Source organism: Callospermophilus lateralis, chromosome 8 (assembly GCF_048772815.1).
Source record: "Callospermophilus lateralis isolate mCalLat2 chromosome 8, mCalLat2.hap1, whole genome shotgun sequence".
NCBI lineage: Eukaryota > Metazoa > Chordata > Mammalia > Rodentia > Sciuridae > Callospermophilus > Callospermophilus lateralis.
Genome location: NC_135312.1, coordinates 6099880 through 6170617, shown reverse-complemented (window position 1 = coordinate 6170617; position 70738 = coordinate 6099880). Strand labels below are relative to the sequence as shown.

General features: G+C 46.7%; 3 protein-coding genes and 1 pseudogene across 5 annotated transcripts in view; 2 read left to right on the top strand and 2 right to left on the bottom strand.

The window, feature by feature from the left end:
• Positions 1 to 6867, bottom strand: part of Tmem128 (transmembrane protein 128) — an 11296-nt gene extending 4429 nt beyond the window's left edge. For both annotated transcript variants that reach the window (XM_076864204.2, XM_076864205.2), the window contains exons 1-2: positions 6759 to 6867; positions 5258 to 5399 (exon numbers count right to left, since the gene is read on the bottom strand). In XM_076864204.2, the coding sequence (XP_076720319.1) occupies positions 5258 to 5399; positions 6759 to 6855 (239 nt within the window). In that variant the 5' untranslated portion in view covers positions 6856 to 6867. The remainder of the gene's footprint in view (positions 1 to 5257; positions 5400 to 6758) is intronic.
• A 13004-nt stretch (positions 6868 to 19871) lies between these two features.
• Lyar (Ly1 antibody reactive) lies at positions 19872 to 42591 on the bottom strand. Of its 2 annotated transcripts, none has more exons than XM_076864726.2 (9): positions 42475 to 42591; positions 36454 to 36627; positions 35878 to 35992; positions 29302 to 29409; positions 29115 to 29198; positions 25012 to 25462; positions 24565 to 24744; positions 20616 to 20701; positions 19872 to 20187 (listed from the first exon to the last, which is right to left on the bottom strand). In XM_076864726.2, the coding sequence occupies exons 2-9, from the start codon at positions 36573 to 36575 to the stop codon at positions 20053 to 20055; spliced, it is 1281 nt and encodes a 426-aa protein (XP_076720841.1). In that variant the 5' UTR covers positions 36576 to 36627; positions 42475 to 42591; the 3' UTR covers positions 19872 to 20052. The 2 variants fall into 2 exon arrangements, with proteins under 2 accessions (XP_076720841.1, XP_076720842.1); XM_076864727.2 differs by having other exon boundaries at positions 24658 to 24744.
• LOC143406367 (holocytochrome c-type synthase pseudogene) lies at positions 30933 to 31621 on the top strand (annotated as a pseudogene).
• Positions 42592 to 42713: 122 nt separating the features above from the next.
• On the top strand, positions 42714 to 65921 carry Zbtb49 (zinc finger and BTB domain containing 49). Its single transcript, XM_076864542.2, has 8 exons — positions 42714 to 42777; positions 47363 to 47529; positions 49603 to 50693; positions 53095 to 53141; positions 59754 to 59827; positions 61766 to 61848; positions 61935 to 62096; positions 64907 to 65921. Exons 2-8 carry the CDS (start codon positions 47378 to 47380, stop codon positions 65587 to 65589), a joined length of 2292 nt encoding a protein of 763 aa, XP_076720657.2. The 5' UTR covers positions 42714 to 42777; positions 47363 to 47377; the 3' UTR covers positions 65590 to 65921.
• Positions 65922 to 70738: the final 4817 nt, after the last annotated feature.

Genomic DNA, 70738 nt, shown 5'->3' with positions numbered 1-70738 from the left:
TAATAGTCTAAATGTCGGTTTCTAGAAGATCAACCAGAGAAGGGTGCAGAGAGGTCTTCCATTCCACAATCTCAGCATTTGAACATCTCAAGCCACTGGGAGATGGGGCGAGAAATGAGACACATGACTCATGGAAGGGTTAAAGAGTGAAGCTTCACACATATGCATTCATATGTATGAGGTAGAGGGATCATAATTTGAGGCCACCCTGGGCAATTTAGCAAGACCATCTCCTCAAAATAAAAAAAAGGGCTGGGGATGTAGCTTAGTGGTAGAACACCTGGGTTCAATCACCAGTACTAGGGGAAAAAAAGGCTTTCTGCAATGAATAGTTTGGGCATGGTCTGAGTGTGTCCCCAAAGGGTCATGTGCTAGAATCTTGGTCACTCTCTTAGGAGGTGGCTGAGTCATGACTGTCCAGGGATTAATGATTTTCTTGCAAAAGTAAGTTCTTGCCCTCAGGACGAGACAGGTTACCTCCAGAGCATGTTGCTCTAAAGCCTGGCACCTCTTATTGGTTCATCTCTTATACTCAATCTTTTGCAGACACCCACTTCCCCTTCAACTTCTCCAACATGCTGTGACACAGTCATGGGGTGCGATGCTACCTGGAGTCTCCAGTGCCCAGAATTGTCAGCCAAATAAACTTCTTTTCTGTATACATCATGCAGCCTCAGGTATTTTGTTATAGCCACACAAAACAGACTAAGACACCTATCTCAGAATAACTTCTATTCTCTCCCAAGGGAGTGTAGTTTTGCTTCCTGTCAATTCCACCTAAGACCTGACAGCCTGTGTGAGGCAGCCTTGACAGCCCTTCCTTCCAGTCCCTGGTCATAAGAGGAGGCCAGATTTAGAGAAAGAAATCCCTTTCTCAACCTCCCAGTTCAATCCAAACCCCCACTATGCTTTGCCTGTGTATGTGGAAGACTGGCAAGCCATGTTGACAAGGGAGAGCAGACAGCTACAGTGGTTCAAGTACAAAGGCACTGGGTAGGCTCCCACAATGGCAAGCTTCCAGGCTCCATCAAGGCCTTTCATGATGGCCCATTTCTGGGATTCAGAATCTGCACTGGCAGTCCAGTGCAGGGGTTCTGAGTACACTTTGAAATCTGCCTGTCTGGGTTTGAATCAGATCCAGCATGACGAGCGTGTGACTCAGGCCAAAACTACTATCCTCAGTGAGCTGCAGGTATACAGACCACACTTAACTCATAAAGCTGCCGAGAGTTAAAGACAGACTCCTTGCACACCTAACCCCCAGTGGTGATTATTATTATTCCCCTCTTCTTGTCTGTGAGAAAAACATTTCCATGTTCCCCTTCAGGGTCCTTGAAGACGTCTCTCCTGCTGAAGTGTACATCTCAAAGGATGATACCACCACAGTGAAGAAATCTGATCCGACTATATAACGAAGCAGAGCTACACATACAGCACATAAATAACTATCACTTTATCTGTGTACTGAAACTTCACAGGGTAGAGGTACAATCAGAGAAAATATCTTGAAAAGTCTCCACATGGGGCAACGACACAAGAAGGGCTAGGGAGCTCCAGGCTTGGTGGTCATCTCCTTGCTTCCTCAGAGTCCTTTATCTGTTTCACAGCCACTCCTCGAGTGGCTGCTCTCTCCAGATATGGCTAAAAAAATAAGGAGATTTTTAAAACTTCCTAAACAAAATCTAATACTGCAAGCCAGTGGTCCTAATTCTGGGCTGTACATCAGTTACCTCTGCATTCTAAAAGAAGTGGTCTTGTCCCCAGTTTCCAAAATTCTGGGTCTGAGTAAAGTCCAGAATATCTGGGATTTTAGTTTTAGTCAGGTTTTCTTCTAACTCCACAGCTGATTTTGACAAACATAAGCATGGTTTAAAAAAAAAAAACAATTTCCAAAGCATTGTGATAATTTGTTTGGTTTGATATCCCATCTCTCTCAAGTTTAAACATACAATCTTCCAGCCCTATGCAAACCCAAAGAATTCTAATGCCTCGATCTGAACTAAGGCTGGAGCAGGGGGAAAAGAGGTCAGCTCAGGTGTCAAGGAACCCGCCACTGAGGAAAAGCAGAACTCCACTGTACTGCCCCAGGTTCGCCTTTCATTCCATGGCTGCTTGACCCCACCCAAATCCCTACCAAGACCCAATGCTATGCAAAATCCTCAGCCTCCAGGTGTGCATTTATGTTTCTTTCCCCTAAGATGATGGGAACCTGAAGTCTGATGGTAAGGTGAGGACAGGTGGATGACCTCAACTTCCCTCCATCCCCCACAGCCCTGATGCCCACATCCATGTCCTGGCTCTGCCACATAATAGCTGTGGTCCAGGGTACTCTACTAATGGCTGCAGTTGCACCCAAATATTTTATGGGTATTGTCATTTCTCACCCTGCCGTTTCCTTTTTTTTTTTTAAAAAAAAATTGGTTTTCCAGTTGTCATTTTATTTATTTACTTTTATGTGGTGCTGAGGATTAAACCCAGGGCCTCACACATGCTAGGCACGCACTCTACCACTAAGTCACATCCCAGCTCATCACCCTGCCATCTCTTTAGAGAACTGAGAACACCTAATCTAAGAATGCAAACAAAGAAGTTCTCCCACGTCTCCTCAATCCTCAAAAAGTCTGCCTCCTGAGGTCAGGCCAGCTAGGCCCCTCCTAGGCATCCTGTGTATCCTGTGCACACTTACACAACACGCACACAGGCCTGTTCATCTGTCCACTGCTGCCTGGAATGGGTGGCTGGAGGGCCAGAAGTATAGTTCATCACTGGCACCCACACCCAAATGCACCTCTGGCTTCTCTCAAGTGTCTGCTGAGTGAAGGAGCAGCTGCCACTGGTGGCGTTTGAAGTACCCATCCCTATATTCCCAGCCTAAGTTGTAAACCAACCGAGAGGAAGGACTCAAGTTGATGAAGATCAAAATGTCATCTTTACTACTGATGAAGCTGCAGGAAGGACACTTTGGTAAGCTGTGACAAAGCCTTTCCTGATAATGAAACAGTGACAGACAGTCTTAGCCACAGTGGAAACTTAGGAACCTCTTCCTGCACTGCTGCCTCCATAAAACCATAGCCCAGAAAAGAAGACCAAAGCCTGTGCTTCTGGAGCAGCCAACTCCCAAAAGGAGGAAAGTGCTTTACTACATTCATCCACTCTTTATTTCAAACCCAAATGGGCAAGTCACACACTGCACAGGAAGTTGAATTCATACATTTAATAAGCTCCTAGTCTCTGTTGAGCATCATGTTGGAAGTGCTAATGATACAAAGGAATGAAAGGGCAGGAAGATGGTAGTGTTTAGGGAAAGTTCCTACTCATGGAAATATGGAGAGAGAGGAGCAAGGTCTCGCCTTCTAAGAATTTTATGAGTCCCCTGTGCCTACCTCCCCCTCACTACTTGCTCCCTCTCTCCCTTCCTCCTCCTCCAGCAGTCACTGGTCCTCTTAAGGAGACCGCGTCCTACCATGACTGCTTCTTTCCAGCCCTTTAGTACTTCCAAATAATTGATCTTCACCTCCTGAGCAAGCCAGCCCTCCAATGCCAGCTCTGATGCTCAGTGGTACCACTCCCCTGCCTGTCATCTGGGGGCCTCCACATCATTCGCCAGTGTTCAGAAGGACCCCGGGACGTGATTTCACAACCTTCCACTCCATGTCAATTCCTGATATTACACTAAGGGATCTAGTTCCTGGCCTGGCCACAAAACTCCTGACTTCTCCCACTGGTGACCTCTGCCATAGCTCTAACCCCGTCACACCTTCCACTTAACTACTCCCTGACACACCCTGAGATGGGTTTCCGCTCGTTCCTTCCAGTTCTCCTGCACTTTGCACTCACAAAGACAGTCAGACCTTCTTTCTACCTCCTTTCTTCTCCAAATGGGTTTAAAGCCTTAAATTCACACTACCTTCCTCATCCTACAACACATCAGAGCTAAGAAGGCACACTGAAGTCATTTCCAGTTTTCATCCACTCTGCTGTGCGTGCATCTCCGGAGCAACTACCCTCTTATTTTGTTTTTTCTTTTTCTTTTTTTTAATATTTATTTTTTAGTTGGACACAATATCTTTATTTATTTATTTTTATGTGGTGCTGAGGATGGGACCCAGGGCTTCACATGTGCTAGGTGAGTTCTCTACCACTGAGCCACAATCCCAGCCCCCTTATTTTGTTTTTTCTTTTCAGTTTTTTCCCTGACATAAAACCAACAAATTTAAAATTTGGGGGCAGGGGGCTGAGGGGTACTGAATTGAACTCATAGGCACTCTATCACTGAGCTACATCCTCAGCCCTTTTTTTTTTTTTTTTTTTTTTTACTTTGAGACAGCATCTCACTAAGTTGCCAAGGCTGGTCTTGAACCTGCAATCCTCATGTCTCAACCTCCTGACTAGCTGGGATTTAAAGTGCAACTGACCCAGCTGACAAATTTAAATTATATATATTCAAAGTATACAACACAATTTAATGTGTGTATGTGTATGAAATGATTACTACAATCAAGTTAGTTGACACACCATCACCTCACAGTTACCAGGGTGTATATGCATGTGCTAGAGATACTTAAGATCTACTCTCTCAGCAAATTTCAATTATAAAACACACTATGATTAACCACGGTCACTATGCTGTGCTAAATCCCCTGACTTAACCTGTTCACTTTATAACAGAAAATTTGTACCCTTTGACCAACATCTCTTATTCTTCTTTGTATCATTAGCACTTCCAACATGATGCTCAACAGAGACTAGGAGCTTATTAAATGTATGAATTCAACTGCCAAAATGAAACAGGAAAATTTAGAAAAGACTGTTGTTATGGTTTAGATATGAGGTATCCCCCAATGACACAATGCAAGAATTTTCAGGGGTGAAATGATCATAGATTATGAGAGCTGGAACCTAATCAGTAGATTAACTCACTAATGTGGCTTAACTGGGAAGTAACTGTAGGAAGGTAGAGAGTGGCTGGAGGGTCACTGGGGTTTATATTTTGTCTATGGTGAGCTGAACTCAGTCTCTACTTCCTGGCTGCCCTGAGCTGACAGCGTTCCTCTGCCACAACCTTCCACCATGATGTTCTGCCTCACCTCAGCCCAGAGCTAAGGAGTCAGTCAACCATGGACTAAACCTTTGAAACCATAAGCCAAAAAAAACTTTTTTCCTTCTTTAAGTTGTTCTTCCCAGGTCTTTTAGTCACAGAGATAAAAAGCTGACTAAGACAGATGTTTAACTTGTGAATGATAAAAAGTTTTCTTACCTACTAGTGTGAAAGTTTTCTTTAAGGGTTTTAAAGAAATCAACATAATAGGTCACAACAATGGATGCCAAAATCCAGAATCCAGAATGAATATTAAGTCTTGGAAGAGGTTTCTCCTTTTTCTCAACAGTTGTAGAAGATCCTGCAAATAAGGGAGATTCCAATTTAAGTCACTATAGTTTTTTTTTTTTTTTTTTGAGTTGCAGTTGGACACAATATCTTTATTTATTTTTATGTGGTGCTGAGGATTGAACCCAGCGCTTCACACATGCTAGGCGAGCACTCTACCACTGAGCCACAGCTCCACCCCATAAGTACTATAGTTTTTATGAGGAAAAAGGTGACTATTGTAAACCAAATAAATCATTTCCTAGAGCCTTCTAATAACCATAATCAGTCCAATTACAGCACTGAATCCTTCTGTAAAATCAAGATATATTTGTGTTTGCAAAAATAATTAATAAGTCACTATGTGTTCAAAATAGCCAGTTATTTTGTATAAATGAATTTTAAAATCAAATTAACACTCTCATTAACACTCTCTCAGATGTAACAATGCCATCCAGAAGCATAGGAATTTTAACACTGTGTTCCCATTTCCTCTAGAAAAGTATCAGCCCCATTAATTAGGAAAAATGCCAAATGTAAATATCACGTACAAAATGGACTTCTGATTTTTCAAGACAATTGTTTATAACGAAAAGTGTTGCATTTTAAACCACCACCACCTTTTGAGGCAGCTCAACCATGAAAAAGATTACACCAGAGCTCTAGTCCCAGCACATCACTGTCCCAACAGGTGAAAGACAAGCGACTTCTCCCATCTTGGAACCAAACCCAAGGGTGACTCTAACACCAAGCTTTGTGACATGAAGTTCTCGTGAGGCCGCTGTGGGTGAGGCTGCGGGCAGTCCTGGGCAGGGGGACTGGTCATGAATACAGACCCTCAAAACTTTTAAGTCATGCCTGGGCACGATGGGGGTCTGCGCTCGTTTCCAGAAGCTAACGAGCGGGCAGCTCTACAATCCAGAGGATGACCAGGTCCACACGACCTCGGCCTCCCACCCTCACCCCCGGCCTGGCCACACCACCACCACGCACTCCTCCTACTGCACTCCTCCGCGTCCTCACAGGCGCCACAGGTGGCCCGTTTTGTACCAACTGGTGGCACACCGGCGCTTCCCCTGGCATGTCATCCACCGGGTACCGATGCTACGGCCACGGGCCACCGAGGACATTCCCTCCGCCGCCTGCGACGAGCAGCCACGAGGGGAACCGCTAGCACACGCGGCCCTGTGTACCGGACCAGGACGACTCCCTGGTGAATTCCTAAGACTAAGACGGAACCTGAGGGTGATTTTAATTTTAACGGTATTTCCGGAAAGGGTTCTAGGGCAGCCTGCCGCGCAGTTAGGGGAGGACGCCCGGGGACCACCGGACGCCGCGGAGCGTCCACGACTCTAACTCCGCGAGCACGAGTGAGGTGGGGCGCGGAGCTCACCCCCCGCCGCGTCGCCTTCGCAGTCCAGCCGGGTCTCGGCGTCCCGCGGTACCAGGTAACGCCGCCGCAGCTGCTCGCGGACCTGCGCGACGTCCATGTTGGCGCCCGAACGCGGCGGAAGTGGCGTCAAGCACTTCCGGCGCTCACGCCTGTGGCGAGGTTTCCCGAAGTCGGGCGTGGAGGCTGTGCTGTTGCAGTTTTCGCTGGTTGGAGGCTAAGGTGAAGTTGGCATTCTCGCGTCTGCGCCCAAATCCGCCGGCGTGGTTTGAATTTTAAATCAGTACTGCTCTTTTCTGGTGTCTAAACGACTAGTTTCCCGGGGTTGCGTGGATCAACGGAAACCCCATAGGATCAACCTTACCGCTGCCGCGGGTACGCGAGGCAGGTGTGGCACCCTCCCTGACCCGCCAGTACCCAGACTCTCAATGTCCCCCCCACCGCGCCCCCAACACACACACACACTCTCTCTCTCTCCCCCTCTCCCCCCCCCTTTCCTCTCCTCCTCTCCAGGAATCTCCCTGAGAGGGTTGAGGGCAGCCCCAGGAGAAGGAAAGGACCCTGGACTGCACGCTGAGGAGTCAGGAAGCGGCTGTCCCCCGCCAGGGGCCTGCTAAACCAGGGTGCAGACTGAACCGTTCAGCCCCAGGACAAAGTTGTTCTAACGAAGAACAACTCCTCAAAGTTGTTTTTCAGAAGTCATGTTCCTCAGGCTACCCTAAGGAGTATGGGTCAGTGACCAAGAGGCTAGCTTTACTTCGTTTCAATATTAGAATCTCCACCCGGAAGAACTAAAGCCTCATTTGCATAACATGGAAAGTGCTGCTAGATGCCTGCCCAGGATCTTCCTGCAGGTGCAGGCCAGGGTGCCTCTGCCCCTCCTGCGCTCGCATTCCCTGCCCAAACAAACTGCACCCGGCTGGCCTGGCCTCTGGGCGATTCCCCACGGTCTCCTTATTTGCTGCAAATAAGTTTTCCTCTGTGTGACGGCCATGTTTGGTGTTCTGTTCCAATTTGATTCCCACTAAGAGGTGGACCCATTGAATCTGGTGACATTCTGACCAGTTCAATGACCTTGGGCAAGCAGTGAGCATCTCTACCTGTTTCCTCTTCTGCTCCATGGGGATTACACTTGCCTGTGGAATCATTGTGGGGTTTGGAGCACCAGTCTTTGGTGCCTCTTAGCTCCCTTCTTCCTGCTTGAGAAAAAATTTTTCCATCCTTACTGTGGAATTAAATAATTTTTCCCAGAAAACTGCCCTTTCCCACCACTCAACACCCATAAACCATGTTGTTAGTTCACAACTTTTTCTTAACCAATAATCCTGTTCATTATTCTCCCACCCTTTTCCTCTGAGTTGTATGCTGAGAATTTTTATGCTTAACCATTCAAACTTTTACTGAGCACCTGCCTGCAAAGTAAAATTTGAATTAGTGGGCATTCTTTAATATCTTCTGTATGTTGTATTTCTAAAAAGAAAAGAAGTTTCTATCAATTTATTTTTGTTATTTCTTCAGTCTTTCCTTACTCTTTGGAGCAAGGATTTAATAGCTCGGAAGATCATACAGCTTTTCTAAACAATACCTTTTTTTTTCCTGTTTTTTTTTTTTTCCTCTCTTTAAATTCCAAACTCCTAAAGAACTAGATTCATCTCTTCTTCGCCTTTCCTTCTTTCTTTCTCTTGTTCAAGGTTAGAAGTCTTGTTAACAGGAAATAAATTCTTTCCATCAAATACAGCCTTCAGTTGATTGTCTCCTCAAAAAAAAAAAAAAAAAAAAAAAAGGTCAGCGCTGGGTCTCACTTGTAATCAAGTAGTCCCAGGAGCATCTCAGCAATTCCAGGGTTTCCATACATAATATGCTCGGGTCAGATTAGGTTTCCTGTTTGGTGGTTTCAGGGCCTTTCTATTTGGATCTGAAATCCTTCCTGTGTTTCCCCACCTGATATTTTAAATGGCATTATTTGCACACCATATTCATGGTACTTAAAAGCCGATTGGAAAAAATCCAATTGTTAATGCCCACATCTTCTTTGTTGGGGTCCATTAAGTCAGTTCTTCAGTGTATGTATTGTGGCACCTTAATTATAGCCATGTGATATCAGATTGCTACCAATGAAGAAATTTTCATTTTTTAATGTGGATTATTTGTGGGGGAAAATGAATTTGTGAACTTTGCTGACCTTGCCTTAGCAACATGGGTAAATCCAAGGTGTTTATAGACCATTGAATCCTCTCTTTATCCCCATGGGTTCTTGGGCAGCTTATTTCATTGTTCTAAGCATTCGTTTCCTCATCTGTGAAGTGGCAGATACCAGCATGAGATTGTTCTGTGCCTGGTGTGGAGTGTGCCTCCATTCACAGCTCTTTCACTTGCTTTCCAGGCCTCCAAGATCTGGAACCCACTTGTTTCCTAATAGGTATTCCCTTGTCCCTGGACTCAAGCTGCTCTGTTCATGCACTCATCCAGAAATTATCAAGCCTTATTGTCATTTTCCTTTGGTAGGAAAATATCCTACTGTCCTATTGTCCTCTCCCAGTTGACTGTGTTAAGATGCCCCCAGTGCCTTGCAAACACTGGCACATCAGAGGAACTGCACTCCCTGCTTCCCCCTTGGCCCTCCATGAAGGCTAGCTAGTGTTTATTATGGATATGCATGTGTCCACCCAATATTCCTTCCCCCGAGAAGCCACTTTTCCTCCTCTATGCTCAGTTCTCTGTCTTATAGGAGGGCACATAACCCAAACCTGAACTCTCATTCCCTGAGACTTTGGCTGGTTACCAATACAACCTTCTCTGCTGCTTTGGTCTGGTGGACCATGAGGGCCACTCTGGACACAGGTGGGGAGCCCACCTATGCAGGGAGCTCTGAGAAGCCAGTGACAGGGTCTTGGTGACACTGTTCCCACTCCTGCATCACACTCAGCCCTACTCAGCCAGGTAAGAGCATGAGCTCTGTGTCCCTTGCTGGGCTGCATGTTCCTGGTCCTGTCGTTACTGTCTGTTCCAGACCTGTGCTCTCTTTCGCCTTAGCTTCCTCACCAGCATCATGGGGCTTGGAACATACCTTCCTCAGAGGATTGGGTAAAGGTTAAAAGCAGTACATACAAAGTGCTTAGGCCAATGCCAGCCCTGGAAAACTCTCAGGAAATATCTGCTGAAAGTTCATAGATTTTTATAACATCCCTCCTCCTCCCAAACAAATGTTAAGTTATTTTCTGTTACTTGCCACCCTGAGACCAAATTAATACAGCCCTGTTCTTTCGTGGTGCTGCATAGCTGCCACAGTGATCCCCAGCTGGATTGCAAGCAACCCCAGGAATGAGTTCAGACATGAAAAGCTCAGAAAAATGTGGCATGAAAAGTGCTCAGTAAATGCTAATGTATATCACTTGGTATACTGTCCTTCACACCAGAGATAGACAGTTTTAAAAAACTCAATTGCATAAAAATGAAATGAAACAGGTGACTCTCTTTGTGCATAGCTTAAATTATTTATCGAATAAAAAGCTACAGATTTGGAATTACAAGTTCAAAGATGTGAACTTTATAAAGGTTTTTGATCAGTATTTTCAGACAAGCTCCAGAAACGGTATACTTCATATTCCTACCAGCAGGGGACAGAAGAAGCCATCTTTGGCATTCGTACCAAAAATAGACTGTTAGGCAGAAATCTGATTTTAATGTTTTGTTGTTACTGTTAACAGAATTTTCACATATTGGCTACATATATTTTTCCTTTTGGGATTTTTCATCTTTCCTTAGTTTTAAAGATCAGGGATGTTTTTGAATATCAGAAAAATGCAACTATATATTTTTTCAGCTTGTTGTTTTAATCTGATCATCTTCTTATTTAAGTTTTGTTTTGCTCTTCACTTCTGAAGAGGGTTTGAATGGCTTACTGATTCAGTAGGAATGAGGTAGAAAAGCGTGGTGTCCTAAGACTACTTAGAAAGCATTAGTAGACAGCAGTTCACCTTAATCTCTGGCTTTACTTTTGGGGATTTTACTTACCTATGGTCAATCATCCAAAAATATTAATGGAAAATTATAAAAATAAAAAATTCAGAAATTGTACATTGTAGCATCATCTAGAATCACCTTCCTCTTTCCCAAAATATGAATCATCCCTTTGCGCAGCGTATCCACACTGTATGCACTACCCACTCTGTGGCTGGAGAGAGAGCAGCCACAGCCACATAACTTTGGTTATAATATATTGTTATAATTGTTCCATTGTTAGCTATTGATAATCCCTTACTGTGCATAATTTACAAACTAAACTATCATAGGTATGTATGCACAGTAAAAACTTAGTGTGTGTGTGTATATATATATATATATATATATATATATATATATATATATATTGCAGTTCCTGAAGGTCTTGGAGCATATCCTTGGCAGATAAGGGGAGACTGCCATAGGTCACTTAGGACATGTACTGCATAGCAGGTATCACTTGAACCCTCTTCAAGTGAACCTAGTTATTCCCAGCACATTTATTATCAGTTAGCTGTACTGGGAGAGGTTATTTGTACCACAACTGAAACCAACTTTGACCAGTATAAGCAAAATAACAACAATAATAGTGACAACCATATTATCATTGCTATGATAATTATGTTATAATAATGATAATTATCATTATAATTATAAAATACATGTACAATTTGTTTCAAAAGGAAAATTTGTTAGGGTCCCTCTGAAGTATTCATAAGATGGAAAGAAAGATAGGATTTCAGTCAGGCCTGAGCAAGAGCAACAGTCGGGCCTGCGCAGGAACAGACTGGATCACCTTGAGAGCATTGAGCGTCTGTCACAGATGGCGGCCCGTTCTCCCTTGGCCTGCTCATCTCGGGACCTGCCAGTCCTAGTTCTGGCCTGGGGTCTTTCTGGGAGCACTCTATCTAAGCTGTGAGGTGCAGAGAGTTCTCACAGAAGGGAAGGCAGCGTGAGCCTGACAGACATCTAGAGCATCTGCAGAGAACGGCCCACATGGAGCCCTGAGGGGGCTGGTGTGCTGTCTCTGGAGTCAGATGTTGGGATGAGAATGGGTGGCTCTTCTGGCTGCCGGCATGTCAGGAAGACAGCAGGGGCTGTCTCAACTGAAAGATGGGCTGGGGAAAGGACCACTCCTGAGGCCAGAGAGGAAAGGGGGAGGTAGGTAGGAGGGAACTGGCCTAAGCTTGGAGGCCAGGTGGGCCAGAACCCTTGACTATTTAAGTGTCCCCAAGCATTCCTGAGATTGGCTGTGTGGTCAATCTGGGAGCCACATTTGGGTCTACTGAGTTCTGTGGGAGGACAATTTCTTTTGCTAAATTGCTACTGTTAGAGTTATGAGCTGCTCTGGGGCTGGCAAACTTGAAGGAGATTGGGGGTGTGCCCAGGCTGTCTGCCTTCCCCAGATGCCCAGAGTCCCGGCTGTTAATGCTAGTTTTGTCACTGGCATGACGTAATTATTCAGTGCCTAGAGCTTGGCTTGTCAATGGTGTACATGGGATAAAAAAAAAAAAAAATCTCATTTTTTTCCCCTTTAGATAAAACCCAATTTTTTGTGGGATTGAACCCAGGGGTATTTTACCACTGAGACACATCCTTGGCCCCTTTCATTTTTTATTCAGAGACAGTCTTGCTAAGTTGCTGAGGCTGGCCTTGAACTTATAATCCTCCTGTCTCAGCCTCCCAAGTTGCTGGGGTTATAGGATTGAGCCACCCCACCTGGCTATATATAACCCCATTTTTTTTTTTTTTTTTAAAGAGAGAGAGAATTTTTTTAATGTTTATTTTTTAGTTTTCGACGGACACAACATCTTTGTATGTGGTGCTGAGGATCGAACCCAGGCCGCACACATGCCAGGCGAGCGCGCTACCGCTTGAGCCACATCCCCAGCCCAATAACCCCATATTTTTGAAGGTGCAAAAATAAAAACAAAATGCGTCAGAGCTGTAGTCCAGTGTTAGGGAGCATGCTTAGCACATATGTACAAGGCCCTGGGTTCAATCCCCAACACACACACACACAGGAAGCAAGTGGGGAGCTTTCTGATCAATAAGACCCATTATAGAAACCACCTGGAAATCCCTGGCCAGGAATTTTTTTTTTTAAGCAGTATCTTTTAAATTAGAATTTAAGTCATCCATACTAAGAAAGGCAAGCGGGAACAAGGAAGGGAGTTCTGACCTAAGGAAAATTCTGGCCAGGACAAAAATTGTAAGATACCAAAGAGACACCTGAGTTCAAACCAGTTTTGATTCTGCTACTTACTGTGTGACCTGGGCAGGTCTCTTGAGCTCTCCGCAGCTCCTCACAAAATGGGTCCCATTACATACCCCTTAGGAAAAGCTTAGCACCCTGCGGCATGCAGGAGGCGCTCCAGGGCAGGCAGTGACTATTTTCTACTAAGGTGGAATCTGGGCCAGGGGGAGAAGCAGACTAAGAGAGTGCAAGGTCGAAGCCATGTCCCCAGCAGCAGATGGCAGCAAGGTGACCTCAAAGGCCTGAGGCTAGCAACAGAGCCAGAAAGAGGAGGTCAGAAAACGGTGGAGGGAGAATGATGAAAACCATGGCCCCCGCTTACCACGCACCTTGCAGGTTCAATTCCCATTTTATACATAAGGAAGCAGAGGCACAAGCTTTTTGTTATGGGATCTCAGTGATGAAATTGCCTCTTCGGTGGTCTAGTTGGAATTACTGAGTAAACACAGAGCTTGTGAATTTAAAGGTTTTTGCACCACAGTCTCCCAGCTGGTAAAGTGGGGGAGCTGGGATTTGAGCCCAGCTCCTAGCCACCATGCTAGCTGCCTCTCCTGACTCCACGGATCACAGGACAAGGGGTACTGGGAAGTCAGAGAGCTGGGGCCATCCTGCTGGATGCCGGCTCCATGGTGCTGGGCTACCTCCATTTGATTAGAAGCCACAAAGGGAATATACCTTTCCTCCAGTGTTCCCTAGAGATTGTTCCAGGACCCTTCCCCTGTACCCAACTCAGAAGCTTGAGTTGCTGGTATAAAATGGCATAGTATTTGCATACACATCCTCCCCTCCCATGTGCTATGGTCATCTTTCAATTATTCCTAACAACTAACACAATGTCAGTGCTGTGTGCCCCACTTCCATGTTGTATAGGGCACCATGACAAGAGAAGTGTGTATGTATCTGAACATTGTACATTTTTTTGTAATAGTCTTGATCCCTACTCGGCCTGATCTCCTGGCAAGGAAGCTGCAGTAGGCAGAGAGCTGTTTTTAACGACCTGTGGCCCTTCTCACTAGACCCACGGCAGAGGCTGCACATCACTCCCAGCGTTTCTTTCCTATGAGTCAGGTTAGGGCTTCAAAATCCTGAAGAGCACTAGAAAATCAGTACCAACTGACCCGCATTGACAGGTTCTTGCTGGCAGTGGGCTTGGGATGGCAGAGAGCAAAACGGAAGTGCAGTGTTGGGTCTCAGCAGGTTCACTCTCGTGCTGTTGAGAGTCTGTGCGCTTTCCCTTAGGAGACTCAGCACCTTGCCATCAAGGCATATTGGGAATTGTGAGAGTGAGCGCGTGCGCGCGCGCGCACACACACACACACACGTTGAAGATTCCTAAGGAATCCATGTCAACCTTAGAAAAATCCAAGTGGTACAGATTGGCACTGAGGGCGAGTTCCCCTGCCACACATGGGTCAATTGGACTGTGTACCCCACTTTGGGCATCACCCCAATTTTACTGTCCTAGCCCAAGGATACTGCTGGCCTTCAAATTAAAGGAAAACAAAACAAGGGGGAGAAAACACCAGTCTGTCAAGATGGGCAGTAGTGAGCAGAGTGACTGTGAGGCAAGGACGACAGTCCCCTGAACCCCAGCACCAGCACCACGGTGCAAATGGATGGAGGCGGAGGCCCTGGACAGAGGCAGATCGAGGCTTGGGGACCAACATGGTGCCCAGCACAGAGAGCTCTCAAGGTACAGTGACTGCTATCACTGCCTTTTTTTAAAAATTTTTTTTAAATCTTTCTTTTTAGACCACTGCCCCACAATTATCTAACTCAAACAGCAGCATGCCAAGTGCTTTTGTGAAATATGGATACATCCAGCAGAAACACCAGCAAGTGCTCTGCAAGCCTGCTCCGCCTCTCCTAGCATCTTGAACAGATGAGGAGAGGAGCAGCATGTGCTGAGAGGCTTAGGAAATTTTATGCAGGTACACCTTAAGATTGAGAAACTTTTATGAGCATATTATCTTCTGAAACCTGCAAGAGAGACTGACGATTCACACTGAGCTGTATAAAACTTCCCTTTCTGTGCAGTACCAGCCGGAGTGGGGCTATCCTGTGACACTGTTGTTAGTCTCCCGATTCAAACTTAATGCCAAAACTGCTCAAAACTGCCCGGCAGGGCTGGATCTCTACCTCCCTTTGATCTGCAATGAAGAAATCTAATATATGGCCTACTGTAGGCTTCCAGAAGTCGGACGGAGGTCACCAGGAAGCGGGAAGGGAACGTTTCAGTAGCTCACAATCGCTGCTCTGTGCCCCAACAAAGGCCTGACCTCCTGAGCCATGCCTGACCTTTAAACTCCCACAAACATATGTATTTACTCAGCAATTACAATCTACGCTACCAAAGGGCAGTTTAATCACTCCTATTAAAGGGAAGAAATTAAAGCTTGCCAGGATCCCATTACAAAAAAGCCAAAGTAGCATTTACACTCAGAAGAAAACAGAGAAGCCTCTTTTCACCAGTGTGTACGCTTTTTTCTCAGAGACCCTCCTTGTTCTGTAAAGTGAGGGACAGGTCTAAGCCAGGCCCAGCCCTAAATTGCAGAAGCTGAAAAGTCCAGTGATCAAGTCTTGAACTTCTCTCATGTGAACAGCATGGTGGTAGCCTGGCTAAGTGTGTTCTATGTGATCGGGCCTGCAGTGATCTTGTTTTTAGCATCACTCAAGACTGAACTCTGCTGGGAGAACTTGAAAATACCATTTGCATCCATTTTATAATCTAATGGTCATCCTGAGCAATGGCACTTGACTACTCTGAATACCACAGCTATTTTGAGAAGGTGGATACAGAGATGGATAAGAAACATTTAGATTTGGGGGTAAAGTCCCTGCCTTATCTGGGAGTGACATGGCAAACTGGTAGAAAACACCAAATTTGATAAAGCTGGAATGTACCCTGCGACTCTGGGGTGCCACTCCTGGGCATGCACAGTAGCAATGGAAAGTACGTGCTCCAGGTGTACCAAGACGTGGATTCCATCAGAAATGCAGCCACCTTGTCAAAAGCTGAGCATTTCATCAGCGGAATGGATCACTACCACACAGCAATGCAGCAAACATGGGGCCAGGCTGGTGGCACACTACTATGTCCCAGCTACTCAGGAGGCTGAGGCAGGAGGACAGCAAGTTTGACACCAGTCTGAGCAGCTTAGAGAGACCTGTCTAAACAAATAAGCAAACAGAGCTGGGGATGCAGGCCATTGGCTTGTAGGATACAGAGCTCAGCTTGGCCTTGTGTCAGGCAGGCATATGGTCCCATTCAGGGCCCATCACCTCATCCTGCCCCCCACACGGGGGGAGATGAAGGGACACAATATGGAAAAGATTCCATCCTACACCATGGAGGCAGTGAATAGCCCCTTATCTTTCCAGAATCACTCTAGTGGGCTCGCATGCAGCACCATCCATCCCCACCCTGACAGATTTACCAACAGTCCCCCTCTGCCCACAGTAGGAGCAATAGGACTTTCCCTTTTGACTTGATGCTTGTCTCCCCTTCCCAGAGACCTGTGTACCCCAGGACTTGGCACAGAGCCTGGCCTAGGGTAACCATCCAGAATGATTTGATTAGTCCTGTGACTTAGAATGGCTCTGATGACAAAGGGCTTCCCCTTGGGAACCAGAGGCTTCAGGAGTCAACCTGTGTGGTGAGGAAAAGCCCAGCTCAGCACACACGAGAGGACAGGGCCTCTTTGTGACGTCCCCCCACACACCTGTGACCAGTGTCCCTCTTTCAAACTGACAGGGCGAGTGTTCTCATGTGTACCTGCTCTTTTGCCAAAATCCAGTTTACTGGACCGAGAACAGGGATTAACTACATGAATAATCTCTGGCCCACGTGTAATTTAGGAATCACTATAAAATAACACTTTCTAATAAATAAATACAATATGCTCACCCTGCTTAGCAAGTTGAGAATTTAGAAGGCCTATTTTAGCCACTTCTTGAAAGCTTAATGGGAAGGAGGGATAAAGGCTGAATATATTCTGAGAACCAAGTGGTCACAAGGCATGGATAGACAGAGAATGTGCTTTCCTATCGTAGACCAGGACAAGGAGTGATCTCCAATGTCCTTCCTCAAGGAAGGAATCTTGAGTGCTGTCGTGTCATGGCTCTGAATTCAGCTAAAAAAAAAAACCACCACTATCAACTTCATGCTGAAGCCCAGGTTCATATCGAGACTAAAAGAATAAAACCAGTGAGGAGGATCAGTTTTCAATGGAGAAATAAAGAACAGAGATACACTATCAACATCCTTAACTGATGGAGACAATCGGATGGCAGAGGTCTCTTAAGACTTTCCTTATTCAACTGCAAGTATTGTCTCTGAGACACTTAAAAAAAAAAAAAAAAAAACCCTAGAAATCTGTTTTGGAAGAGGCAATCAGAAGCCAGTGAGATTATAAGAGGAAATCATTTAAGACTACCTGTCAACTCAAGTTTTCACTTTAAAAGGAACATGTGATGCTCCAAGGATAATATGAGAGCTTTTCAAAGGTATTCAGGAAAACCTGCGGATCTGCAAAAATGCTATTCATTTTGACTTTATTAAGTTTGTTCTCACAACTGCCCTGAAGTGGGTCTAACCAGAGAACCAGGGCTGGAGTTCTGGAGAAGCCACAGTTCCTCAGAGGAGTCAACTTACTCCACTAAGAAAGCTTGAGTGACTTTTGCAACTCCCAAGGCGTTCCCATAAAATGCCCCTCTGCCCTAACAGTTCAGAGGCTGGCTGCTGCTGCAGGGTGCAGAGGAAGGGCAGTCTGGCTTCCTCTCCCCAGGCTCCTGCTCACAAGTGTTTTCTCACCAGAATGCCTCATGTGGCCTAAGAAGCACCAGCATGCAAATCACAAACCTCCATTCTTTTGGAGGCTGATAAAGCCCGTGTGCTCACAAATCCTGCTGGGGAAGCAGATTCATGGAAAATGGCCAGCATACACAGTAGACAAATGTCAGGAATAAGGGGGTAAATAAGAGCTGTCAAGATAAGACTACGGTGTCAAAATGTGTTCCTAGTAGGTTTGGGATACCTGAGTGCCCACTCATCAGATTAGCCCAAGGACAGGCAGAAATGGGAGCATCTGACTAGATATTCAACTGAGACTCAAGAGAGCTGGGAAGCCTAACATCAGTTGTTTCTAAAGCCCTTGGAGCTTCAAGGTCATGTATGTTAAATTCAAGTCATACAGACAATTGCCAAAAATTGAAGAGGGTGAGCTCTGTTGCAAGGACCTTGTTGATGACCCGTGGATCATGCAGTACAGTCAGACCCCAGTCAGCCCTTCCTGCCACCAAATACAGTGTCCAATCAAGACACACTTCATGACATGGACTGGCAGAATCACCATCGCTATCCTGAGGCTTCAAGGGATCTGAGGGGCACCCCCTCCAGGCTCCCTGGAGAGTTGCTCTGCCTAGGGACCTGCTCTAGAGCCTGGGTAACCGCTAAAAAAGATGACAGAATAGAGGATTTGACCAGAGTTAAATACACATTTTAATTTTGTCACATTCTCCAAACTTTGCCTTAAAGCCACCACAGTGAAACTGACAAATTTTGACAGAAAAATAGAAATCCATCTACATTTGGAAATGCCTTGGTGACTGAGCAGCACTGTGATCCTCTGGGGCCAGGTTGCTCTGCACCTGTCCGTCATGCTGCAAGGACAGAAGGCACACTTCTGCACCTGGGCACTAGAACAGGGGATGTCCAGGCTGGTCTTGGCAGTAGCTGTGTTCAGTGTCTGTCCCAAGTTAGGCATGTGGTCTGGGCCACCTTCTCTTCCTACTTCTCCCTTTGCTTTCCAGTCGTCTGCAGATATCATGGCTCAACCGTGGTTCCCAGGAACAGCAATGATGGCAACACTGAATGGGTTTTAGGTTTGCTGTATATTCATTCATTCACTCCCAATCCAAGGAACCTCTACATCCTCTTGTCCAGATGAGGAAAGTGAGGTTTAGCAAGGCTGGCCAGGAAAGGACAAAGAGAACCCGGCTCTAGGCCTGATTCTGCAGTCTACGTCCTTTTCAGACGAGAGCCCTGGGTCACCCCTGCACAACAGCACAGCCCTGCTGAGAACCAGCTCCGCTGGCAGACAAGCTGGCTCCCCGGGCTTATCTTGAAGGCTCAAATGGAGTCACCCTGCACCAATATCTTCTCCCTCCTGTGGCACTCGCCCCAGTCTTCACTGTCACCTGCAGGATGAGTACCGACAATACTGGCTAAAGGAGTACCTCTTAAAGCATCTTACCAGACGCACCAGTTTTATAAAGGACTTGTGGGCAAAACCTACTCCATATCAAAAAGAGGTGACATACACTGCTCCCCTCCAGCCCAGTGAGCCACACCTCAGATCGATCTCGCTTCTGCAGCAGTTCAGCTGAGGGGGCACTGGAGCAGTGGTCAGCTCAGCCGCGTGCTCTGTCTTCAATGGCTATTTCCCTGCACTTCCACTCCTGGCCACAGGCCACACCCCTGAGTGCGAGTCCATGGCCATCTGTCCTTGGCCAAAGGCAGCCTGGCCACAGTGTATATGGCCTACACTGCTACAGACCAGCCTCCTCTGAGGAGTAAACTTTTGGCTAAATAAGGATCACCACAGATAAAAGACCACTGTCACAACCATCCACGGATCAAATACTGCCATTGACAGGCACATTGTTACAACACAGACAATCAAATGCACAAAAGCCCTGGTGGGAAATGAACAGAAATGATGTGGTTGAAATGAATTCTTTCTAGTCTGATCACAGGAGAAATTACTTCTGACTTGTCACTGTACTACATTAAAAAATTTTTTTCTACAAGAAGTATTTTTCAAAGTACAATGACTTCTCCCACAACAGACTTAGAATTTTGGGCAAGAATATATTTTATTTTTTCATAAAAGTTCTAACAAAAATATATTTTTCCTTAACTTAAAAATACAGCTTCATAAAACAAGATTTGAGTTGTTCTAATTCCCTACACACTTTACAAACAGCAGTAAGAGGAAGAAGTCAACAGAATGGGCTCAGTTTCTAAGTATGAAATGCTCATTTCAGAAGCTTGACTTTGTCCTTTATTAACTTGAAGGTGGGGTTCTTGCTGACTTTCTTGTTGAAGATGACCAAGAGCTCCTCCTCACATCTGTGACGGTCGTTTGTCACTGTGTAATACTGAGCTAAAACCTGAGCAAAGAAAAGCGGACGTCAAGGGAGTGCATCTGTCCTGAAAACTTACCTTACAGGTCTTTCAGCGTACTGTGTGCACAGGTGTGCTCTACCTGTCACACAGACACAGTGCAAAAAAACAAAGAAACCACTGCTTTGGAACAAGTAAAAAGGAAAAAAATATCCAAAACAACCATTTTCAAACATAACATAAATAAACGGAGCCTCTCTTCAAACAGTTGGAGTCCAAGATCTAGGAGCTGCCTTGGCTGAGACTGTGTGGTGGGTTTGGCTCAATTCCTGCCCCAGACAGGGACAAAGGGAGCAGCTTAAAAACTGCGACACACACACACACTCTCTCTCTTTGTATTCTAGGTAAAAACCCATCAGTGTATATTTAAAATAAATTCTCCTAGCCATTCCTGGGATGTGTTTAGACCCTGTACCTTTTTCCTTAGCTTCTTGATGGACAGCTCACCATCCGGGGCCTGTCTCAGGACCGCTTTAATAGTTCCCTTCCAGTTGAATTTACCTACAACACAAAGAATATGTAAGAGATTTTATTTTGTTGTAACACAAACACACACAAAAAAGAAACAATTTCTGCGCATCTGTTTGCTTCTGGGGAAATGACCTGCCCCTCCCATGCATAGAATGCCAGAGTACCAGGTGACAACCCCTGTATCAGCCCAAGCAGGAAGCACCGACGATCCTTCCAAGGACTCCTTCTGAAGTGAGAGGACAGCCAGAGCACCAGCACCAGGACGAAGCCCTGTGAAAGGTGACTTCTGGATTCCTCTCCTTTTTTTTGGTGACACTGGGGATCCAACTCAGGGCCTTGCAAATGCATACCACTGAGCGACACCCCTACCCTTTCTTATTTTATCTTGAGTCAGGGTCTCGCCAAGTTGCCCAGGCAGTCCTCCAATTTGTGATCCTTCTCCCTCAGCCTCCTAAGCAGCTGGAATTACAGAAAGGTAACTTGTATCTCATGGAAAACAGAGATTCACCCAGCAGCCACCAAGATCAGGAGGCTGACTAAGCACAGCCAAGAACACACAAGGAGAGCCCAAGCAGCTTCAGAGAGGGAGCAATGGCAAGAAAGGGCTCGGCCAGGGCACTCGCTTTGGTGGCAGTGTGCTTTCCCCAGTCCTGCGAAGCACAGGCAAGAGAAGACACTGCAACAGCAAGCCCAGGCGACCCTCGGAGGTGGGAAGAAGACAGGCTGCCACTTCTGGCCTTGCATGTTCTGAATCTGCTGAAGCCAGCATACTGGAAGGCCGATGGTGAGGCAGAGAAGCCTGCTATCTTGGCAGGAGCGGGAAGGAGCAGCTAGTGAGGCACAGACCGACACAAGAACAACTTCCTCAGGCAAATGCCACAGATGGCTGTGCTCACCACACCCCACCAGCCATAGCCCTGGAGCCAGAGGCCAGGATGGAACAGAACTCTCACCCAGCAGTGGGCCACTCCAAGCTACCCCAGCTGCGCCAGTGGAGGCCCTAGGGAGTCCTGCCTAGCACATCCTCCTCCATCAGCAATCAGGAGAAAAAGCCATTTACAACAGGAAGTTTAATAAAAGCCCATGCCATATATAAAAACTGCCTCAAAACAGACCATGGACTTAAAAATATATAAAATATGAGACTATATAAATATAATATATAAAATGTGAGACTATAAACCATTTAGAGCACACACTTGCAGCTTGGTGAGAGTGTCTCAAGGGCTCTCACTACACACACCAGCACTTGCACCCACAAACACACAGGGTGAGGGATAGCTGACGAGCTCAATCTGCACACACGTGAGCAGACATTGAGTCGCACACCTTCCATACGTAAAAATTCTGTGGGTTAAAAAGGTTTGACCAGGGCTGGAGGTGTGGCTCAGTGGTAGAGCACTTGCCTAGCATGTGTGAGGCCCGGGGTTTGATTCTCAGCACCACATATAAACAAATGAATAAAATAAAGATAATAAAATTTAAAAATGTTTAAAAAAAAAAAAAGGTTTGACCAACTAAGAAGAATTAAAAAAAAAAAAAGTTTGACCAACTAAGAAGAATTAAAAAAAAAAAAAAAGGTCTGACCAATAAGAAAAGCCTAGAAAACAAACAAACAAACAAACAAAAAAAAAATTTGGAATCTAGAGACTTAATACAACCCAGAAAAGGAAAAACTGATAAATTGGACTCATCAAAACAAACATCTGCTCCATGAACGGCCCTTAGAAGGATGCGAGGAGACGCTCTAGACTGAGAAGGCGCCCCAGACCCGTGTCCCACTGAAGGACAGACGTTCAGAATATACAAAAACCCCAATCAATCCAATCAAAAAATGGGCCAGGGCTGCATGCATGAGAACCTGGGTTCAATCCCCAGCACTGGGGTGTGGGGAAGAAAATGGACCAAATGCCAAAATCAAGTACTTCATTGAAGAGACAGATACAGAGGGCAGACAAGCACACACAGGCATCCAGCATCACTAGCCAGAGAAGGGGCAACTGAAACCATGGCACGTTGCCCTGCTCACCCACCACAATGTCAGCAGATGCAGGCCATCCTGAGACCGCTGGTGAGGTGCACAGCTGTGCTTCCCAAGTCTCCACAGGTTTTTCTTTGTTTGTTTGATCTGGAGGTTTTTTTGCAGGGCTGGGGACTGACCCCAGGGCCTCGGGCATGCTAGGTAAGCACTCTACTACTAATAGACAGCCCTAGGCCTGGCAGTGTTCTTAAAAAAGTAATCATGCCACCACAAGAGGACACACACAGCTCTGCACCAATGGCCATTTACGCAGGGCAACTGACTTTTGCTCATGCAAAACCTGCACATGAACATCCCCAGCAGCTGTACATACAATAACCAGATGCTGGAAACAGCCAGACAGCCTTGGAGGTGAATGGGAAAGAAACACAGCGCATCTCTTCCATGGGGTGTGACTAAGCAGAGAAAGCGATGGACTGCTGACACTGTAGCGACCAGACGGGTCACCGAGAAGAACACTGGCGAGAAGAACACTGGCGTAAGAAGCCAATGGCGGAGTCACTCACACACCGTCCAGAAATCACAGAAATGGAGAACAGACCAGTGGCTGCCAGAGGTGAGGCGGGGAGTGGACGTGGCAGGGGCATCCTGTGGGGCAGCAATGCTCTCCACCGTGCCTGTATCAATGCCCACGTCCAGGCTGACGTGCACTACAGGCTCTCAGGTGCTGCCCATGGGGAAATGCAGTGAAGCATGTGTGAGGCCCTGGGTTCGATTCTCAGCACCACATATAAACAAATGAGTAAAATAAAATAACGGCTTTGTGAGCATGCTTAAGTCAAGTACTTCCTACACATGATTCAATGTGTACCTACAATTGCTTTAAAATACACTCTTCTTCTGGCCTCAGGCACCCTAGGCGAGCACTATACCCTAGTCCAACAATTTAAATGCTAAAATGCCCACACAGTTAGGAGTGGGGGCTCAAGCTAAGAGATCTAATCCACCTTGGCAGTAAGTGATCCCCACAAATAAAGCTGCAATGCCCATCTGATTCCTTGGGTCCACTCTTGACTGACAGAATCGGGTGGACAAACCACACATACTTCCCAGCAGGAGGGAAAGCCTCAGGCCTGAGGAAGCAGGAGCTTCCCATGTAGGAGGCTACATGTAAGGCGAGCCTCGAAGGCGAGAGACTGCATTTTAACAACACATATGGTGGCTGAGGGAGTGGGTAGCCATGGAGCTCCAGGTAAGGAGGCCCCAGGAACAGACTCAAAGCTAGAAAGGGGCACAGTCAAGTCTTCCTAGACCAAGGGTATTTCTAGATAACAGGAATGGGCCAGCACCTACGGTACAAGATGCAGACAGGAGATAACAGTGTCTGGGAAAGTCATCTGGGTTCATCTTAAATTCAAAAGCAAAACACTGCTATCATGTGGATCTGAAATCTGGAATGTCCCCTACAGGCCGTTGTTAAAGGGTAGGTCCCAGTGTGGAGCTACTGGGAGGCAGGAACCTCCCAATAGCTAATGTGAGGTCTTCCTGAGCCCTGGGAACATGCCCTTAAAGGACACAGTGGGACCCCAGTCTCATCCTCTTCCTTTTACTTCCTGGCCATGAAGTGAGCCTCTCTGCTCCACCACAGGCCCCAAATACCAGGCCAACCTGCCATGGACCAAGACCTCTGACCTGGGAGCCAAAGCAAACCTTCTCTTCACAGTTTGACTATTTCAGATATTTGTTACAGTAATGGAAAACTAACATACATATTTCCAATCCAGACTATCCTCCCTTTTTCCTCAAAGACAAAGGGACAGAGGCACTATAATACAGATTCACTATAATACAAACCCCAGAGCGCTCATTTTGCTTCAAATCCTTAGACATGCCTCTGGAGGGCATGACTTACCAGAAGTACCTGATCCACCCCAGGAAAGGGGCATCTCTGCCGGCTCCTTCCCCAAACTAAGTAGGCGATGCTTTTCAAATGGCGCAGAGGTACCTTTCGTAGGAGCTTCATCGTCCTCTGCTTCTCCAGCCTCAGGTTGTCCTGGGAACTTCATCTTTTTCATCTTAGAATCTGCTTCAGCTAAGTTAAGGAAAAAAAAAATTTTAAAAAGGTTTGCATTTGATAGCTGCTACTCCTCAGGAGAGCCCTACCACGCTAGACCCACGAGACTGTCCCCAGCCTTATCTCCAGGCAGCCCTGGACCATGGCTGGTATCATCCTGCATGTTGCAGAGGAGGAATGGGATGGGAGGCACAGATCAGCTGGACCCAAGGCTTATGCTATTCCCTCCCTGGTTCAAAATGGCAGCCTGGCCACCCGATGACACCTCAGAGCCCGGCCGTGTACCTATCGAGTGCTTCCGCTTCCTTCTTCCCACAGTGGCCTTCATCTCCACCTTGCTGGGGTCCTCCTTGGGGCCCCTGACCCTGTTGGCGTCCTCCTCTCTTGCCTGCTTGCCCTGGCCCTTCTTCTTCTTGCCCTTCTTCCCTATGGAGCCATTGGCCGTGGACCCCCTCTCCCCTGCAGCCTCAAGGTCAGCCTCCTGTCCTTTTTTGCGCTTCTTGGGCTTTTGGCTCCTTGAATTGTCCTGATGGTTTTCTAATTTCAGTTCTTTCTTTTCTCTTTTTCTGTTCTTCTGCCGTTCTTCCTTCCTTTCTCTTTTATTCTTCTTTGCCTCTGCTTGCTTTTCTGTGGAGTCATTAGCCTTGGAGGATGCTGGAGTCTTGGTGGAGGCTTCTGAACATGACTTTGCCACTTGGTTAGGAGGCTGTTGATCTTGCCCCTTACTAAATGGCTCCTGATTGTTAAGCAAAACCAAGAAACATATCAATATTTGATCTGGGAGAACCAAACATTCACATCATTACCTGTATCTCAAAATGAACTGTTCAAGGAAAATGCTTTTATCACTCACCACTTTACAATTGTGAACCCCCCAACTGTGAAAATATGGCAATAAAAATATCAAGTGGGGGAGAACTCCCCCAGGCCACACCTCTGCACTGAAGAGATACTTTCATTCCACTTGAGAGTGAAAGAATGAAGAGCCTTATATCACCTAAGCCAGACCTTGAACTCTGCTCACTAATCATCTTTCATTTAGGTGGGAAGAGAGCACTCAGGTGTGGTCAGAATCAAAGATCTATGTGTTTGTAGGCCTGGTTCAAGTTCCAGATCTGCTCATTACTAGTCAGGTGACTAGTCAAGGCAAGTTTTTTCTCTTCTCCAAATCTATTTCTTAATCTGAAAGTAAAAGGCTGTCACATTCACCTTACCCCACTGGGGTGTGAATAAAATGAGAAGAGACATTGTGTGCCTCTCATCATGGATGCCCGACCAACCGGCCCAATGAACGTGGAGAGTTCTGAAAGCCATCAAGGGCTAGCCAAGGAAGTGCTACCACCATCACTACCCAGATGAGACGGCTGCCCTTGGAGGATGGCAAGGGACCCTGCACAGAATGTGAGGAACAGAGCAGGGGACCTGCCAGGCTCTAGACATGCTTCAGCGTCCTTCAAAGGCTGACATGCTGCATGCAAGTGGGCTGCAGTGTAGCAGCCTTGCAGTGGGAGAACCTTTAAGAGATAGGGCGCGACAGAAGGTGATTAGGTCACTGGAAACTGATGTTGGTCTCTCCAGGCAAGTTAGTTCTCTCAAGAGAAGGGATTTATAAATGGAGCAAGCCTAACACTGTGAATTCCTCTGGCTTCCAGTCTTACCATGTGATCCCTTCCAAAAACACTCCTACCATGATGCCGCCTGCCATGCTGTGATACAGCCAGAGGAGTCCTCACCAGAGGCTGACCACATGTTGGATGCCTGATCTTGGACATTCAGACTCCAAAACTATGAGCTAAATAAGCCTCTTTTCTTTTTAAAGTACCCAGACTCAGGCATTTTGTTATAGCAACAGAAAATGGATAATATAGGGCTGGGGATATAGCTCAGTTGGTATAGTGCTTGCCTTCTATGCACAAGGCCCTGGGTTCAATCCCTAGCACCACACACACACACACACACACACACACACAAAAAAAAAAAAAAAAAGAAAGAAAGAAAGAAAAAAGAAAATGGACCAATATAGAACCAAAGAAAACTAAATAACTATGTAGTATACTAGAACAAGACAGATCTTCTGTCTCTTAGTTACCCAATTAAGATTAGTGCGTAGATCCTACCTATAACATGACATTAGCACAGCTCAGCTCCATTCCTGGTGCACTCTGAGTCCCTCTCTTTTGGGAGATAAGCCAGGGCAATGAATCAGATGGCTTTGGGAGCCCTATCATCTGCAGAGGAAGGCAGGGGCCAACACTCAGCTGCAGGGATAGATGTACATCCCAACCTGTTCCTCACCAGCCAGACAAGGTGGGGCAGGTTACCTATAGTCCTCGTCCTGTAGGCAGCTCTCACCAGGACATAAGCACTCAGACCTATCACACCACACCTGAAGGAGCAACACTAGGAACTCAGTTACGGTTCACAAACATAAAGCTGCCAAGGATCATGGGAAAAGAGGTCAAGGATGAATCTGGAAATAGACTCAGGAGGAAACTTCACATCTCTCCTGCAATTCTGCTAATATTTTCTGGTAAGGTATTATTATAATGTGTTAATCAGCTTCCCATGATTATAATAAAAATCCCTGAGGCAGTTAACTTTTTTGTGTTCATTTTGGCTTATGGTTCCAAAGGTTTGGTCCAAGATGGAACTGCCCTATTGCTCAGAGCCTCAGGCAAGGGTGACACTTCATGGAAGGAGTACATGGGGAAGCAAGGTACTCACCCTGTGAGCGAGGAAACCGAGAGGACAAGGGGTCGGGGCCACATTCCCCCTGAAGGGTATGCCTCCAATGCCCTGAGGACCTCCTACCTGGCCCTACTCCCTAAGGGTTCCACCATATCCCAGCTGTGCCACCCTGGGCACCAAGCCACATGGGCCCATGGGGGGCGTCCAATGCCCAAATGATAGTACAGAAGCACTGAGTACCAAAGCCTTCAGCCTCCCTTCTCCCCAGTGTATGCCAAGTCTCCAGCTGGTACCTTGCCCCACACCCACACCAGCTCCATCATGCAAGATGGGCAAGGTGGGCAGACCAATTCTTTCCCACTTTCTTCTTCATTCCTGCTCTCCCGAGGGTGCCCTGCCTGGCTCTTCTGTAATGGAAGAATGGAATGCCTTACCTGCCTTTTCTCTGTCTCTTCCCACACTCATCTGGACCTGGCACTAAGGGAAGCCTCCAACCCCCTAGAATGTAGCCCTTGAGGGCAGGACCTAATTACAGCCACATGTACAGGGGCCACGGCCAACCACCATGGGGGAGAAGCTAGATAGTCAAGAAGGACAGAGTTCCAGGAGGACAGGCGTTTGACTCATGGACAAATGAAGCCCTAGGACCTTTGGCTGTGTCCCACCAACACAGGGTGTGCAGAAGGATCACTGGGGAAAGGCACAGGCAGCCCCACCAGCCAGCACTGACAGAACTGAGATTACCAGAGGCTGTCCACTCATCGACCATAATTTGTCACCAAAACTATTTTCTCTGCACAAAGCAAACAACTCCTAAAAATCTGACTAGAATAAGACAAGTTACAGCCCTGCTCTTTTTTGAAAACTTTTGATATGAGTTTCCAAGAAGCACATAAGCTCCCAACAAGAACAATATATAATGAAATTAGTGGGAAACAATTGTGAATTAACAAACAGAGTGATTAAAATATATCCAACTAAGACCTTCTACACATGCATTCCTCATTTAGGACTCTCTCTTTCAAATAGTCTTCACTAGCAGGTGGTTGATTATGAATATTCAAATAGGATTTGCTCCCCGCCAGAAGGAAGGAGACGGACGTCACTAAATGCTGGGTACCCTCCTCTGCTCCAACACTCCCACAGAGGCTTCACACCTCACCCTGCGTCTGAAGTCTGAAGTCCACCTGGCCACTATGTCCTGCCCCGTTTTCTTTCTCTTCATAGCACCATACCCTCCTGATATGCTTTCTATTTTTTGTTGAGGACCTAGCACAGATTAGGACCCGGTAAATAGGAATAAATTAATGAGTATTACTATCCACATTTTTTAGATTAGGAAACTGAGGCTTAGAGGTTAACTAATGTGCCAATGATAATACACCTGGCAAACTGCATAGCAGGGCTTTGAACCTGGGCTGTCAGAAATCCAAACTCCTGTTCTTCTCAACATATCCACTGCCTGATAGATATACCAGTCATTACATGTCCGCTGGGACCCTTATCAAATGTTGGGACTAAACACCTTTCTCTGTACAATAAGGAAATCTTCCCTGCAGTGCATTCAGTTTACTCTTTCCCATAAATGAAGACACAGAGGGTCTCTGAAAAAGCAGGCTACCTTGACCTCCAAATATAGACATTCCCATTTCATTATTACTAATTATTCTTGCAACAATCTAAAATTAGTTCTAACTTACATCGCTGGAAGCTTCAGAAAAGATATTCCACACTTGCTCCAGAATGGATTCATTATGAACTTTTAAACTGTTCTTCATCCAATTCTGTAAGGAACAAAAAAGAAAAAAAAGAACCACTTATCCCACTGTGACAAGATACACACAGGTCCAGCCCCCCACCCATTCAGAAAACCAATCAAATCCATACCTGAAATTTGGCCTTTTTCCTGGGAACGTTGTCAAAAGCACTAATTTGCTTTAACAGTTCTCTCACTTTGGGGCTGACATTGGGTTTCCTTATTAATTCATTAATTTTCTATAAAAAAAAGAAAACAATAAATAACCAACCCATGAGTTTCATGAAAGCCAATCTAAAAGTCCTTGCCCTGACCAAAGAGTTCACATCTGAAGTACGGATTCTGTATTACTGCTTACGCTTCAAAATATATTAAGTTCTATTTGACATACAAATGGAGTCCTAGAGCAGCTGACAAGAGATAAAAGTCTTCCTAACTGGAAAGGACAAAACAAAATTATCCCTATTCATAGATTACCTGTACAGAGAAATGATTTTATGTATAAAACTCTAAACCTTCAACACAAATAACTGTTAGGACTAATAAATCAATTCAGCAAAGCTGCAAGATACAAAATCTACTCTCAAAAATCTGGTTGCACTGGGAGCAGTGGCGCACACCTGTAATCCCAGCAGCTCCAAAGGCAGAGGTAGGAGGACTGCAAGTTCAAAGCTAGCCTCAGCAATTTAGCAAGGCCCTAAGCAATTCAGCAAGACCCTGTCTCTAAATAAAATATAAAAAAGGGCTGGGGATGTGACTCAGTGGTTGAATACCCCTGGATTCAATCCCTGGTAACAAAATGCACCAACAATGACCAATTCAAAAAGGAAATTAAGAAAATAGTTCCCTTTATAATAACATAAAAAAGAATAGTAAGGAAAAAAACAAAAATCAAACAGGTAAAAGACTTGTATTCTGAAAACTATAAAACATACTAAGAGAAATTATAGACACTGATAAATAGAAAGAGATGCCATGCTCATGGATTAGAAGACCTAAGATTGTAAATGTCAATACTTCCCAGAGCAACCTAGAGATCCAGCACAATTCCTACTGAAACCTAGTTGAGATAGATAAATATACATGATTTTTTTTTGGAGGAAATCCATCCTAAAATTCACAGGGAATCATTGGGGGACTCCAAATAGCTAAAACAATTTTGAAACAATAAAAAAGTTTTGATCTCAAAACTTATTACAAGCCAGGTATGGTGGCACATGCCTGTAATCCTCATGGCTAGGGAGGCTGAGACAGGAGGATTTTGAGTTCAAAGCCAGCCTTAGCAACAGTGAAGCACTAAGCAACTCAGTGAGACCCTGTCTCTAAATAAAATACAAAAAAGGGCTGGGGGTGTGGCTCAGTGGTCAAGGGCCCCTGCGTTCAATCACCAGTACCAAAAACAAAAAAAAAAGAAAAAAAAAAGAAAACAAAGCTATAAAACAATGTGGCTCTGCATAGACAGACATATAGACAGAAGCACAGAATTCAGAGCCCAAAAATAAACCTTTGCATATGTGGTCAAATGATTTTCAACAAAGGCATCAAGACCAGTCAGTGAAGAATGAAAAGTCTCTTCAACAAATGGTGCTGGGAAAAGTGGATATTCACACGGAGAAGAATGCAGCCAGAGGAGTGCTGTTTGAGAACACTGGCAGTGACCACGTAAACAGCAGTGACCCAGCAAGAGGAAGGTGGAGACGGCAGCAGCTGGAAATTTAAAACTGTCTGGAGTCCACACTGATTCCAAGCAGGGGTTCTGTCAGCCTCTACTCCTGCTGTTCCAGTTCGGACCTCAAATGCTTCAGATCAGACAGCATCACTGTCTTCAGGATGCCCGATGCATGAAGGGAAAAGGAAAGGCTGTCCACTGAGTGCAGACCTGTGAGAGCAAAACCTACTCTGTGCCTGCCCACCAAGACGGTGCATAAGAGTATGTGCAGGGCCCCTTACAGGTGCTCTGCCAAGAATCAGGAGAACCCCAATCCTTCAAATCTGATGCCACCACCCAACCAAACACAGGCCCCACATCAGCCCTTCGTGTTGTCTACCATCAGAGAAGAATCAGCCATTCCACGAGCAGATTTAGAGAAAGAGCGGGTTATCCTTCCAAACAGACGTTCTGGAATGCCATGTTAAGGAAAGGGTGGAGTGAAAGGGTGAGGATACCGAAGGATATGTATAATATTACAATTCAGTCAGAACAGTGCACAGGGGAAGCCTGCATGCTGCGCAGTATCCATCCTTGATCTGATTTGGAGGAAAGTGTTTGCCAAGGGCAAGAACTCGTTCCTGGATGGAGCTGCCTTTCAACAGGCATGATTGGATCATCAACCACTGTGGCACAGAAGTTGGATAGCAGATTACTACCCTGGAGGCGAAGTCAACAAGGACTCCCAGTCCACCACCACCCGGCACGTCCGCCCCACCTTGGATTTGTTTTCTGCTGTATGAGACAGAACGAAGGCTGCTTTGTGGCACCGGACATCGCAACCACTGTTGTTTGTGATGCAAAGTGTAAATTAATTTTTTCTAAGAGATACTTTAAACTATTTTCCCCAAATGGAACTGCATGCATGAAGTATCGGGGACTTCAAGAGGATAATCACACTTTATCCTGCACTTAGCCAAGGACCCGGCTCTGTTCGGTTTGAGCAGCGTTTTGCCTTGCAGTTTAAAGCAGATTTTTTAAAAGTTTTCTTCGTGTTTGGTTTAAGCAGCAAGCAGTCTCCCCAGTGCGTCCATTAGCTGCACCATTGTCTGTTATCTTTCATCTCGAAAAGTCCCAACAACCTCCAAAAAAAGAATTTTTAGAAAGTGAGAAAAGCTGCTTTTTCTCCTTAGTTTTCTCAGGAATATTTGAGAGGTAAAACCTGAAAGTCACCATGATGCTCATGAGCGTTTACCTGCTCAAATATTTTAACTAAAATCATTCATTATAAAAAAAAGCAGAATTTTTTTAAAAGAGACTATTATTTCTGAAATTCCCACAATTTAGTAGTGACCCTGAACAAAATGCAAAGCCACACCTTGCAATGAGCAAGACTAAGGTGTATCTTGGCTCTCATTTATATGCACTTTTCAGACTGGACCTTGTTAAAGAAGTTACAACTCACCCACCATGAGGTGCTGATGCATATGCTTTGAAACATATAATTTTTTAAACATTTTCCTGTTGTTCTGATATGTAACTCTGCTCCTTCAAAACACATCTCCTCATTGTCTCTGGCATTTCAAGTTATCCCAAGTTTGAATCCTATTCCTTCCTCCATTGAAGCCTTGTCCCAGGTTGGCCTAATCCAATTTAAAAGCCTGGTTCAAGTCCCAGTGCCAGGGATTATATTTAGCGGAGTATTAATATTCACAAGTATTTTTCTCAGATGCAGTGTGTCTGCATCAATTCACTGTCTCAATTTTTATGTTTTAAGGAAGTTATAAGTTTGCTGTTGAAATTCCTTGAACAGTAACTCAAAAATTGGTTGTTCTAATTATAGCAGAATGTCACAAATGACTGCTTTTTGAAGTGTTGATAATTTTAAATCTTTTAAATTATCCCGAAAAAAATGAAATTGGACTCTTACCAAAAAACTCCTACTTAATTAAAAAATGAGCAATTAACTTGAATAGACATTTCTCCTAAGATGTACAAATGGTCAATTAATACATGAAAAGATGCTAAAATTATAAGCAAAATACAAACCAAAACCACAGAAAGACAACATTTCACACCCATTAGGATGGTTATTATGAAAACTAAAAACAGAAAATTATGAGTGTTGAAGAGAAATTGCAACCCTTGTACATTATTGGTGGGAATGCGAAATGATGCAATTGCTATAGAAATCATTACACAGCTGCCTCAAAAAAAAAAAAAAAGAAAAAGAGAATTACCCTATGATCCAGTAACTCTACCTCTAGATAAATGCCTAGAAGAAATGAAAGCAGGGATGTGACAGGAATCAAGTGTCCACTGACAGGTGAATGGATAAACAGTGGAATGTTCTTCAGCCTTAAAGAGAAAAGAAACTCTGACAGATGCTACGACATGAGCATACCCCGACATCATGTTCAGTGAAATGAGCCATCACAAAAGGACAGAGGATACATGCTCCCACTCATGTGAGGTCCTTAGGACATGCAGGCAGAAAGTAGAGGCAGAAAGTAGAACAGAAGGGCTGGGGGCATAGTCAGTGGAAGAGCACTGGCCTAGCTCATGTGAGCACTGGGTTAAGTCCCTGGCACCACCAAAACAAAAAAATAAAAATAAAAAAATATAAGAAACCAAAATGACGTGGGGATGGAGAGATGAGTGTTTAATGGGACAGTGTTTCAACTGGGGAAGATGAAAGTTCTGGAGATGGGCACCAGCGATGGCTGAAGAGTGACGTGAATGTACCTGAGTTTAAGTACACTATAAAATGGTAAGTATCTTATCATGGGGGTTGCGAGTGTAGCTTTGTGGCACAGCACTTGCCTAGCACGTGTGAGGCACTAGGTTCGATTCTCAGCACTGCATACAAACAAATAAATAAATTTAAGCTATTAAAATATATACATTACCATGGCAAAAAAAAAAAAAACTGAAAAAAAATCCCTACATCAATTGAATCAAGAATCACAGAAAAACAGATAGTAGAGGGTATAAAATGAGAATAAAACAGTAGTATTAAGATCTAATAAATAAAACCAAAATAGCAAGAGCACACGAAACACTTCTGCAATCCCAGTAAAGTCAGAGGCAATAATTACTTAGAGATATGTCAGCAGACAGGAGGGACAGTCACCAGTGAGTCAACCTAAGATGAACAATGAAGCTCAGCAAATATTTTATAGGAAAGTGTCCCTGCATAAGAAAGAAAAGAATCTACATATAAGCAGACCAGAAACATGGAGACAGGGTCCTAAGACAACGGTTAGCCAAAGCTGTGTGTGGCATCCAGGCTGCACCAACTAAGAAGGCAAGACAAGCATGAACAGGGAAAAACCAGGCAGAAGAGCACAGGGCACTGGTGATGAGGTCCGAAGGCAGTACCAGGGCCCACAGAGTGAGATGCTTCTCCAGCATCCAGGTTTGCACAAGCCCAGAGGCATGTGGACGCTGCCCAGCCAACTGCATAGGTCTGGCCCACTCTGGCTGACTGGTGTTCGGAGCGTGTGTTGTTTTCTTCTGTGTAATCTTTCTGTTAGTACTTGACTATTTTTTTCCTAAAAATTAAATAGCTACTTATTTTTTTATTAAAACAATAAAGTTATCAAAATTAACAGAAAGAGAGAGAAGCAGAGCAGACTGTTGAAGTTGAAATGGACAAGGTCTGAGAGGGCCAGCTGCCGACAGGGATGGGACCAATGCAAGTGGCATTCCTGGGAACTCTGAACCCACAGGAAGGCTGAACAAAACAGGAACAGCTGGAGGATGAAATGGTCAAGGCTAATTGTGAAAGAAGAAAAGGTCCCCAGCACTAACAACTAAAGCCTGTGAAAAACAGGGTCCCTCCTGACTGGATTACTTGAGAGAGAGAGAGAGAGAGAGAGAGAGAGAGAGAGAGAAAAATATATATATATATATATTTTTTTTTTTTTTAAATGAGGGAAATAAAGGGAAAGAACAAAACCCTCAAACCCATGTCTACAAGAATGACCCCAGCATGTTCTCCTGGCTTAACCCACGTCCTCTGATCCACCTGATAAGGGCACCCAGGGCGTTGGAGCCATGGGATGGGAGAGGACCAGCAGCCCACATGGAACCAGAGTGAAGTTCTTGATCTACACCAAGAGGGCCACTAAACACAGAGCAAGGGTCAGAAAACCTCTTCTGTCAACACAAAATCAACACCCTAGGCTTCACAGGTTCTGTCCCAAGTACCAGCCACGCAGCTCACCCACCCTGCCTTTGAGGATTTCTTTCAAGTGTAACCACAGCAGAGGTAGAACTATACATGCCCCAGCACCCAGAAATGTCACCTGAGTCTCAGGATAACAGAGAGAGTGACCCAAGGTGCCAGTGGTCACCAGCCTCGGCTTCACAGTTAAGATACAGGTTCACCAGCTCTTCACCCTGCACTGGGCAGAAACGGCAAGTCCTTTGTGAACAGAACTGTCCCCTTAGGAGTACGCCATTTCAGAGAGCTAGTCAGTGTCAGAAGCTATTAATTTGATTTTCAGGAAAATATGAAATCTTCACATGGATAACATTTGTCTTTATTTCTCTATTTCCTTCTCTAAATCTTCCCTTCTGCAATGTCATGCTTCCCAAATAGGAATTTCATTGCTTTTGCCACTTTTTATTGTATACATTTTCATTTTATTTAAATAGAAAATTCCTTATACCTATGAAAATGTCTATTTTGCTTGATCCTGATAGCAGACATGACAGATTAACAGTGTTTCAGCAGCAAAAGTTGCATTAACACTACAAGAGAAAGACCTGAAATTTTCTACTTGATTGTCTAGTCAAAAGAAAGCTAGTGAGAATTCTCAAATACTTTAGAGAGAAATGTGTAAAACACACATATTAAAGACAAAACACCTCCCAGTTGTGTTAACAGTTAGAAAATAACTCTATTACAAGAAGATAAATTGGCCTTCAGCTGGGCTAAGACATGATGCTGCAGACTGGTCTGCATGGATGAATGCTTGCTCTTAGTCTCTCAGGCTTCTGAAGGAAGAGGAGGGGGTCGGACAAGGCCACTGTGGGGACGGGAAGCCGGTACCTGGATCCAGGCCTGCTGCTTGATGTCACCTTTGTGGGCTTTGCCTTCGTAGCCCTTGCCACCATATTTCTGATCTTCACTTATGCACTTCACGTGGTTTTTATAGTCATCACCCCTTCAAAGAGAGCAGAAGTCCCACCATTAGACTGCCACGCAGGTTGGGGGCCCCGATGACTGCTGCTCCCACTGTCTGCACAATGCACATCTGTCCCCTGCCACCCACCTCAACTCACTTTCTGGCTTAGTTCATCCCTTCTGAGGGACGGGTAGAGCACAGCTTTGCTCTAACAAAACAGCTCCGAAGCCCTCAAGCCTCACTCTGGGCACATGCTTCCCTGGACCTGGTCACTGACAGTGGCCACAGGATGAGCCATCTACTGTCTAAGAAGTGCTCAGGCTGCTCTAGTTCCCCTTCTCTTGGCCTTTTCTTTAAAAATGCATATGGTTTCCAATTGTGGTCAGTGGGCCCTACGAGTTTTGTTTTTTTCTCCTTAAGTTTCTAAGCTTTGTCCAGCTAGGGATCCAAATCTGGTCTGAACCTTCGTTGTGGGTCTACATGCATTATGCGGAACTTACCAGAAGTCTCTACCGCAGTCAATGCAAGAAAGGCATTCACAGTTTCTGCAGACAGACACATGCTTTTCCACTTGTATTTTCTTCACTGATTCACCACATGCATTGCATGTAAAAAATACCATTTTACCTAAATGGTTAAATACTCTCTATCCAAGATAGGCTTTAACTCTTGTCCTAAAAAAAAAAAAAAAAAAATACAAAACAGAAAACAAAAACTAAAACTTCTGTTCAACAAATGATTCACACAAGTAACTTAATTTGATTTGTTTGTTCACAGTACTGGGAACTGAACTCAGGGGCCCTGTACCACTGAGCTACACTGCCAGCCCTTTTAATTCAAGTCTGGCCTTGAATTTGTGATTCTCCTGCCACAGCCTTCCCAGTACCAGTGTGCACCACTATGCTGTATGACTACAGTTAACTGTTTTATAGTTGTAGATGGACACAATCCATCCATCCATCCATCCATCCATCCATCCATCCATCATCTATCTATTGCTATGTGGTGCTGAGGATGGAACCTAGTAACTTGTATGTGCTAGGCAAGTTCTCTACCACTGAGCCACAACCCCAGCCCTACAGTTAACTTTTAACGATAATTTCACATGAAAATAACAGATTCAAAGTTGATCAGTCATCTATGAACAACCCTACCACCCATGTAAGTAAACCATCACTAGTGATAATGGGCTAACATTTATTGAATGTGGTTTATCATGTATCAGGCTCTATTCTAAGAGCTTATGTGTATCTAATTTAGACCTCAAGCAAACCCTACCCTTCCCTAGGGAAGGATTATCACTGTTTAAAATTTATCTGGAGAGATTAAGAAACTTGCCCCAGGATACATAGTAACAGAAATAAATTTAACCTTGGCAGATTGGCAGAACTGTGTGGGAAGAATAAGTTTCATTTATACACAATGAAAATTATAAAAGGCCTTGCAATGTCTGTATATCCTGCCAACTATTCCAGGTCCCAAATATAATAACAAAATAAGAAGGGGAACAGAGAGCTGTAGAAAGGGGAAAACTCAAAATGAATTCTCTAGGTTCCAAAAATATTCACAGGTATGAGATCATACCCCTTGGTCTCTGAACAGGGAGCAGGTGAGGGTCTCCTTCACATGGCTTCTTGCCAGATAGATCAGTCAGAAAGAAATGTAACCATATCTAGGTATCCCAAATGCTGGGTGCTGAATTACTCAAGGAGCTCACAAACCCAGGTGCCCCAGGTATCCTGAGCACTGCCCATTATACAGTATCTTCTTCTATATTACAAGCTCAGGGGGTGATACTGTGCTCAACAAAATACAGATTCATCTAAGCACTAAGCACTCAGGGTAACTTTCCATGCTTCTATAAACGTTTATCACTGGTTTAGAGCATTGTTTTACATTATAAATCAGCAAAGATATTGAGAACTATTTAGCCCAACCCTGTCTTCCTCATTATGAGCAGAAAGAGAGGATCAAGGAAGTCAACAATACTTGCTTGGGTAAGACTCCACCCAACCCACCCCACGAATCCTTCCACACAAGAGCTACCACTGATTTACAGGGATCCTCATGCATGAACTGCATCTCCCCTTCACCATGTTCCAGATCATAGCTAGTGAGGTCACACCTAACAAGGATCAGGGCTGCTCACGGCCATTTGCCAGCCTCTCCAGGGTTCAAAGGCCCAGCCAGTCTCTTGAGCAGGCTTCTTACCCAATGGGCTCCAGTTCACCTTTTACACTAGGTACAAACCGCAGGCCCACTGACCCTGGGTGTGCTGGGTCCCTTCCACAGCCTGCTATCAGGGTTGCCTGACCAATCTTCCCTCATCGGGACAGGCACATGGTCAGCTATGCCTGGCCAAATCCCAAGGAATGCAGATGTTACAACCCTAGGGCACCTGGTTACTGTAAAGATGAGTGACAGAGTCACAAGTTGGGGAGCTGGGATCATGTTGACCATGACCCAGTTCCCTCAAAGCTTATCATGCTGCATAAGGCAGATGGAGTTCAATAAATGTCAGGCAACAAAAACAGCCATTTTGCAACAAGGGCCAACATCATACTATGAGTCTGGAGGTGCACTTTTGGGTTAAGACCAAGGGATCATGGGTTATCGCCAAGAAATGGACTTCCATCATACCCACTTGGTAGAAGCCACTGTGGCGAAACAAATTATCTGCTGGAAAATTTTAAAGCACCTTCACAGGCAAACATCTCTGCAAACTTAAATATGGCTTAGAGCTTTATAACTTCTGCTGTGAGGATACTGTTTCTTGACTATGACAGAGAGGGTGCGGAGAAAAGCTTCCATGAACCTTAGGATCCAATTCCCCACAGAATGGGTCTGTGGTGGAAGGCAGGAATTAAAGACCTGGCGGGACAGCAGGAAACAAAATATACTGAAGGAAAGATGCTAGTGGTATTGACAAAAAGATACTCAGAAGATCTGCACCACATGGCATCCCTCTGGAAGCTGTCCACACTATGTTCATGCCATTCTGAGAATTGGATCGCATGTCCATTTGAAAAATATCTCTCCACACATTTTCACTTGGTCTTTTATTTATCTACGTATTTTAAGGACAAATGAGTGGACTGCATGAAGTCAGAACTCAGGCCCTGCCTGCCTTCCTTGGGGTTTTTATAGTTGCCATGAACTCAGAACAATGTGTCCACCTGCTTAACTACTGAGTCAAGATCTGCAAGGAGCTTATTCAGAGCCCTGAGGGCACCCAACAACAGCCCAGGAGTCATCTTGACTATGCCTCACACTGTACCTGGTCCCTAGAGAAAACACCTTACATTTATGAAGTAAACACTTTGCATGGGCTGTGAAGAACAGCAAGCTCAAAACCAGCTCGACTCCCAGCAGACAGGGTCCTAAGTCTTAGTGCAGGCTTAACAATTTCAGAAGTTTGATGTTACAAAATTCAAAAAAGACATCATGTGCGCTAACTGAAGACAGCAAACATAGCCTAAAAAAAAAATTGTATTATTCAAATTCCACAAGATAAATGTGAATGGAATTTGAATTAAAACTTTCAAATGATGTTTTGGTAAGTTTTATGCTTACCATTTATGCTTTTGAAGTTACAAAAGCTTAAAATTGCATGAAGACGACACACTTAGGGCTCAGATACTTATTGCAAAGGGTAAGAAGACAGCATTTTTTTTAGTGTTGCTGGACTTAAATAAAAGTCCCCTTTTGCTTCATTAACTCTTCACTCCCTGTGTGCACCCAATGCTGGGTCCCAACACAGCCACAGAGATTCTATGTGCTCTTCTTTTCAGATATGTGGGCATGTTGAAAAAGAAAACGAACACAAAGTAGTGCTCTTGGACTGATTGGGAGCACACTCTGGTTCTCGAGCCAAATACAATCTATGACTCAATCCAGTGACAATTGCTGAATGCTAAGTGTGCAGTAGGGGTTATCCTACCAGGTACACCCAGAGACCCTTGCTTCAAGCTGAGCAGGTCCTCTGTGTGTGCTATCTATTCATGTGTCTGGTAAATGTACTGAGCTCTCATATACCACATCCTAGAAAAATATGAGGGCCCGAGGACAGAAAACAGGACCTTGGCTCTCTATAAAGTCACTTCCTACTCATAAAACCAGGTGTATCCATTACCCAGGTCAGCCATGACTGCACAATCACTGTCTGCAGAGAAGAGCAAGCTCTGGAAGTTAAGTGATCTGCCCAAGGTCACAGCAAGTGACTGAGGCAGCCTGCAAGACATTCTACCACTACCTTGCCTGTCAAAACCTTGCCATTTGCTTGGCCGTAACTCTCAGAACTTGAAATCCTCATCCAAAATGTGGGAAATAACAATTTTCCATTCATAAATATTAGAACCCAAAAAGCAGTGCAAACTGGGCAAGGAGAACAACCACGTCACGGCAGAGGCTGTCAGGTGTTAATTTGCTGAATTTGGGGGCAGCAGGCAGTGGCCAGGAAAGGGCTGAAAACTTGAGAAAAACCCTGGGCATCTTAGTCTTTTTTGGGAGGTGGTGCTGGGGATTGAACCCAGCACGTGGGAGGCAACCACTCTACCACTGAGCTACAGCCTAGCCCCTTCTTTTAACAAGGTGGTGGCCACGTTTTATTGGCCTGGGCCTGGGCTTGGGGAAGGACTTGAGCTGAAGTCTGCATCTGCCAAAGATCATCAGACCTGTTATTTGTGAAATGGGTCTAATATCCATCTCAAAGCATGGTGCGGAAAGTTAAACAAAATACCAGATGTGGAGGCCTCCTCCTCACCCAACTACAGGAAGGTTTCTCTATGACCTGTTGACTTATACATCAATACTATCACACCCAGTCCCCGACCAAACCGCTGTTCCTTTAAATAGGACCCTCAACTCATCCATCAGTCTTCATAAGTCACTCCAGTCCCCTCTGGTTCCTTATTCCTCAAGGGCCTACTCTACCACCCTGTTCCCTGAATACATGCTCCTAAGTTTGGTTCTATATTGAAATTTGGAGGGATTCTTCTTTTAACCTCCCTTCCTCTACATTTTCTGTATATTTTTATTTTCTTTTAAAATTATGTTAAAATATTGTCCCCACAACACACATACTGACCTACACCCCATTACTACCACACCCACACCAAAAACAGCCCATCTAAGGGGCCAGACTAGCAACCCAAGCACAAAGCCCAGTCAGGGTGCAACCTCCAACAAACCACTGCCCCTTTAAACTTCAAGTTCTAGCCAGGCACAGAGGTACACATGTGTGATCCCAGGTACTCAGGGGGCAAGGCAGGAGTACAATCTTGAGGTCAGCCTGGACCACTTAGCAAGACCCTGTCTCAAAATAAAAAATAAAAAGAGTTGGGGATGCAGACCAGTGGTAGAGCACCCCAGAGTTCAATCCCCAGCACAAGAAAAAACAAGCCCCCAAAATTTCAAGTTCTGCTGGCACAGTGGCTATAATTGCAGTCCCCGTTACATCAGGACTGAGGCAGGAGGATTGGGCAACATAGTAAGAGCCTATCTCAAAAAACGAAACAAACAACATAACAAAACCAACTTCAAGTTCTCCCCATCTATAAAGCAAAGGGTTAAGCCAATTAGAAGAGACTCAAGTCCCTTCCAGGAGTAGAGTTCCAAAAACCACAGGTATAGTTCAAGAGAACACACAAGCATACCCTGAGCACTATTGCCCTAAACCTTTGCATATGGGGATGACAAAGGCTGCAATGTGCTTTCAAGCTCTTCTTTGACCCTTGCACAAGCATTTGGGAGTAGGTGCCCCTATTTCCACTTAGCAGATGAGCAAAGCCAGACTCAGATAACTTCAGACTTTCCCAGTACATCACCTGCACTGTTCAAATAGCATCCTCTCACTTGGTTAACTACTACTTGTCAGAAAGGATGCTAGACACAGGGAGCCTGGCCCACAGTGTAAACAAGTACCCATGAGACCTTGTCTGCAGAAAGGCTTCCAAGTGTACAGCGCACCTCTCTTCCCCCCCCCCTTCTCCTCAGAGGTAGGTGCTGCAGAATATTCTGACATTTACTGAGTACCAACTGCAATGTCATCGGAGGCTAACACCTTTCCACTCCAGTAACCCTCCAGCCCCCCAAGTCAGGTTCTACAGCATTCCCTTTTCACACGTGACACAGGCACTAAGAGGTTAAGTGCCCAGCACCAGGTCTCACGTCCAGCTAATGACAACCCCCGGTACGCGGTTATTCTGGTCTTCCGTCGGTGCTCTGGACACTGGCCCTGGGGCCTTCCCTTAGGGACCGAGCTCCCGAGATCGCAGAGCCTTGTCCCCAACGTGCAGCAAGCCGGATCCCCAGCGCGGCGGGATCCAACCGACCCGGTCTGGCCAGGCCCGGGGGCCTTTGCGTTTTAAACCTGGGACGAAACGGCCACCCTAAGCCCGGAGCTCCTCAGTCCCCCGTGCGCAGAGTCTGAACGCAGGAGCTCGCGGAGGGGCGGACGGTGCAAACACGGGTGCGGTCGCAGCCCTCCTGCTCGGAGACCCCTGACCGCCGCCGCCGCTCACCTCAGCCGGCGCCTGCCAACGGTTTCAACCGGCGGCCGGGAGCACGTGGAGCCGCTGCGGCCCGCCAGCGTTACAGCAGCCTCTCGAACTTGCCGGCGCAGAACTCACTTCGGAACCGCCCCGCGCGCCTGCGCGCCACGGCCACCCCACCCCCTGTCGGAAGTGACGCCACCGGAAGCTGGGCGGCCGGCGGGGAGGGGGCGTGGTCGGGATGGTTCCGCGGCGCCTGCCACCCGGCTGCGGCGCTGGGGGCCTGGGCAGCAGGTGAAGAGGCGGCGGCAGGGCAGGGAGCGGCCTCCGAGGGTAAGGTGCCGCCGGCCTCGCGAAGGCGGAGGCGGCAGCGGCCCGGAGCGACTCGCGCAGAAGGAGCGGCCCGGAGCGCCTGGGCGCGCCGCCTGGCGTCCCGGCCTGCGGGGTACTGTCGGGCTGGCGGCCGGCGCGGCTTGGCGCGCGCCCGCCCCGCGCCCGGCACCCGGGCGCTTCCGCACCTAGTGGCCGGGCCTGCGAGTGCGCCCCCTCCCCGGCTGCCCGCCCCGCGTGGGTGCCGCCTCGCTCCGTCCCGCTCCACGCTGTAGTTGGGGAGGTGCCTAAGACCGCGGAGCTCCCCGCCTGGCTCGGCCTCCCCGTTTTGCATCAGTGGAACGGGTCTGATAGCAGTTCCCACACCGTCTGGTAGGACTCCCGGGTTGGGAGTCCAGCATCTGCCATTTAGTAATTGCTCAATAAACGTTAGCTGTTCTCCGCCCTCACAGTAGGGTCTGCATCCGGCGGTGGTCACTAAGTATCTTGTTGCTTAAATAAGGGAATGAAAGTTGAATGAGCGATGAGCAAAGTATTATGAAAACCATTAATCCCCCGGCGGCGCCTATGGGTGATAGGAAGGCTTCTCTGGCAGTGAGCAGTGTTGGGCCTGGAAGAGCAGATGTATTAGTTTGCTAGGGCTGCCATGACAATACAAGTGACTTAGACTACAGACTTAATTTTTCCCACAGTTCTAGAAGTTGGAAGACCAAGATCAAGGATCAGGCAGGTTTGCTTCCCCCCCTCTTCCCCAAGCTTTCTCCTTGGCTTGCGGGTGGCCATCTTTGTGCTTGTCCTCACATTGTCTCTCCTCTGTGCTCCTGCATCTCTGATGTCTCTCTGTGGTCCAGATCCTCTCTTCTCATAATGACATCTTTGAGACTGGAGTAGCACACCCTCTTGGCCTGGGTTTTAACTTCATTACCTCTTCAAAGGCCTTAATCTCCATGTGCAGTCACATTTTGGGAACAGGATTGAGCCCTTAACAAGGAATTCACCAAGGGGACAAGGAGGTGAATATTTGCCAACAGAAATGATAGAATGGCCAAGGGGTTGAAAAGCAGGGTGCCCCAGGTGTTTTGTGGTAGTGTTTTTGCACAGGGCACAGCATATTATTCTTGTGCTGTCCTGCATTTTCTTTTTTGTTTAACCCCACTCCCCCAATTCAAAGAGGATAGACCCTCTTCATTCTTGGTCTGACAGACTTAACACTCAGGTTTCAGCAATGATGTCTCTTCCTTCAGAAAGTTTTCCCTTGACCCTCCCCGCACAGGTTTCCTCCCCCTACTTAATAATGCTCCTGCAGAGCTGTACTTGTTTTCCCACTGGACTGATGCTTCATGAAGGCGTGGATGAGCATATGGAGTTGTTCACCGTTGTACCCTCAGGACCTGCAGACAGTCGATATTCTGTAAAATTAAGTAATTGATGGGAAACTGAGGGCCAGGGAACAGATCTTGTTCAATTTGCCAGTACTCATCCTTACAACAATATCTTGTACATATAGACGTATAATACCTATTTAACTGAATTGGCCTTCCTAGTAGACAGAGTCAACATAAAGCTAAGGCAAGACCAAGGCTTGTTTGCTTAAAACCAGCACTTTTGTCTCTGGGGTGGGGTGAGGGACTAGAAATAAGTGAGTTGAAAGTGCTATATGTATATAATGGAGTTTTATTGAGCCATAAAGAAGAATGAAATGTGTCATTTGCTGGAAAATGGATGTGACTTGAGAGATTTTTGTAAAGTCAAATAAGCCAAATTCCGGAAGGCAAGGGTCATATGTTTTCTTTCATATATGGAAGGTTGATAGGAAAAGAGGGGGATCTCATGAAATAGAAGGGAAACCAGTAGAGTAGAGGAAGGGGGCCAGGGTGAGGGAGGAGGGGAAGGAAAGGGGAAACACTGGAGAATGAAACTGACCAAATTATATAATGTGCATATTCAAAATGTCACAGTGGATCCCACTATTGATATCATTATAATTGTATCGATATCAATATAAAAAAAATTTTTTAAACATAATGGGCAAATACCCCTTAGGATCCTTCTAAGGAAGCTTGGTATTGAGGTACATGAACTTTGGACCCTTGGAGAAGTAATCTATTAATGGCTTCACTGAAACTTTGACAAACTCATCCATTTGATTGGACCAATTGATAGAATTGCAGCACACCCCCACCCCAAACAAGGGCTTTTGCTGTAGGTGCTTTCCCTGCAGGTTAAAGTTCCATTCTGGCTCTTGTTCCCTTTAAAAGCACTTTCTCATTCACATCCACCCAAGGGAAGGGTTTTCTTCCATTTTTCTTTTTCCCTATATTTCCATCGTTGATATCATTCTAACAAAGCCAAATTTTCTACCTTTATATTTCTGGTATAGATCTGTAGCTTTTAGGAAAAGAAAAAAACCTTAGAGTATCTAGTCCAAGGTTCTTGCTGTAGTTTGGGTCTTATATGTTCCCCAGGGGCCTGTATGTTGAACACTTGTTACCTAGACTGGTGCTGTTGGGATGTGGTGAAAAGAAGAGGGGCCTTATAGGAGGCCCTCGGGTCATTAGGGCTGTGCCCTTGAAGTAATGGTGGGGGCCCAGCCTCTACACTCTGGTCATGAGGTAAGAAGTTTTGGTCCATTATGAATAACTGCCAGGATGTGCTACCACAAAGCCAAAGCATTGGGGCCAACCCATCATGAACTGAAACTCTAAAACTATGAACCAAAATTAACCTTTTCTCTTTATAAGTTGATTATCTCAGGTATTTTCTATAGTAATAGAAAGCTATCACACTGAGCAGCAAACATGGACGAAATCCCTGTGTTCCTCCTGTTACACCAGCACCTTGTATGCCACATATTTGTCCTGAATTGTGTAGAGACTTCATGCAGTGCTTTTCAGTGGGGTCACTTGAATCAGAAAGCAGTAGATTGAAGAGGCAATTGATTTGGTCAAGGGAAGCTTTTGCTAGTGACTTAAGAAGTGTTTTATCTCACAGTTTGGTGGGTCAGGAATTTAGGCAGATGTCAGCTGGGTAATTCTTTAGTTCCATGTGGTTTCATCTGGGACACTGAGTGGTATTCAGCTTCTGGACAGGCTACCCTGAGGAGTATGAGCATGGCTTCCCTGGGATCCGGAGCCCCGGAGCCCTTCTCCCTCTCCAGGTAGTCTATCTAGTTGGATGTCTACAGCTGACTGAGGCTTCCCAGAGCCAGTTTTCCAAAAAATGGGAAGTAAAAGCTGTCAGCTCGTAGGGCCTGGGCCTGGGAGTGAGCAGTATGTCCCAATGTCTCACTGTCACCCTTCTGTTTAAGTGGTGTACTGTGCACTTATTTTGTTGTCCTTACTAGAATATCAGCTTCATTAGGGTGGGGACCCAACATGTTTTGTTCTTTGCTATTAACCTATAGCCTAGCACACAGTAGTTATTATAGTTGTCATATGATTAAACTTTCTGTGTACACATAACGGTTTCCTATATGTTGGTCAGCCTTTTGTTGCTGTAACAAAATCCCTGAGAAAATCAACTTAAAGGAAGAAAGGTTCATCTTGGCTCACAGTCTCAGAGGTGTTAGTCCCAGGTCACTTGGTTATATTGTTTCTGGCCTGTGGTGAGACAGAACACCATGGTGGGGAGGGTGTGACAGAGCAAAGTGGCTCACCTCACAGTGAGCAGAAAGCAGAGAGAGAGGGAGAGCAAGGGCCAGGGGTAAAATATACCCTTTAAGGACACACTCCCTATGACCTACTTCCAAGACGCTACCTCCTGTTCACCTGGTGGACCACATGAGCCTTTGGGGGACTATGGCATTATCCCATTGAGAGTTAGTCAGGGTTCTTAGAAGGCCTGTGAAGCTCACTGTGGCCTGCCATCTAGGATGGCATCTCCTGCCACTGAGTCGCACTCAAGAGGCCTACTGCCTATGGTCTGTCTGCCCTAGGTAGCTTCCTGGCTCCTTCCCTGACTTCCCTCACACCTATCAGAGAGGCACAAAGGCCCCGGATCCAGCATGCTGCTGCAGGGTGCCTCCTGTTGTCTGGTGAAGCTAGTTATTTTGACTTGCACCTCATTTCCCTAAGATGGCCCCTGATTTTCCCCAGCTTCCAATTCACTGACCCATAAGTTAGGTGTTTAACAGATGTGGGTTTGATCTCAACTAGTTGTCTTTTTTTAACCTTGTGTGGATATAGGTGTATTGTTTTATTTTTTAATTTAACATATAACTAAGTAGACCATGAGAGGTACACTTAGTATCATGGTTGTATTCTGGATTTACACTATCAAAAACAGTGACCATTTAAATATAAATTTGTAGGATGAAATTTCAGTTCCTCAGTCATGTTTCAAGGGCACGGTTGTCCCATGGAGCCAGTGGCTACTGTGTTGAGTACCCAGCAGAGAGCATTTCCATCCTGCAAATGGTGCTCTCCAGCAGCACTGGTCTAGATGCTGCCAACTGAGCTTCATGGGAGGAGGCGGGGTATGTGTTTGAGCTGAAGGAGCGCTGCCATGGGGAGGTGCAGAGGAGCGAGTGCTGTGGGGGCTGCGTCATGTCCAGTGGTGGTGTTCAGTCTCCTCTCATGCTCTGCTCCAGGTCTCATGGTTTAGCATGGACCCTGTTGCTGCCCACAGCTGCCATCTTCTCCAACAACTGCATGAGCAGCGCATTCAGGGCCTGCTTTGCGACTGCATGCTGGTGGTGAGAGGGGTCTGCTTCAAAGCACATAAGAACGTTCTGGCAGCCTTCAGCCAGTATTTCAGGTGCGTATCTCGTACAGCCTACCAGCTATGGGGGACGCCCTTCTAGTATGGAGGCATTTTGATCACATTTTTCTATCTTCTTGAGTTTGACTATTTTTATCTTTTTGCCCGTGGGGGTTTTTGGGGGGCGGTATTTTGATTTTAGTTCAACTTAATATGATTATTGCTTTTGTGTTTAGAATGACTCAAAGGAAAAATACCTCTTAACTAAAGTGTATTTGGGATGATTGAAAGTGTTTTGGTGGGCTGGGGATGTGGCTCAAGCTGTAGCGCGCTTGCCTGGCATGCGGGCGGCCCAGGTTCGATCCTGACGTTGTGTCCGCTGAAAACTAAAAATAAATAAATAAATATTAAAATTCTCTCTCTCCCGCGCGCGCGCGCTCTCTCTCTCTCTCTCTCTCTCTCTCTCTCTCTCTCTCTCTAAAAAAAAAAAAAGAAAAAAGTGTTTTGGTACTTTTGTCTTTTATTTTGATATTTTGATTTAATTTCAGTCTTCTGCATATATCTTCCTTTCAGGATAAAATGATTAAGGAATTGAATTCCTGGTAACAATTTTTCTGTGATAAGAAATCAGAGTGGGGGCCAGGCAAGTACATGACTATAATCCGAGCTACTTGGGAGGCTGAAGCAGGAGGATCACCAGTTGGAGGCCAACCTGGGCGACTTAGTGAGACCCTGTCTGAAAATAAAATAAAATTTAGAAAGGGCTGTGGATATAGCTTAGTCATAAGGTGCTTGCCTCGCCTGCAGGAGGCCCTAGGTTCCATCCCTAGTACTGCAAGGGGGAAAAAGAAGAAGAAAAAATCAGAGGGGAAAACATTCTATGGGCTGCTTTATTTTCTTTTTTTCATCTTTTTTTATTCTCATTTGAATATTATAAAACAATATTTGGTTTGAATTCAATTGTTTTCCCTGTAATCATTTGTACTTATGTGAAAGATTTATTATTTATAAATGCTGAATAACACGAAATGGTTGTTTCAGTGTTATTTAACATTATTAAAGTTATATATTCTACGTAATTTAGTTTTCTGGTTAGCAGGTTTATTTCTCTTTAAACACAATGACTTCTTTTTCCTAAGTGTTTTTTTGTTTATTTGCAGCATGCGTACCATTTTCTTGCTCTAGTAACCAATATATAGAATGTGATCTGCTCTTTCCCTTGTAAAACCCTGAATCATGAAATGAAGTCTGTTACAGTCCACAACACTACGGATTGTCATGAACCAGCTCATGAAGCTGGGCCGCAGTTTTTGTCCATATGCAAAATGGCCCCAGACCCTTGGGTTTTGCTGTCACCTGCTTCTGCCTTCCTGGGTGCGTGGGGGTGCAGAGGAGGGGTGGACAAAAAAGGAGTTAGGTCTCTCTGTTGTGTGGCTGTTTTGAGCTGAAATAATTCAGAACTGAAGGCCATTTTGGGAAAACAGGTGACTATATTTAACAAAATGTCATCAACAAGCTGCAAGACAGTTTACTAACTCATTTGATTACAGTACACACAGTACCAGTTCATTCACTGTGAATTTGACTTGTACCCAGAAAAAGAGCCTGCTTTATGGCATCTTTTTTTTTTTTTTTTTTTAATTCGTTAACTCATGAGGTGTCTTACTATTGGCTTATGGACCATTGGGTTGCCAAAAAACCTGCCAGTAATTAGGCATTTACTTGTTGCAAAGCAAAATATGTATTAAGGGTTGGTTTGTTACAGGTGTTTTTATTTTTAGGAAATTTTTAAGGCACTTAGACATGAAGGTATTTGTGAATATGTTTTAAAGTCTGAAATATGTCATTTGTCAAACTAAATGTAATATTCAAAAGCATGAATTTAGGTTTTTTTTATTTATATGTAATTAATATATATGGATAATTGCAGATTGAAAAGATATTTAGAACATTCTTATTTATGTTAAGTAGATCATGTTCATAATAATTTTCAGATCTGTCTTTGTGAGTCATAAGCCATATTGCTATGTGTAGTTTTTTTTTAAATATTAAACATGAATGTTATAAGAAAAAGCAGATTGTAAGAATAGTTTTCATCATAAATGGATTTTTTTTTTTTTTTTAAATCAGGAGCCTCTTTCAGAATTCTTCAAGCCAGAAGAATGATGTTTTCCATTTGGATGTCAAAAACATCAGCGGCATAGGGCAGATCCTGGACTTCATGTACACCTCTCACCTAGACTTGAACCCAGACAATATTCAAGTAATGCTGGACACAGCTCAGTGTTTGCAAGTTCAGAACGTTCTGGATCTGTGCCACACATTTTTAAAATCAGCCTCTGAACAGCCACCTGGCATGCCTTGTGACAGTACATTCTCCCTGCAAAGCACTCTGGCCTCAGATGCCACCTGTGTTATGAATGAAAACTACCCTCATTTACTGCAAGAGTGTCCTGCAGGGACCCAGCATGCTAAGGTTTTGGATGAGCCGCATCCTCACGCTCCGCCAGTCAGTCTTCATCATTCCACAGGTGAAATGTCCAAACAAGCCCCCAGTGCTTTAGACAGCAGCTGCTCAGAGCTGCCTTGCAAACAGCCAAGTTACTATTACAAACTCAGAGACTTTTACAGTAAGCAGTACTGCAAACAGGCTGCTTGTCCCAGCCAAGATCGAGGAACCGAGCAGCCTTTTGCCTTCACTTCCCCTGCAGACCTCGCTGCAGTGGACAGCCAGTCTTGTGCTATCAGTCATTCTGAGTGTCTCCTGGAGTCTTCTGAGCACTTGCCTTCTACCTTCCTGGCCCAGCCGCCCAGTGACTCCATCCCAGACCCTGAGTCGGATGCCCCCGGCCAACAACCTACCAAACAGATGAGGCTCAAAAAGGCCATTCACCTGAAGAAACTCAATTTCCTAAAGTCCCAGAAATCAGCAGAGCAAGCATCTGAACACAAGTTGGATTATGGTTTAACAAAGAGGACGGAATCTGCCTGTGAAAATATGGCAGAGGAAGCTAGCAGCCGAAGTACTGAAGAAAAAGAAAGTGAAGACATCAGTTCTGAGAATTTTAATTGCGTTAGTGAGATGGAGCTGTCCGAAGCCCCCACCACACTGGAAGATCAGTCCCAGAGTCTTCATTCACAGAGACAGTACGCTTGTGAATTGTGCGGGAAACCTTTTAAACACCCAAGCAACTTGGAGCTGCACAAACGGTCTCATACAGGTACACTGACCCGTACCCACAGGCACGGGGAAGGAAGTCACTTGCAATGACACCCTGCCTTGTTTGTATAAGAAGCTTTGCTCTTTTCTTGACAAGGTCATTGGTGTTCTTAAAACTCAAGTGACATTAACTACACTTTACTTTTAATTTTTAATGATGCATCTTAAAATTCTGCAAATGGTTTTAAAATAGAGCCATTTTTGAAAGATGGAGTACTTTCTATTTCAGATGTAGTTTTATGTGACAAACTGTCCATTTCTAAAGAAGTGTAGTCAGTTATTTTGATGTGCTCAAAATTCCTAATTAATTCTAAAATAGTCATGCTATATTTAGTTGTTTTTTTAGAATTAGATCAAGTTTATTTTTTCAAAGCATAATGTAGGTAATTGAAACTAAAATAATATAGTTTGAATAATTCTAAAAGGTCTCTCAGAAGAAATATGAATATCTGATTTGAAGAATTGAGATTTGGAAGCTTTAAGCATTTGATATTTTCAAAAGAAAAATTCTTCCATTTTAAACATTGAATTTTCAAGGTTTTATTAATTCATTCCTTCTCCCCTTTCACAAATTTTTAGAGGTATTATACCATTTGTGTTATATGTTGCATATATAGTATACCATATACATATTACATTGTATAATACCTACATATAACTTTCCTTCCTATAATTAGACATGATGACTTTAATAACATTACAAATTAGTGTACAATTGTAGTCATGAGACAGTGTGCACAGGAAGCTTCCAGAATAACTACACATACAGTGTGGTCATTGCATTTTTTGATGTAGTGTTCTCTTATCACTTGGGATTCCCGGTTTGCTTAGGTGATTACCTCTTCATGTATATTTGGGAGACATCAATCAGTAATATTTGTGAAAGCCATTTATAAATTTCAGTGAATTTAAATATAAAGTGCTGTTATAATTATTACTCTTAGTTCAAAATGTGTGGGCATCACAGACTTGGTTTTGCCATGAATTTTGCTCAAGTTTCCTGCAGCCTAATGATCACTATAATTTTTTTGAGAAATTTAGCTGTTTAGCTTTAAAGGAAACTAAATTACTTATTCTGAGAGAACATCTGATGAGAGGGCAGCAGAGCCTGGAAACCCTCTCTGGGACCTGCCATCCCAAAACTGTCTTCAGAATAACACAGGGCATCATTGCCCTTTCCTCTTCTCTCATGAGCCTGCGGTGGAGCCTGCCAGTGGCTACGTGGTGTGACGATGTCCCATCCTGGTGGCCAGTGAAGTGTGCTTGTGCGTCACGGACTTCATTCTCTTCATTTCTAATGTAGCGCACACTGATAGACACAGCCCACATGGACAGAATGTCTTGGACCTTGGTTTTACCAGTGCAGGGATACCAAGGCCAAAGTCTGTGACCCACTGGGTGGAGTTACTAGCCTTGCTCACTTAGCACCTGAGTGACCAGTAACCTCTCATTTTTCAGTATATCTTTTAAGGGAATTTTAACTTGCCTATTATCATAGTAATTTTATACATAATCCTTTTTTGGACTCCCAAAATACAGACAATATCATTATAATCATTTAGGGCCCACGAAGCTACAGTGAGCCCAGAAAGCTAGCAGAGCCCAGCAGTGTGGTCAGAAGGGAGCACAGTGTTGTTATTTCTCGAAGAGGGTCTTAATGTAGCATGTGATCTGAGTGGAACAGGGAAAGGGAAGGCTGTTGGCTCAGGCTGCTCCTTAGTTTGTGTGGCCCACGGGTGGCACCTTGATGGACACCTTCTGCAGGTCCTGGTCTGCAGGCTGTGTGCACACAGCTGTGGTTTCCTGTAGCGGCATCCATTCTCCATAGCCTGTTCTGTCCAGGATCACTTAGAGCTACTACATGGGAGGTGACTGCAAAGACCGTAGAGGAGCACCTCTCCCATTGAAGCCTCACTCTCTCCTGTGAGCATGTCCACCAAGGCTGGGAGGCAGCAGAGAGGGGCTGTCTCCTTGTCCCATCATGTTTTAGGAGGTCCACCCTGTTTGGGGCTCCCGCATTCACACTATGGGTGGTGCGAATGGGCTGCCTGTCCTCTTAGGAGCCAGTAGTAAAGTGGAGTCAGGTTCCCGCTGTTCAGCAAGAAAACTGCAAGGAGAGCCTGGGGTTTGCGTTGAATGCAGATAAATACATTCATCTTCACCACAGGTTTCTACCTGGAGAGCCATTTGATTTTTTTAGAGGAAGAACATAGAGATTTCACTGAGCACTATCTGTGAGAGCCAAGTGACAGTGGAACTAGAAACTCCGCTGTCCTGCTGTGGGGAGAATGTCCTGTTCCGTGTGAAAGAGAACAGGGATCATTTAAACATTTTAAATAATTATTGCTCAAATGCTAGTACTGGTTTTACAAATTGTTCTGTTTTGTTTTGCTTTGTTTTAGGTGAGAAACCTTTTGAATGTAACATATGTGGGAAACATTTCTCTCAGGTGGGAATACTCTTATTTACTATTAATAATTGGAAACCTGAAACGCAGTGTCTATTTTTATTATGAATAAGATACTCTTTTACCTTTGATAATATCTATTACTTGAAAATTCCAGAATAAATCAGGAGATAGTTTTTAAGAACACAAATTTCTAGTTCACGAGGTCGGGCAGGTTCTCACAGTACCTCTTCCTTTCCCTTACTAAGGGTGAGTCCCATCCTAGGTATGCCTTTTCTTTGGTGAATGAAATTCCTGTGCACCACACACAGTGTGGTTTCCCTGGAGCCTACAGATGATATTCCACCAATAGTCGTCTTATTCTTATCAGGACTAGATGTGTGTGTGTGGCACTAGGGATTAAACCCAGGGATGCCTTACCACTGAGCCACATCCCCAGCCCTTTGGGTTTTTTGTATTTTGATACCAGGTCTTGCTGAATTGCAGAGGCTGACCTTGAACTTGCAGTCCTCCCACTTCAGCCTCCCAAGCAGCTGGGGTTACAGGTGTGCACCACTGTTCCTAGCCTAAATCATTTTTATTACCTGCTTTTACTGCTCTCCTTTAGCTGACCTCCATTAAGATCTTTTGAACACGTAGTTAATTCTCTCATTCAGAAAACCTTTATTATACCTTCTCATGGGCAGGTACTGTGCTAGGCCCTGGACACAAACCTAGAGATTTAATGTTTTACAGAAAAGTTCTAGAATTACGTGGCTTGTGGGCACCTGCTTTTCTCTCTGAAACGTAAAGTTCATCTCTTCATGGCCAGGTGCAGAGCACTGGGCTTCCAAGGGACACAAGATGGCAGCCGCTCTGGGGCCTGAGGGCAGATATCTGCAGATGCTGCTCAGCCAGAAAAATAAGCTTGGGCTGGTCTCCATCAGGAGTGGAAGACCCTTGGTGTGGTAGGGCTGGGCAGGGAGGTCCTGCAGAGCATGGAAGCTGTGAGTGCCATCTTGCCCCACACAGCTCTCAGTGTCCCCTGCATCACTGAGGATGCACCCACTTTTCCACACACCAGACCTGCCAGCCATACTCCACTCCACTCCTCCCTCTCATTAACTCCCCGCTTGCAGTGATGTTCCAAATCCAGCATTCTTCCTGTGCGTGAGCAACCCTGTCCTCCCCGGATGGTCAGTTCCTCTGGGCTGGGCAGTGTGTTTATGTCATCCCAGGGGAGGCTCCTGCCCAGGGAATGGGGAGTGCATAATTGACAAGATGAGCAGAGTGCTCATCCTCCAGCACCATTCTAGTGGCGATCCTCCTGCCCGCCCGGCCCCAGGGTCCAAGCTTGGTCTGTAGAGCCAGATGGTCTGGATTTGAAGCCTGCCTCTGACAGGGATCACGGCTGTGCAACCTTGAGCAAGTCAGTTCCCTTATTGGTAAAATAAGGATAATAAAATTGCTTACCCCAAAAGAGCTGCAGGAGGGAAGGAGTTAGGTGAAGCTCTTGGTATAGTGAGTTACTCCCTTCATCCTGATACTCTTGCCCCATCCTGCCTCACCAGCCCGCATTGCTCTGTGTCCCAGTCTCCTTGTGGGACCTCCTGTCCCCACCACTTCCCACATCTTGGGTGTTATGGGCAAGCCCCCGACCTGCAAGGCTGTTGATAATGAGCAATGGCAACTTCTCTGGTCCTTGTTTTTCTTATTCTTAAGATGGGAACACTACTACTTCATGGAAACATTCTGGAAAGCACTTCTACAGTTAAATTGCGATGATGCAGTATGTTCTGACATTCTGCTCAGAAGCCCTCCTGACTCCCTCTGGTAGCCAAAGGAAAGCCAGCATCCAGGCCTCCTTGTACCTGCCTCTCCTTCTCCTCTGGCACTGATGCCTGGTGCCTACCCTCAGAAACGCTGACTCCTGGTTTGGGCGGGCTCCAGTATTGTTATTTAGAAATCAGTGATTTTGCCACGTAGACAAATTGGAGACTTGCTTTAGGTCCTGGCCTTCACTTGCCCTCTTAAACCCTAGCAGACATCCCTGTCTGAGGCAAATGCCTCCTCTTTTCTTCTGAGTTGGTATCTGTGTTTTTGTTAGGTTTCTATTTTTAATTTTTGGTACCAGGGATGGAATTCAGAGAAATTTTATCACTGAGCAAATTCCCCAGCCCTTTTTCTTTTTATTTTGAGATGGGGGTCTCACTAAGTTGCTGAGGCTAGCCTTGAACTTGAAATCCTCTTGAGTTGCTGGGAACGCAGGTGTGCATCACCACACTCTGCTTTTGTTGGGTTTCTGTGAACATAGAGTTATCTGTAGCCACAATCTTCAAATGTTTGTTGCTGTGTTTTTTTCATAGTGAAATGATGAAATTTTTATGAACAGGAATTGTTTTAAAGACTTCATTCAACAAGGTTTTATTGCAAGCCTGTTATATCCCTGTTCTGTCCACGAGATTTGCTGTGGCTAGAGGGGACCAAAGTAAGGCCTTGGGGAGCTTATCATTCAGAGGAAGAAGTGACCACTGACCATCAAGGACACTCACATGGAATGTGCTGGGCTGGAATACGTACAGGAACGGGAACAGCGCAGGCCGAGGAGAGTGCGCCTTTCCTCCTAAAGGCGTGGCGCATGAGGCAGGGCAGCAAGTGCTCCAGAGTGCCCTGGAGACAAATGTGTGGTAAGCCAGGCGTCCCTGGCCTCCTAGGGCAGGAGAGCAGCAGTGCTGTTTGCATGGGGATGCTCAGTGCATGATGCCCACAACCCTCCCTTAGCCCTGGTAATAAACGGGAACACGGTAGTGGTTGCAGTGTACGGGAACACCCCCATGTTGCTTGCCAGAGTGTTTTAGTAGCAGTGGGTGCCTAAAGCCTTGTCCTTCTGAGAATTCAAAAGTTTAAAAAACACGAGTCAGAATTTCTGACCCTGTATGCTGATAACTTAATGTTTAGTACAGTTAGATTTTATTAAAAAGTTAACTGTGCCTTCATTAATGAGCCAGCACACTCCATAGCATTCAGCTTATGAAAGCTGCTATCCTCTTTTTTTTTTTTTAATTGTAGATGGATACAATGCCTTTATTTTATTTATTTGTTTTTATGTGGTGCTGAGGATGGAACCCAGTGCCTTACGCATGCTAGGCAAGCACTCTGCCATTGATCCACAGCCCCAGCCCTGGTATCATCTTTGATTGTGCAACAGACCACATACCTGGTAGCATAACCTGCACGCTTCACCTCTCAGGTTCTTGTGCAGTAAGGCTCCATGTTGCTTTGGGAATATGCCTGTGACTCTTCTGAGGTGCCCTGTCTCCTTGCAGTGCACATAGACCAGGGCAGCGATGGAGAAGTCAGTCCAGCAAATGCAGCTTCTTTCGAAAAGGAGCAGTTGTTCTGTCCCTCAGGGAGGCATAAAGAAAAGCACCGGGGAGTCCATGCAGGATGAGTCCTGAGAGGCAGAACAGGGTGAGAGGCAGTAGTCTCCCCACATTGGTGTCTGGACTGGGTGGCTCCCTCAGTTCCCGTGCTCATGACACCTTCCAGGTGTCTGCTCAGACAGAGGTTCCAGGGTGCAGGACTAATGCCAGAGTGATTTTTTTCCCCCTCCATGATAAAAATGTAAAAAATGAGGACATTGAAATGAACTTTTGCAATTTATCTTTTTAATTTTACAACTTTATGGAATCCTAAAGTCTTGATACTCCTGAACTAGATGGATCCCTTGACTTGGTCATATTATCACTCAGCTGCTGTTTGGAGCACTCATGGAAGAGAATTGTGGCCGGGTCTGTTCATGTTTGAATACCGACATTGAGTCCATGTCAAAAGGGTTTATTGTAAAATCATTCAACCCGGGTTACTTTTTTTTTTTTTTAATATTTTTTTAGTTGTCAATGGACTTCATTTTATTTTTTATGTGTGGTGCTGAAAGAAAAGGCAGAAGTCAAACCCAGTGCCTCACACATGCTAGGCAAGCGCTTTACCACTGAGCCACAGCCCCAACCCTTGGGTTACTTTTCTATGCAGATTTTCTGTTAAGTTCATCTTCGTTTGAAGTGGTATTTACTTTTAAAAAAATAATTGAAATTCCTTTACTGGTAGTATTTTAATTATAGTTTTAATAGCGTAAGTTTTGGAGTCAGCAGATAAAGCCGAATTAGAGAATTCAATCCAAATTTTATGATCTGAAGCCAGTAATTTACTTCCCAGATTCCTTAGTTCTGTACAGAATGTGAATTCTATGCTCTGTAAGTCCTTGTGTCAACCAGGAATGGTGAGTACACTCATAATCCCAGCATTTGGGAGGCTGAGGCAGGAGGATCTTTGACCATATGCAGGATCTCAAGACTGGCCTGGGCAACATAGACCCCATCTCAAAAAAAAATGTGGCAATTGAGTTAAATATTATGCACAACAATTTTGCAAAGGGCTTAGTTCGTAAGATCTTAATTCTTGACCAATGAAAGCTGTTAGCATTATTACAACTTAGAGGAATTTTGATTTTTAACCTGGCCTGTGCACTCAGGAGGACCTCCACATGGGAGCCTGGCAGAAGCTTACCAAGCACAAACCAAAGCCCGGACCTTGCAGACCCAAGTGTGCTGAATGATCTGTGTGGATTACATTCAGAAATCATCTAAATGTAATGAATTATCCTATTAGTTTTATTTAGTCTACTTTCATATTATTTATCAGACCAATATGTGCTCCTTACTTTTGGTACTGGGGGTTAAGCCCAGGGGTGCTAACCTCTGTGCCGCATCCCCAGCCCTTTTTATTTTGAGACCGGTCTCACTAAGTTGCTTAGGGCCTCACTCTAAATTGCTGAGGCTGGCTTTGAACTTTCGATCTTTCTGCCTCAACCTCCTGCCGCATGCACCACCATACCTGGCCAAATGTGCTTTTTGATGTGGGAAAAAGAGAATTATTTTTATTATGTTTCCAGTAAGAAGTAGGTAAAGAAGCATGTGGATGTTTTTTACTACTGCTTATTACGAGGAAGACCATTTGATTATATTTGGTCTGAAAATAAATAATTCCATTTAAGCCATGCTGAAAATTAACTGGCAGGTTTTTAGTCATGATACACAATTTACAAAACAACTTGAAGCCGTAGGGTCCAGCTTTACCATTGAGCAGCAATGTTCCAGGACTGATAGGCTGTTCTGAGGTTCTGAAGTGATTGGCTTAAAGCCACCAGTGATGTGTCTTTCCACCCATGGGTTTTTTCCTGGGTGTCCAGTGACTGTTGTGTTGACTGCTCACAATGAGCTGGCTTTTTCTCAGGGTTGCTCCACAAGTAGAGGAGCTCAGCATCACACAGACCACCTGTTTATTTGTACTCTAACCATGTAACTGGAGTAACTATTTTTCTGAATCTGTTTTCCATCTAGAAAATAGAAATAATGGTAGCAGTTACCAGTGGCATGTGTGACTTTGAACAGATCTGCATAGCTGTTGATATTTGTGGTGATTTTACTCTTCTTAATAGTTATTCTGTTAAAAACAGGATGTTTCCCAAAGTTTTGCCAAATTTTTTCTCTTTGTTTATTGAAAATAAACCCAAGTTCTCCTTAAGCTGAATTTATCTTAGTCTAATGCAAGCGTCTGTCTCGGTGTTTCCCGGGGTGTGATAGACATCGTGAACTCCAAGTCCTGTAGCCCACAAGTTTTTTATATTTGAGTTTTCACTCACAGGTGAACATGAGATTCATCTTCAGACCTATAACCATGAACCATCTCTGCATTCTACTTAAAGTATACTTTGCAAAGTTAAAAAGACAGTTTCTTTGTTGGATGCTATTCCTTCTCACCTTGTCTCTCTAGAGCATCCTGCCTACACATTGGAGCCATAGGCATCTTAGTTTATTTGTATATTTTTGTCTTTTGGCCACAGAATACTATAAAAAATTAAATGGGGAAAATAACAGCTTGAGACCATTAAATTAAGGCAGTATAAAGTCTTATCTCCAAATCCTAATTTGAAATATTTCCAAATAGTTTTTTAATATCTAAAGCATTTGTGACTTTCATTTCTCTGTACTTTAGGTAACTTAATATTGACTTCCCTTGATTAGTACTTGGAAATCTGTTTGATGATCTCCTTATCAGTGTAACTTTGCAGAGCCCTGCTAGTTTCAGAAATTAGGAACTCAAAAGGCCCCATGGTACTGCCAATTTCTTCTGATTTGCATTTTTGCACAAAGGTCAAAATGATAAGCCTCCCAGGCAGAACTGTGCTGCCCCATGTATACTTCCTTATTCCCAAAAGCACTTTTTTTTTTTTTTTAGAAACAGTGAATACTGGAGTGAACATACACGAGTGCTTCTTATTTTTCCAAATGTTGTTGCACATAGATACCCAAATAAAATGCATCAAGGTCTGTTTAGAATACAGGCTGGGGACCAGAGCATTTACAAAGGTGGCACCTAAAGTGGTCACATGTGCAAGGCCACAGCCAGGAGCTCCTGTGTGGTCCAGGTGGCTGCACCAGAGGCAGCACCTGCTGTCCTTGACCTTCTTGCACATGGCTTCTAAGTTGTATCTCTGTAGTCTTCATTGAAAGTTGGGTTGAACCTGGCTAAATCTGTAGTTTTCCTTTTGAATTTATGCAACTTTAAAAAAAGAAAACTCTGATGATTGGTGTCTCTCTTCTCCTCTCTTTGCAGGCAGGCAACCTGCAGACTCACTTACGCAGGCACTCTGGTGAAAAACCCTACATCTGCGAGATCTGCGGGAAGAGGTTCGTCCTGGGCTCGGCCTGTGCATGATGGGTGGGTGGGGGTCACGCCCTCTGTCTCTTCATGTGAAACACAGAGTGAGAAGAATAAAAGTGGGCTGCGCTGTGGCTCAGTGGCAGAGTGCTCGCCCAGCGCAGATAGGGCGCTGGTTCAGCCCTCAGCACCACATAAAAATAAAGGTGTTGTGTGTATCTACAACCAAAAAGTTAAAAAAAAGAACAACAACAACAACAAAAATTAAAAGAAAGAACATCTGGGGCAGGAGTCTTAGGAAGGAAATGGGACTTAAATGAAACCTTATTTTATACTAAAACTTTAATTCATTGCAGGATGTCGTGATCATAGACTGATGTTCCAAGGAGGGCACTGTCTAGCAGGGACATGAGACTTGCAGCGTGGGTGGCTGGACTTCAGGGGAGATGGCAGGAGTGTAGTGCTAGGCTTCAATGGGCAGGTGGATTTTGACCTGAGAAGTGAGAGCTGAGCTGGCAGCAGAGTATCTGATGCAGGTGGAACAAGATGAGTAGCAGTTTCCTCTGCACAGGGTGGTATAGATGAGGAGCGCGTCCCCAGACAGCCCACAGCCCTCCTTCCCTCACTTGGTTATGTTTCAAGGTCTTCTACTCTGCCACCCAGCTGTTATACTAAAGCCCAGCTGTCAGCCAGGACCACTAGCCACAGCCTGGGTAGATCTGTTAAATGCCCCCTGTGTGCTCAGTGCTGTGGTCACAGCATAAAATCCAACAGCACAGATTCTCTGCCTCTGACAAGCTCCTACTGAAGAATGTCAGGGTCAGAGACGAGCCCTGGGCCAGAAGAAGGCAGAGCCCTCTGATACTGTGGCATCATGTGCTGGGGAACAGTAGAGGCAGGAGCGACCCTGATTCAGGCTCAGGTAAACACTATCTCTGCTGTTAGTAGAAAACGGGCTAGAACCAAGCTGCCCAGCCAGCCATGTCCCCCTTCTGCTGTGGCTTCTGGAATACGGTGCCAGGTATCACGTGCTCATATCAGTGCCCCACTCCTGAATGTCACCCTCTCTCAGTGTTTCTAGTCATCAATTTCTGAGTTCCATGAGGAGTCACCTCTGTGTGCAGCCCCTTCCCCAGAATGCAACATACTCCTGTTGGGTGTGCCAGGAAGGACAAGCACAGACTTCCTGGGTTGAGTTGCTGCTTCGGCAGGGTACTGACCGTCTGTGGACTCAGTTTTCCCATCTGGAAAGTGGGGTGAAAATGCCTCCCGGTGGTGTGAGAGTGTGTGAGGTGACAGTTTTGAGGCATCTGTCCCATCACCTGGCACACAGCAGCTGTCAGTGGAGGCTGGTTGTCTCCGTTCAGAGCCCTTTCTCCCTCTGCCGCAGGACGTGTGTGAGTCTCCATGTGACTGCAGGAGAGCCTGTTCCCTCCTGGTCTTCAGGGTGCAGGGCGTGAGCTTCTCGGGCTTGTTCCCTCCTGGTCTTCAGGGTGCAGGAGGTGAGCTTCTCGGGAGTCTTTCTGGCACACTGTCTCTTGGTCCTGAGCCTCCCTTGCGGGAGGAGAGCCAGGGCTGCATTGCTGAGCACAGGCGGCCACACTCACCCGGGCTCTGCAGGACTGCAGCACAGAAGGGCCTTGCTTTCCTCCCAGCCAGGGCTTCCTTCTCCTTTACAGCCTGAGGAAATGAGGCAAGAGCACAGGGGGTCTGCTCTCGTGCCGTGTAAAGCTGAGGAAGGAAGTCAGGTGGAACCAGGCAGGAAAAATGCAAAAACAAGACCTTGCATCATTTTCTGCTTTTCTTAAAAGAGACACAAGGAAAAACGGTTTAAATGCACATTTCAGGTGAATCAGACCACTCTGAAGCAGAGCGGGAACACGTTGTCTTCCCCTCAGCGGCTTGGGTCACTGAGACCCTGAGGAGTGTTGCCAGGCTCTTAATGGAATTTTCCAATTATATTGCAGGTTTGCAGCCTCCGGTGATGTCCAGCGTCACATCATCATTCACTCGGGAGAAAAGCCACACTTGTGTGACACCTGTGGCCGAGGTACAGCAGAGCACCCTCCTTTGCCCTGAAGGTGTCTGCTCCAGTCCACCTGTCTCTCAGCTCACCGCCTATTGTGGTCTCCCTAGGGTTCAGCAACTTCAGTAACTTGAAGGAGCACAAAAAGACGCACACGGCTGATAAGGTCTTCACCTGCGACCAGTGCGGGAAGTCCTTCAACATGCAGCGGAAGCTTGTGAAGCACAGGGTCCGGCACACCGGGGAGCGTCCCTACAGCTGCTCCGCCTGTGGTGAGCCTCTGCCTCGTCCCCTGGGGGTACTTGGTCAACCATGCAGTGGGAGAGCACATCCTGCTCACCTTGAGCTGATCTGATTGGTGCCTCTGATAGACACTTGCTTCCTTCTAGGCAAGATGACAATGATAGTTTTCTTTGCCACCTCCTGTGGTCTCTCATTCCAGTGTTCAGGAATGTGCTCACTGTGTGAGGTATCAGAAACTGTCCCCAGTGCTCTGGATGAGAAGATGACCAAGAGTTTCAGGCACTGAAGGCTCATGTCCAAATGAGAAGGGTGCAAGCTCTGGAGGGTGCTGGAGACCAGAGTGTCCTCCTGGAGCCCTGGGGGCACACGTTGAGGGGCGAGGGGATGGGCTTTGTGGGGTCATGGATTATACAGCAGATTATACAGCATGTTCGTGGCTTGGTGACTTCAGCACAGAGGACAGTGGAGAGCTGGCAGGCTGGGCACGGGGGCAGTTGCTGCCCAGATGAGGATGCAGAGACGGAGGCCTGTGAGTGCACGGTGCCTGCCCCCAGGCAAGGTGTGTGCCCAGGACCAGCACCTGACCACGGTGAATAGACGAGTGACAATCATCTTTATGACGATCTCTTTAGAACAAGTGTGGGATCCTGGAGCGCAGTGCTGTGGAGAGTGGCCTATTCTGATTGCACTGGCGTCTTAACTAGGGCAGGACTCGGGGGATGCAGCCAGAAGGCAGCCCTAATCTCTGCTCCCAGTTCTAATTGTACACCAACACAGGCAACACCACGCCACTTGGAGCCTCTTAAAAACTAAAGTTCCATCACTTCTAAGTTACAGACTCAGCCTTAGATCACCAGTTTAAAATGTCACTTCTAAATAATCATCACGACCGTGGGCTTGGTTTGGAGTTAAATTTCTCTTCCTCCCCATCTAGGACTTGCTGCTGCTCAGGTCCCACTAGTGGAGGAAGGAAGGGGACCTCTGTATCCCCACCTCAGGGTTCTGCCCTGCCCCTGCTTCTGACTTACAAGGTCAACCTTAGGGGGAACAGAGACATAAAGGGAATGGGAATATTCCTACAAGTCAGGTGTCTAGAGAGTATTCCCATGCCATAAAATTCACCCATGTAAAATGAACAGTCAGGGTGTTCATATATTCCCCCAGTTGTGCTGCTCACCACAGTCTCATTAAGAACCATTTCAGGACCCCAAAAGGAAACCCCATACCCATTAGCAGTGACTTCCCTTCCCATCCCCAGCCACCAGCAACTGCCTGTCTACTTCTGTCTCTGGGTTTGCCTGTTCAGGACGGCTCTGTAGTGGAGTTATACCTGGGCTCCCTGTAGCTGGTGTCTGACTTCTTCACATAGCCCCTGAGCTATGGCCATGCAGGGACAGGGTCTGGCATGGATGGGTTTCATTGCTCGCTGTGTAGACAGGCTTCCTGCTCCGGTGGCTCATATTCTGAGCTTTGCCTCTCACACTCACTGCATGGCCCTGAAGACAGGCGCCCCTCTCCCGCACACCTGACCGCACTGTCCCTCCAGCTGACCCTCCCTTCCGCCCTGGGCTTTGCAGAGTTTGTGCCTGGGAAACTCTTCCTTAGTGTCTCCTTGCCCTCGAGGCAGCTCTTGTAAGTGGATTCAAAGCAGCTCAGCTTGACCTCATTGGTCAGTGGCTGCACACATTTTGTGAACGGAGCACGGAGCATGCCACCTGGTGCAGTGCTGACCCTCCTCTCTGCTGCCAGTGCAACCGCCACTAGCATGACCATGTAGAGAAAGGTGCCATCTTGTCATGCCTTGGCACAGCAGGGACGCAGGTGGAGCCAGGCTCCTGTCCATGCATGAGGCATAAAGGAGAGCCTTCCCTTGTCCTTTCTGCTGTGGAGATTTATCATGAAGATCCCACATGCCAGGGACGACGCCCTCGCTGTGGTATTCATCACCTAGGTAAACAGTTGGCAGCACTTGCATATGCAGCAATAAGCCCCCATGCTGAGGCCTCCGATCACAAGTGTCCAGACCTGAATACAGTGCGGCATCAAGACAGGGTAGAAAGGGCTTCCACTGTGTCCTGTGAAGACAGTGGTGCTGAACAGAATGCAGCAGTGAAACAGGCAGTTCCCAGGGCATGTGGATTTGGAATATGTATATGGGAAACTGCCCGGAGTTCAGTGTGTGGGTGGTTCCGTCTAGTTGGATTGTTCAGGTGTTTTTCCCTAGTACCTCACCTGTTACGTACCTTTTAGTACTTTACCTGTTACGTACCTCTTAGTACCTCACCTGTTATGTGACAAGGGCAGAGAGAGAGATTTGAAGGAGCAGAGCGGTGCATAAGGCAGGTCTCGCACACATGCTTGCAGAGGGCGGGCGTCTTGTGTGAACACAACCTTGGTACTGATGGACAATTTCCACTTCTCAGCTTCTTGCCTATTTTGACTATGGAACTCCATCTCTTTACACAGAAAAAGGAAATAGGGCCTGGGGAGGTTGTATGTGTACTCCAGGAGTACTCTAAGGAAAGGCGTTTCTGACTTTCAGGGTGGCATGTTGGATTTAGGAACGTCAGTGAGACTGATGAGGGGAGTCCAGACGTGGGGAGCGCAGGCCTGCAGGTGGCCTCTGTGCAGGGGGCACAGTGAGTCCCTGGAGGACTTTCGCTGAGACTCAACACCCACAGGCCAGTGGGGGTGGGGGGACTGCAGCAGGAGGAATACTGCCCCAAAGTGAGCAGGTGCCATCGGCCACCAGCTCTCCTTAAACCATGGTCACTTGATGTCAAGAGGAAAGGGATCCTTCCAGAAAGGCCACTTCACAACCCTGGTCTTTCCCCTGCAGGGAAGTGTTTCGGGGGCTCTGGCGACCTGCGCAGGCACGTCCGCACGCACACCGGGGAGAAGCCCTACACGTGTGAGATCTGTGGCAAGTGCTTCACGCGCTCGGCCGTGCTGCGGCGGCACAGGAAGATGCACTGCCGGGCTGACGCCGAGAGCCCGGGCGTGCTGGAGGAGCTCGGCCGCGCCCTCGAGACCTCTGACCTGGAGAAGTCCCAGAGCTCCGACTCCTTCTCCCAGGACGTGTCAGTGGCGCTGATGCCAGTGTCCGTCAAACTCCCTGTCCACCCGGTGGGAAACTCCATGACGGAATTTGACGGCCAGTCTGCTGGCTCCTACTGCAAGTTACGCTCCATGATTCCCCGTCCTGGTGCCAGTGCCCAGGAGAAGCTGAGCTTGGACGCTGTCAAGCTGGCCAAGCCCCAGGTGCCCCAGGCCCAGCCCCAGCCCCAGGCCTACACCTACCCAGACATGGACACTCCAGCCAGCAGTGAACCACTGCAGGCCGACAGCACAGCCATGGTCCGCTCCTCTCTGGCTGCTTTGGACAATCACTGCCCTGATCCCCTGGGCAGCCGTGCGTCTTCCACAGCTTATAGGAACTCAGAGGGGCAGTTTTTCTCCAGTATGACACTCTGGGGGCTGGCGATGAAAACACTGCAGAATGAAAATGAGTTGGACCAATGACCCCACATCAGCACCTGCTGCCCAGTGTGGCTTCCTCAGTGTGGCCAACCAGTCTCAAGGCCACAGTCCTCCACCTCCCTGCACCTGGTCCCTGCCGACCATCAGAGAATATGTAGATGCTTCCCCTCCTGACAGTGGGAGGGGGCCCACTGGTGCCCCTGGAGCAGGCGTGGGAGTGGGGATCCCAGAGCCTGGGGCGGAAGAAGCCATCACCTTACCTTCCACCAGCGTGAGCGCCCATGCTTTGTGTCAACTACTGTACACTTTTGTGTTAAAGGAAAAGTATATGTGTAATAATACAGATATTATTTTTTGCATTTTTACAAGATTGAAATTTGTAGCATTTTGTATTTTTATTTACAGATTCTATTTGTATAGGAAACATAATTTAATTTGAATAAACAAAACTTGTTTTCTATATAATATTTGTTTTCTCCAAATGATGATCGTCTGAAGACGATGGTGGTATAAAAGTAAATATCAATGTGCAAGGCCCTGGGTTTGAGCTCAGCACTGGCAAAAAATTAAAATAAAGGTTAGCAAGGTCTTGGCAGCGGAGCTGAATCCTAAGTCCAATTGCTCTGCCATCTGACACCAGGGACCCCGAGCTGCGAGCAGCCTGGCCCCCAGCAGCCACGCAGCCTCTCTGGTCCTCTGGTTTTCTTCCTTCAGAGTGAGAAACACCTATGGGGCTGACCTGAGACCCACTTGGAGGTGCCGCCCGGCCCCCGGCCCCTGGCCCCGGGCAGGGCTTCTTAAACAGGCACTTCCTCTTGCCTCCCAGTAGGATGGCAGCCTCTGGGAGCACTTGTGTCCACAACATTGTCACTGGAGACCATGGGGCGTGGCTGCAGCCGTGCTGCTCAGCACGGGTGGTCTGTGCAGATTAGGGCTGGGAGCACCCTCGCCGCCTCACATCAGCTTCTGTCACCCAGACATGAACCAACGAGGTCAGTGTTTTCAGGGGGAGACAGTCGCAGGGCGCGTGTGAAGCCAGCGGCGGGCTCCCTCCTGGGTTACCGGCCATTCACTGCTCTGCAGTCCACGAGGCCTGCGTAGGTGCTGCAGCGTCCCTGACCTGCACATGGAGAACCGGAGCTTCTTGAGGACTTGGGGCCCTGCACAGGCTGTGCCTCTTACAAGGTGGGTGCTTTGCATGGGACTTGCCTGGGATTGAGCCTGGAGCACGTTTGTGTGAATGTCCTCCCATCTCCGGCTGCTCCAGCTCCTGCGCTGTCCTGACCCCAGCAGCCCTGCATTCTCCTGGGCCCTGTCATCCCTGTGGCCTCAGCCATGACTCCCCACCGGCCTCTCACGCTCACCTTCACCTGCAGCCTCCGCCCTCTGAGCCTGCACAGGGCCGCTGTGCCCACTGGTGAGAAGCCCTCCCTCCCACCTGGGTCACCACTGTTCTGTGTGACTGTCTTCTCGTCCCCTGCTCAGGTCTCCCACCTGCCCCTCCTCGTGATCTTGCTCCCAATTGAACACAGAAGCAAATGGAACTCCCCTCGATCCCCCACCACATGCCCCCTTCCTGACCTCTGCGTCTGTGGACTGCACCCCTGGGACACCTGCTACAAAGGTGTCCCCAAGCTTCTGCTCCCCTCTCCTCGTGACCTGAGACCCTGCTCTGTCTCACTGGGGTGCAGTGCTGCGCCCACCGTGTGTTCTGTGTCCCCCCTGGGATGTGAGCTCTGGGGTTTCTGACTGGATCACTGCTGTTCCTAGTGCCCAAGCAGTTCCTGGCACTCAGCAAATGCTCCATAATCAATGTTTGTGAAACACATTCTGGTTGAAATACTGGACGTCCTAGGTTGATGCTCTTGCAGACCCTGTTCATTCCCCACTCCTCCATGGAAACCCTTCGTCAGGCCACTGATGACCTCTCCCTGGCTCAGCCAGTCATGGGTTCTCCACCCCTGACCTAGATGCCCCCTCAGCGGGGAGCCAGCCTAGAGAACCATCCCTCCTGCCTTTAGAGCTCAGCCCAGCCTCCTTCCCGCCTCCAGCATGCCACCTTCGAGAGCCTCCATCCCTGCCTCTCCCTAGATGCTCTCCTGACAGATGACCTGAAGTGCTATTTGCCCATGACCTCCACTTGGGCCTGTCCTGGCCTCTCCTCAGAACTCTAGAATCATGCACCCAGCTGCAACCAACACCATCCTGCTGTCCCATGGAAACCTCAAGCCCACAGCTCTCAAGACTGAGCTCCCCGTCCTACCCAGCCCCATCCTCCCCTCCCACAGCTTAGCTTGTCACATGGAAACCTGTCCTTCCAGTTGCTCAGGCTAAAAACCCCAAGAGCTACCGACCTCAGACTGGGGTGCTACCTCCACGCCAGCGAGACCGCCATCAGCTGGCTCCAGGCTCCTCTCGCCTGGACTGGGATGGCTAAGCCAGACAGATCTGCTTGATGGGACAACAGTTTGAGCTTGAGAAATAAAACTGTAAAAAGCTTTCACACTTCCCAGGTCTTCTTTTTGTCCCTTTGCTACTGTGCCTCAAAGTCTTCCCCTAATAAAGGAAAGTTGGGCAGAGGTGGAAACGCGCTCTGGCAGTGGGTGGGTGGGGACTATGCCTTGCACAGCGCAGGTGGCCCTGCGGGAATGTGTGTGACCGCCACTCACACCCCCCACACTCCCCATCCCAGCCAGGAGACAGGCTTGTGTTCTGGCTCCATCTCTGGCCAACCACGGGACACATGCCCGTCCCTGTTCAGTCTTCGGGGTCCTGACTATGGAGCGACTACGGCATTTTAATGCCATCGCTCTGTGACTCTCTGTGAACAGCCCGTGGCGAGGAACCTAGGGAACCTGCCAAGGCCAGGAGCTGCCTTCTGAAAGGGCAGAGACTGGGGGCAGAGGCCCAGAGGCTGGGCAGCCCATCAGAAAAAGAGTGAGCTGGGAGGGCCTGGGAACCTGCCGTTTCCCCGGGCCCAGCTGCTGAGGTTCTGGAAGGCCCACAGCCATGCGGGGCTCACAGAGGCTGCCTCCCCAGGTCAGGGTCAAGGCCTGGGTAACTGCTTCGTAGCAGGTGTCCCAGAGGAGGAGGCAGCCAGTGCAAGGACAGAGATTCTGACCTCACCTAAACTGTCATTCCCGTGCTGCTTGGTCTGTGGCAGAAGCCACTTTGTGGGGCAAGTCGTCATCAACCTCCTCCCTCTTCAAACGTCACCATCAACGTTTCAAATCCCTGTGCAGAGCTCCCACCACACCCTGCTCCGTTGGAGGATGGGTGAGAGCACCAGAGTCCTGGGCGGGTGGCAGGTGCTGGAGGAGGACCTCTTCCTTGTAGGCACAGGCCCTGCCCCCAGGCTGTTCTGTGTGGGCTCCCTGCGGCCACCAGGTGGCAGCATGCCCACTTGCTTCAGCAGACACGGCTGGCGACCTGAAATGCTGAAGGCTGGCGGGGCTCCGGCCTGGGCCATGTGGCATTCCTGCTGCCCTGTGCAGATGGCAGAGCCCTGGAGCCCTCTGGGAAGCCTGTGGCACGGTAGCCGTCCCCTCCGTGGTTTGGAGGAGTGTGTCCTGAGAAGGAAAGTCACTTGCCCAGTTGTCTCAGCCTTGCTGAGTGCCGTCCACCCCCTGGACTCCAGTGTCTGTGCCGTGTGAGGACACACAGTCCAGACCCCTGCCCTCCCAGCTCTCAAGAAGGCATCAACCTTGGGCGTCTGGACCTCCTGACTCTGGCTATAAAAAGGGGTTGAAAACTAGCCCTAAGCCAGGGTGAAACTCGGACACTGTGCTACACCAGACACAGAGGCCATGGCTGGACCACTGACTTCTGTGACCCCTCCAGTCCTGGCCAGCCCACAGGCACAGAAAGCAGGTTCAGGGTTGCAGGGACAGGGGGGTGGGGGATGACTGCTTCCTGGGTACATGGCTTTGGTTTGGGATAATGAGAGAGTTCTGGAACCAGAGGGTGGATGTTATGGCTTGGATTTGCCCCTCTTCCCACCCCTAAATTCATGCGTTGAAGGGCTGACCCCTCATGTGGCTGTACTTGGAGACAGGCCTTTAAGGAGGTAAGTAAGGGTAAGTGGGTCACAAGGTCAAATGAGGCCGCAGGGCTCTGACCCAGTATGACTGTGTCCTGGTAAGGAGACACCAGACCTCCTTCTCTCTCCCTCCCCCTCTCCCTTTCCCCTCCCTCTCCCCCCTCTTCTCCTCCCTCTCTCCCTCTCCCCCTCCCCTCCCCTCCCACCTCTCCCCCATCTCTCCACACACAGGAAAGGCCCAGCGGGGCCCAGCAGGGAGAGAAGCCTCACCAGGAGTCCAGATGGGGCACCTTCTTCTGGGTCTCCTGGCCTCCAGAACTGTGGAAAGCATTTCTGCTGTGGAGCAGCTCAGTCTGCAGTGTCCATGGCGGCCGCACGCAGACGCAGTCATGCGGGGCTGTGCCTGAACCCAAGGCCACTGCAATGTGCTCCCTCATTAAAAAGGTGCGTTTTCTGTTGTGCATGTTTTGTTATGATGAGGGTGACAATGTGTCCACAGCACTGCTGGGAGGCTGTCGAGGCCTGTCTACCCACTGCCCACACCCCCACTGATTCCCCCTGTGTCAAGGGCAAGGTGGGCTCAGACTCTTAATTCTGTTTCTTGCTGAAGAAGTGGGAAGAGGAACACAGGGCCAGGTGTTCTGGAATTTCCTTCAGTACGGTTACACCCTATACACACTGTGGGGCCTGGTGTTTGTATAGGCCACAAGGTGACCAGAGGCACTGATTTAAACTGAGGTCAAGTGGCGCTGGCCCACAGGGGAGTTGACCCTGTTGTGACCTGGGCTCTTCCTCGGTTTCCTTCCCTGCAAAAGTGAGGAGCCAGGCATGATGGCATATGTCTGTGATCCCAGTTCCAGGAGAAGCTGAAGCAGGAGGTGGCAAGTTCAAGGCCAGCCTTGGCAACGAAGCAAGACTCTGTCTCAAAATAAAATAAAAAGGGGTGAGGTGTGGCTCAGTGGTGGAGCCCCTGCCTGGCAGGTGGGAGGCCCTGGGTCCAACCCCCAACCCCCACAGGACGGGGAGTAGAAATGTCCTTCAGGGGCTGCTGTGAGGTTGCCCAGGGAAATGGTCCATGAAGGGCCTGTCCTCTACCACCTGCTGGCCTTGGAGCTGGCCATGCCTTCCACCAGGCCTGGCCAGTTGTGGCCC

Excerpts from the sequence above, each read along its gene's own strand:
- Lyar (XM_076864726.2), bottom strand. The coding sequence starts at position 36,575 with ATGGTATTTTTTACATGCAATGCATGTGGTGAATCAGTGAAGAAAATA. Across the intron at positions 35,993-36,453 it reads GACTGCGGTAGAGACTTCTG|GGGTGATGACTATAAAAACC; the intron begins GTAAGTTCCGCA and ends CTCTCTTTGAAG. Across the intron at positions 29,199-29,301 it reads GGAAAAAGGCCAAATTTCAG|AATTGGATGAAGAACAGTTT; the intron begins GTATGGATTTGA and ends TGTTCCTTACAG.
- Zbtb49 (XM_076864542.2), top strand. The coding sequence starts at position 47,378 with ATGGACCCTGTTGCTGCCCACAGCTGCCATCTTCTCCAACAACTGCAT. Across the intron at positions 47,530-49,602 it reads GCCTTCAGCCAGTATTTCAG|GAGCCTCTTTCAGAATTCTT; the intron begins GTGCGTATCTCG and ends TTTTTAAATCAG. Across the intron at positions 50,694-53,094 it reads GCACAAACGGTCTCATACAG|GTGAGAAACCTTTTGAATGT; the intron begins GTACACTGACCC and ends GCTTTGTTTTAG.